Source organism: Bidens hawaiensis, unplaced genomic scaffold, assembly GCF_021521415.1.
Source record: "Bidens hawaiensis isolate Kalapana, Puna unplaced genomic scaffold, B.hawaiensis_p1.1 tig00003115_1, whole genome shotgun sequence".
NCBI classification, from domain to species: domain Eukaryota; kingdom Viridiplantae; phylum Streptophyta; class Magnoliopsida; order Asterales; family Asteraceae; genus Bidens; species Bidens hawaiensis.
The window spans coordinates 1,455,997-1,528,085 of NW_027491167.1; the positions used below are offsets into that span (position 1 = coordinate 1,455,997).

The 72,089-nt window shown below is 37.1% G+C and overlaps 5 protein-coding genes across 5 annotated transcripts; 4 read left to right on the forward strand and 1 right to left on the reverse strand.

Moving 5' to 3' along the window:
- Positions 1-7,968: 7,968 nt before the first annotated feature.
- On the forward strand, positions 7,969-16,444 carry LOC143622323 (tryptophan N-monooxygenase CYP79A68-like). Its single transcript, XM_077093512.1, has 4 exons — positions 7,969-8,438; positions 9,105-9,549; positions 10,419-10,609; positions 16,063-16,444. The coding sequence occupies exons 1-4, from the start codon at positions 7,969-7,971 to the stop codon at positions 16,442-16,444; spliced, it is 1,488 nt and encodes a 495-aa protein (XP_076949627.1).
- A 680-nt stretch (positions 16,445-17,124) lies between these two features.
- On the reverse strand, positions 17,125-20,007 carry LOC143622265 (kelch repeat-containing protein At3g27220-like). Its single transcript, XM_077093458.1, has 7 exons — positions 19,677-20,007; positions 19,053-19,241; positions 18,738-18,970; positions 18,467-18,637; positions 18,260-18,365; positions 17,983-18,189; positions 17,125-17,907 (listed from the first exon to the last, which is right to left on the reverse strand). Exons 1-7 carry the CDS (start codon positions 19,875-19,877, stop codon positions 17,743-17,745), a joined length of 1,272 nt encoding a protein of 423 aa, XP_076949573.1. The 5' UTR covers positions 19,878-20,007; the 3' UTR covers positions 17,125-17,742.
- Positions 20,008-27,192: 7,185 nt separating this feature from the next.
- Positions 27,193-30,168, forward strand: LOC143622314 (cytochrome c1-2, heme protein, mitochondrial-like). Its single transcript, XM_077093504.1, has 7 exons — positions 27,193-27,285; positions 27,375-27,586; positions 27,656-27,935; positions 28,025-28,096; positions 29,466-29,582; positions 29,659-29,724; positions 29,841-30,168. Exons 1-7 carry the CDS (start codon positions 27,226-27,228, stop codon positions 29,955-29,957), a joined length of 924 nt encoding a protein of 307 aa, XP_076949619.1. The 5' UTR covers positions 27,193-27,225; the 3' UTR covers positions 29,958-30,168.
- A 5,503-nt stretch (positions 30,169-35,671) lies between these two features.
- LOC143622315 (transcription factor GTE9-like) lies at positions 35,672-41,087 on the forward strand. Its single transcript, XM_077093505.1, has 10 exons — positions 35,672-37,256; positions 37,356-37,404; positions 37,496-37,612; positions 39,558-39,628; positions 39,748-39,811; positions 39,901-39,972; positions 40,048-40,163; positions 40,253-40,319; positions 40,402-40,532; positions 40,615-41,087. The coding sequence occupies exons 1-10, from the start codon at positions 36,147-36,149 to the stop codon at positions 40,909-40,911; spliced, it is 2,094 nt and encodes a 697-aa protein (XP_076949620.1). The 5' UTR covers positions 35,672-36,146; the 3' UTR covers positions 40,912-41,087.
- Positions 41,088-42,077: 990 nt separating this feature from the next.
- Positions 42,078-45,272, forward strand: LOC143622316 (TLC domain-containing protein At5g14285-like). The gene is made up of 2 exons (XM_077093506.1): positions 42,078-43,606; positions 43,706-45,272. Exon 1 carries the CDS (start codon positions 42,078-42,080, stop codon positions 42,822-42,824), a length of 747 nt encoding a protein of 248 aa, XP_076949621.1. The 3' UTR covers positions 42,825-43,606; positions 43,706-45,272.
- The last annotated feature ends 26,817 nt before the right edge of the window (positions 45,273-72,089 follow it).

The following is a 72,089-nucleotide window of genomic DNA, read 5'->3' on the forward strand; positions in this document are numbered from 1 at the left end:
GATTACGTTTGGAGCAATGTTTTCAGACCCGGCCCGGACGTTGATTCGGACGCCTTACCGGGTCAAAGGTCGGACCGATCCGGGAGAGCGGACCGGTGTTTGACCCGGATGACGGCATAAATAATTTAAATATATATATATATAATTCATATACATATAAAAAATAATAATAACAAACTTTAATGTTTATCTATGTTTTATACATTGTTTTTTAAATATATATGATATATGTTTGATCAATAGAGACATCAATGAAACTTGGTTGGTTGGTTGGTTCATGAGTAATTATTAAAGTTTATATCTTTGAAATGTCCCAAGTTCAAATCCTGGCATGCACATTTCATTTTGAATTTAATGAAAAAATTGGTTTTACCGGTTCACCCGCCGGGTCAACCGTCCACCCGCAAAACCGACCAGGTTTTTCAAAACGGTCCAAATACACTGACCTGACCCGGTATAGAGACCGGGTCCCGGTCCGACCGGTCAAGCCGGGTTTCAAAACACTGATTACACTGGTTTGGAGCAATCATTTGTTTTCAAAGCTCTCATATCAAACAAAAATATTAACATGGCTAATGAATAATTAAAAGCCAAAGGCCATGGCTGGCGAGAAGACAATGTTAAGGGGCCGGGAGAAAAAAAGGGCGTGAAATTTTCCTAATATTTTATTTAAGTAAAAGTGTAAAACAATCGTCTCATATTAATTTGACATTTGTCGATGATAATTATAAACCGTGCTACACGATTATGAGAACCAAATATGTAATTCCAAAAAATAGTTACCAAATCTGTAAATACGCCCACTACACTACAGGATTGTACGTGTATTCTGGTATATATTTGTAGTCTTTGGGTCGACTAGCAAAAATGGTATGGGTACCTACAAAGGGGAGAAGTGAGGGGGTGCAAAAGTTTAGAACCCGTGACCTCACCTGTACAGTGCAAAGAGGTTTTATTATCCATTATGTTCCTACTTTCGTCTTTATATTATAGATTTATAGATATAATAACTAAATATTCTTTTTATATATGCAAAATGAGTGAAATATTTTTTGGCCTCTCAAAATTTTGAACCATGCGCCGTGGCACCTTTGATTTCACACATACCCAAGGGCAGCGCAATTGTTGATTGATAGTGTTCTGCATTAGGTAAAAAGTCTATATTACATACATGTTAACAAAAATGCCTATATATAACGTTCACATATGTAACAATTTTGCTAGTAACTGACATTCATAGTTGGTCTCTTTTATGGCATTAATCCATGAAAACTTAGTAGTTCTAGCTTTATTATCATAATCTTTTTATATAAAAAGTGATGATGATGATGTGACGGAAAATGCCCACCTTAAAAGACATTAGCCATTATACATGACCTAAATAAAAATACGTTACCTATTATCTCATCGGTGGATGAGAAAATGGAACTTAATAGACATCTATCTAGCTTTCCAGATATAGAAAATATTGCAATTTTAAAATATCGAATATGTCTAGTGATTAGAGTGTGCAATTGTCATAGAACTTGTGCGGTCATTGTTTATATTAATACATCTATCTAGCTTTCGTGGCCTAATCCTAGATTCCTAGTACAGTTTTAAGAGAAATCGTCTAATTAAGAAATCCTAGTCCCATTTTAATAGAAATCGTCTTATGTAACAGCAGCTCAAGGACAATATTAAGGAAGAAATCTTATTTGACGTCAGCCTAGTTAAACGATTCAAGTGGGTTTTCTAGACACCTTTCTCTTTAATGTTTTTGGGGCTGGTGTGCATACGTAATGTGTCAGGTACGTTAACAGTAAGTTAATAGTCAGTTATGTTTAAAGCTTCGAATCAGCCAGTCAGTTTATGGCCCCTTTGTATGGGCATCATGCTACGATCCCTTTGTACAGGCACTATGCTACGACCCCTTAGTACGTGTACCAGTTTGGCCCCTATGTATGAACATCAGTTTTCGCAATGTCTGCTATGCTTTATACATGTTTAGTTATGTAAGACTTCCATTGTGGTATTGTGTTAACTTTAAATTCGAAGTTTAAGAATGAGTTATGTCGAAGCATGAAATGAATCTGACCTGATCCATGACGATGTTTCCACGGATTTTCGAGATGAAACGAACCACGTCTTGATCTTCTTCTCCAGCTGCTTGAGACCTGCAATGGTTTTTCGGGGGTGTGGAGGTGACTGCTAAGAAATCCTAAGATCTCTTGTTTACAGACACAAAAAAGTGGTGGTGGCTCTTATTGAACATGACCCCTTTGATAAGGAGGTGGAGACCTCCTTATATAGAGAGTCTCATGGCCACCATCATGGTACCCTAATGGGCCTGGCCCAGTTAGGGTTACCTCCACAAAACCCCCTCAGCCCAATAACATTGTATTAGTCCATGTAATAAAATAAGCCAAACATAATAGATTTAGGGTCGTAGAACCGGGTTTTAGTACCATACCCCTACAAGCCCCCCAAGTCCAGCGTTGCTCCTGGGCGCGCAAGCGTCTAGGAGGAGTGCTGGACTTTATAAGGTGTGAGGCGGTTTTTTCCCTTTTCTTTGGCCTTGTCTTTATTGTCTTTTGAGTTTTGGGAGGTTTTCTTCATGATGGTGACATGTTGTAATAAAAGCCTGCGCGCGAGGCGACTCACAAGCTATGAGAATAATAAAGCTTGCGCGCGAGGCGACTTTCGAGCTATAGGAATAATATAGAGCCTGCGCGCGAGGCGTCTTACAAGCTATAAGAATAATTAAGCCTGCGCGCGAGGCGACTTACGGATCTATGAGAATAATGCAGCCTGCGCGCGTGGCGTCTTACGAGCTATAAGAATAATAAAACCTGCGCGCGAGGCGCCTTACGAGCTATAAGAATAATGACAGCTTGCGCGCGAGGCGTCTTATGAGCTGTATGAATAATAAAGCCTGCGCGTGAGGCGACTTACGGGCTGTAAGAATAATGAAGCTTGCGCGTGAGGCGGCTTACGAGCTATAATAATAGAGCTTGCGCGCGAGGCGTCTTACGAGCTAAAAGAATAATAACAGCTTGCGCGCGAGGCGTCTTATGAGCTGTATGAATAATAAAGCCTGCGCGTGAGGCGACTTACGGGCTGTAAGAATAATGAAGCTTGCGCGTGAGGCGGCTTACGAGCTATAATAATAGAGCTTGCGCGCGAGGCGTCTTACGAGCTAAAAGAATAATAACAGCTTGCGCGCGAGGCGTCTTATGAGCTGTATGAATAATAAAGCCTGCGCGTGAGGTGACTTACGGGCTGTAAGAATAATGAAGCTTGCGCGTGAGGCGGCTTACGAGCTATAATAATAGAGCTTGCGCGCGAGGCGTCTTACGAGCTAAAAGAATAATAACAGCTTGCGCGCGAGGCGTCTTATGAGCTGTATGAATAATAAAGCCTGCGCGTGAGGCGACTTACGGGCTGTAAGAATAATGAAGCTTGCGCGTGAGGCGGCTTACGAGCTATAATAATAGAGCTTGCGCGAGGCGTCTTACGAGCTAAAAGAATAATAACAGCTTGCGCGCGAGGCGTCTTATGAGCTGTATGAATAATAAAGCCTGCGCGTGAGGCGACTTACGGGCTGTAAGAATAATGAAGCTTGCGCGTGAGGCGGCTTACGAGCTATAATAATAGAGCTTGCGCGAGGCGTCTTACGAGCTAAAAGAATAATAACAGCTTGCGCGCGAGGCGTCTTATGAGCTGTATGAATAATAAAGCCTGCGCGTGAGGCGACTTACGGGCTATAAGAATAATGAAGCTTGCGCGTGAGGCGGCTTACGAGCTATAATAATAGAGCTTGCGCGCGAGGCGTCTTACGAGCTAAAAGAATAATAACAGCTTGCGCGCGAGGCGTCTTATGAGCTGTATGAATAATAAAGCCTACGCGTGAGGTGACTTACGGGCTGTAAGAATAATGAAGCTTGCGCGTGAGGCGGCTTACGAGCTATAATAATAGAGCTTGCGCGCGAGGCGTCTTACGAGCTAAAAGAATAATAACAGCTTGCGCGCGAGGCGTCTTATGAGCTGTATGAATAATAAAGCCTGCGCGTGAGGCGACTTACGGGCTGTAAGAATAATGAAGCTTGCGCGTGAGGCGGCTTACGAGCTATAATAATAGAGCTTGCGCGCGAGGCGTCTTACGAGCTAAAAGAATAATAACAGCTTGCGCGCGAGGCGTCTTATGAGCTGTATGAATAATAAAGCCTGCGCGTGAGGCGACTTACGAGCTATAAGAATAATAACAGCTTACGCGCGAGGCGGCTTACGAGCTGTAATAATAGTGGAGCTTGCGCGTGAGGCGGCTTACGAGCTACTTTATGTCCCACGCCACGTGCAGATGTTGCGTGCGCGTGCGCGTAGACTTTGGTTTTGTGTTATCCGCCACGCGCAGATGTTGCATGCGCGTGCGCGTAGACAGTGATATGTGTGAGCATGTGATGCGTAAGCATGTGTAATATGCATGAGCATATGTGGTGCATGAGCATGTGGTATGAGGATTCCCAACCCTTAAGTTTGGCGCGTGTCCATATGGGATATTATGAGGATTCCCAACCTTGAAGTTTGGCGCGTAGCCATATGGGATATTATGAGGATTCCCAACCTTTAAGTTTGGCGCGTAGCCATTTGGGATATTATGAGGATTCCCAACCTTTAAGTTTGGCGCGTGGCCATATGGGATATTATGAGGATTCCCAACCTTTGAGTTTGGCGCGTAGCCATATGGGATATTATGAGGATTCCCAACCTTTAAGTTTGGCGCGTAGCCATATGGGATATTATGAGGATTCCCAACCTTTAAGTTTGGCGCGTAGCCATATGGGATATTATGAGGATTCCCAACCTTTAAGTTTGGCGCGTAGCCATGTGGGATATTATGAGGATTCCCAACCTTTGAAGTTTGGCGCGTAGCCATATGGGATATTATGAGGATTCCCAACCTTTGAAGTTTGGCGCATAGCCATGTAGGATATTATAAGGATTCCCAACCTTTAAGTTTGGCACGAGGCCTGATGCGCGCATGCACGGCGATGGAGTGGTGACTCGTGAGTGCGCGTGCATGGCGGAGGTCTCTTGCGCAAAACCCAGATGGTGGTTTCCGCGGCGGCACATGCACGGCTGCAGAGTGAGAATCCGCGGGCGCGCGTACATGGCGGCGGAAGTCTGGTAATTTCTGGATCTGCAATTTTAGAGTCAGATCTGCAACTTTAGACCTAAAATCCAGGTCTGTAATCTAGACCTAGATCTGTGAATCAGACCTAGATAGATCTGAAGCTCGGAACAGATTTAAAACCATCACAGATCCGGAGACCTGATCATTCGAATCAGGCCGTTTCTTTTTGCACAGATCTGGAAGCCTCTTTTTAGATCTATGGATCTTTTTGAGCTTTAATAGAACAAGCCTTGAAGCCTTTTTCTGTAAACTTCCAGATCTGGGTTTTTCCTGGGAGAGATCCGACAGCCGAGATGAAGATCGAAGGGTAGTTCGTTGCCGTCCCACGGATGGCGCCAAAAGAATAATAACAGCTTGCGCGCGAGGCGTCTTATGAGCTGTATGAATAATAAAGCCTGCGCGTGAGGCGACTTACGGGCTGTAAGAATAATGAAGCTTGCGCGTGAGGCGGCTTACGAGCTATAATAATAGAGCTTGCGCGCGAGGCGTCTTACGAGCTAAAAGAATAATGACAGCTTGCGCGCGAGGCGTCTTATGAGCTGTATGAATAATAAAGCCTGCGCGTGAGGCGACTTACGGGCTGTAAGAATAATGAAGCTTGCGCGTGAGGCGGCTTACGAGCTATAATAATAGAGGTTGCGCGCGAGGCGTCTTACGAGCTAAAAGAATAATAACAGCTTGCGCGCGAGGCGTCTTATGAGCTGTATGAATAATAAAGCCTGCGCGTAAGGCGACTTACGAGCTATAAGAATAATAACAGCTTACGCGCGAGGCAGCTTACGCGCGAGGCGGCTTACGAGCTGTAATAATAGTGGAGCTTGCGCGTGAGGCGGCTTACGAGCTACTTTATGTCCCGCGCCACGTGCAGATGTTGCGTGCGCGTGCGCGTAGACTTTGGTTTTGTGTTATCCGCCACGCGCAGATGTTGCATGCGCGTGCTCGTAGACAGTGATATGTGTGAGCATGTGATGCGTAAGCATGTGTAATATGCGTGAGCATATGTGGTGCATGAGCATGTGGTATGAGGATTCCCAACCCTTCAGTTTGGCGCGTGTCCATATGGGATATTATGAGGATTCCCAACCTTGAAGTTTGGCGCGTAGCCATATGGGATATTATGAGGATTCCCAACCTTTAAGTTTGGCGCGTAGCCATATGGGATATTATGAGGATTCCCAACCTTTAAGTTTGGCGCGTGGCCATATGGGATATTATGAGGATTCCCAACCTTTGAGTTTGGCGCGTAGCCATATGGGATATTATGAGGATTCCCAACCTTTAAGTTTGGCGCGTAGCCATATGGGATATTATGAGGATTCCCAACCTTTAAGTTTGGCGCGTAGCCATATGGGATATTATGAGGATTCCCAACCTTTAAGTTTGGCGCGTAGCCATGTGGGATATTATGAGGATTCCCAACCTTTGAAGTTTGGCGCGTAGCCATGTGGGATATTATGAGGATTCCCAACCTTTGAAGTTTGGCGCGTAGCCATATGGGATATTATGAGGATTCCCAGCCTTTGAAGTTTGGCGCGTAGCCACATGGGATATTATGAGGATTCCCAACCTTTAAGTTTGGCACGAAGGCCTGATGCGCGCATGCACGGCGATGGAGTGGTGACTCGTGAGTGCGCGTGCATGGCGGAGGTCTCTTGCGCAAAACCCAGATGGTGGTTTCCGCGGCGGCACATGCACGGCTGCGGAGTGAGAATCCGCGGGCGCGCGTACATGGCGGCGGAAGTCTGGTAATTTCTGGATCTGCAATTTTAGAGTCAGATCTGCAACTTTAGACCTAAAATCCAGGTCTGTAATCTAGACCTAGATCTGTGAATCAGACCTAGATAGATCTGAAGCTCGGAACAGATTTAAAACCATCACAGATCCGGAGACCTGATCATTCGAATCAGGCCGTTTCTTTTTGCACAGATCTGGAAGCCTCTTTTTAGATCTATGGATCTTTTTGAGCTTTAATAGAACAAGCCTTGAAGCCTTTTTCTGTAAACTTCCAGATCTGGGTTTTTCCTGGGAGAGATCCGACAGCCGAGATGAAGATCGAAGGGTAGTTCGTTGCCGTCCCACGGATGGCGCCAATGTCGAAGCATGAAATGAATCTGACCTGATCCATGACGATGTTTCCACGGATTTTCGAGATGAAACGAACCACGTCTTGATCTTCTTCTCCAGCTGCTTGAGACCTGCAATGGTTTTTCGGGGGTGTGGAGGTGACTGCTAAGAAATCCTAAGATCTCTTGTTTACAGACACAAAAAAGTGGTGGTGGCTCTTATTGAGCATGACCCCTTTGATAAGGAGGTGGAGACCTCCTTATATAGAGAGTCTCATGGCCACCATCATGGTACCCTAATGGGCCTGGCCCAGTTAGGGTTACCTCCACAAAACCCTCTCAGCCCAATAACATTGTATTAGTCCATGTAATAAAATAAGCCAAACATAATAGATTTAGGGTCGTAGAACGGGTTTTAGTACCATACCCCTACAAGTTACATATGTAAACCCAACATATGAGACATCCCATGTTATGGGTGTTTCACTTTCTCCTTTAAAAATACTCACAAATACCCTGGCATGCTCTAATTAATGTTATTGGAAACACTACTTTGAACCAATATCGACTTAGGACTAACATTTATTAGAAGTTTGAAAAGCAATAAGTCATACAATACTTGTCAAAATAATTTAATTACAATAATTAAATGAAATCGTTATTTAAATGGTAGAACTACGAACATAGCAGCACAAGTAGAAGATTATTTTGTTAAAACTTTCTTTAATACTCATGATCATCTTCACTCTCTTACTCATATTCATAGTTGTCTTCATAGTGATTAGATGCACCCAACGTTCGAGACGCCTGCCACCTCTTCCACTGGGCCCAAAACCATTTCCCTACATCGGAAGTTTAATTCCCATGCTTAAGAACAAGCCTACATTCCGATGGATTCATAGGATGATGGAAGAAATGGAAACCAAGATCATATGCATTCGTCTTGGGCATGTGCATGTTATAGCGGTTAGTGATCCAAAGATTGCTTGTGAGTTTTTGAAGGACAATGATGAGATTTTTGCATCAAGGCCTGATTGCATGTCAGGTTATCTAACGAGCGATGGTTACTTGAACACTTCTCTTGTTCCAATGAGTGATCATTGGAAGAACATGAGGAGAATCATAGCTACCGAGATTGCTTCGGCTTCTGGGCATAAATGGCTTCAAAACAAGCGAGGCGAAGAAGCCGATAATCTTCTAAGGTATGTATCATACACATAGTAGTGTTGAGATGTTCTTAGTACATAGCCAAGTTTAGAATAATCCATGATTGTCTTTATCTTTAAGGTACAGTGAAGTACATCACTTTTAACGAGTGTCCTTGTTATTTTATCTGATGTTAGTGACTCAAAAATGTTTTGGGAATGTTAGATACGAACTAATCTGGCGTGTCCTACATGTCTGGATTTCGGTGTAACAACATAATACTTCATATAGTTAATCAACAAGTTACATAAGTTAAAATGCCTATATTATATGATCAACAAGAGAGTTGAAAGTAGTGCTAAAGTAAGTTCAAAAGAATGGGTAGTATTGTTCCAAATGTAGAAAGTTTAGCTTATGATAATTTTATTAAATTATTAGAGCATATTTTTAACTTTTAGAGACTACTTTCCGTATATGAATATTAGAATGTCTTTTAAGGGACTAAAGATATAAAACATAATTTTAAAATCTCTACCGGATATATATAATACTAAAATGTTTATTATAGTGTGTTTCATCTTGGAAACGTGTTAGTTAAAAAAAAAGTCGTAGTGCAGCTTGTTGGCCGCTTACCTACCATTTTATTGTAATTCAAAACATTTGTATTATTGCCAAAAAAAATACTTAAACCAGATATCCAAATTAATATGTATATCTTTTAGGTTCATGTACAACCGCTGCGAGTCTAATGTTCTGGTCACCGAAGAGGTAGTAAATGTTAGGATTATTGTGCAACAGTACACAAGCAACATCGCAAGAAAGATCATGTTTGGAAGTAGCTATTTTGGCAAAGAGAGTGCGGATGGTGGCCATGGGGATGAAGAGATCGAGCATGTTGAATCATTTTTTACGATTCTTGCTTACACTTACGCTTTCTGCGTGACGGATTTCTTCCCATACTTGCGATGGATCACTGATTTTGATGGGCATGAGAGAATCATAAGGAGTGCTATTCGCACAGCAAGAAAGTATCAAGACCCTTTGATCGATGAAAGGATACAGCAATGGAAAGATGGTGTTATGACAAAAAAAGATGATTTGCTTGATGTTTTCATCAATCTTGAAGACCCTCAGCTAACTCCGGATCACATTAAATCCCAGATCCTTGTAAGATTCAAATTCTTCTAATTTTTGGTGGTCTAGGAATATGATAATTGTTTCTAAGACCTTCTTTTGAAACATGTTTTGTTTTTAACCGATACGGAAAGAATCCTGACATGAAATGTTTATGACAGGCGAAATGGTCTTGGGATGGCGAGCAAACTTGTCAGGCCCGCTGAGGTGGCAAGCAAAGTTGGTCGGTTTGCTTATTAGCCAAGCAAACTCCAGTAAAATTGAGATGTGCTTGAAGTAAATTCTCAGTGGAGTTTGCTTTGAGTTCGTTTGCCTAAAACCGAGCCATCCAATTACACTTGCCACCTTAGCATAGATAGGGATGTCGCTTGACAAGTATGGTGATGTGCACAAAACGTGGAGATATCAACATGGCTAGCAGTTATATGCAACTTAGTTTATTTCATGCAACCAGATATTGTCTGCTTTCATGGACCACCAGTGCCGGACTTGGCTCCACAACATGATAGTGTCCCCGTTCGCTGCCTCTGTCTATAGGTGCTTTTATATTTGAGCATTGAGTGATATATAGCAGTGGGTCCGTAATAGCTAGTATTGGGTTATTTCATCTAAGGCTACATAATGGCCACATTTATATTTCAAGTTAGGCATGAATGAATAAAAATTCTTAAACTTCCCAATTCCTATTCTATATGGGTACGCAAACATTAAGATTATGTGTTGATTAAAAGGTATTTTGAGTCTACAAACCAAACATGTTTCGAAACATTCTAGAAATGCTTATCAATCTCCTAGACCACCTAGAATTCAAAACGTCTGCGTGTTTTATTTTATGTGTTCCAATGAAAAAATATTCTACTTTTATTATAATAATATTGATGAGTTTGAGTGTGTAATTATAGGATCTGATGATTGCAACTTTTGATAATACATGGAACAGTATCGAATGGGCGCTTGCAGAAATGATAAATGAACCAAGGATCTTAGAAAAGGCAGTCCACGAGCTTGATTCTTTGGTTGGTAAAGATAGACTCGTGCAAGAATCAGATCTAGTTCACTTAAATTACATCAATGCATGTGTGAAGGAGGCTTTGAGATTCTTGATAAATATTGATATATAGGATCGATAATCACAAAGGAATTGATCAAACAATGAATTCTGATATTGATAATAATATGGGTTCGTTACAATCTGAATGATCAGACATCGCATATATATATACACGATACATACATACAACTTTAAACTAATGACAGTTTGACCCTTGTAGTTTGTTTACATTAACATAACTAAACTAAAATACAAATAAATATAAATGACTAAAATGCCCTTTCGGTTGTGAGTGATTATTTCCAACAATCACCCCCTTAATCACGATCAACTTGAAGCAGGTCTTTGACGCCGAGTAGTTCCCTCATTGTGATGAACTTCATTCTTGGGAGCGCCTTTGTTAAGATGTCTGCTTTTTGTGATTCTCCAGCAATATGCTCCATGGTTATTTGTTCATTTTCGATGCATTCACGTATGAAGTGATAACGTATATCGATGTGCTTGCTTCTACCATGAAACACGGGATTCTTCATTAAGGCTATTGCTGATCGGTTATCAACCAACAATGTGACCTTTTCTTCTTTCCATCCGGTTAAAGCGCTGAGCAGTCTCTTTAACCATAATGCTTGACATGCTGCTGCGGTTGCTGCCATGAATTCTGACTCGCATGATGATAATGCTACGGTAGGTTGCTTTTGAGTGCACCAACTGATAGGAGAGTTTCCAAAGTAGAATACTATTCCTGTTGTGCCTTTCCCTTCTTCAGTGTTAACTCCATAGCTACTATCACTATAACCAATTAACTTGCGTCCTCCATTGCTTTGATAAGTTATACCATAATCTTTTGTTCCTTTGATATAACGAATAACTTGCTTGATTGCTTTGAGATGATGCTCCTTTGGTTCTTGCATGAAACGACTAAGTAATCCTACAGAATAACTTAAATCTGGTCTCGTGTGAAGGAGATATCTTAGGCATCCTATTAGACTTCTATACTTGGTGGGATCAACTGGTTCTCCACCTTCAACTTTTGTTAGTCTAAGTCCTAGATCCATTGGTGTCTTTGTATCATTGCTCTCTAGCATTTCTGAGTCCTTGAGAATCTTGTTCACATAACCAGTTTGTCTGATTGAGATAACACCCCCTGATTGGGTGACTTCTATTCCTAAGTAGTAGGCTAATAAACCTAAGTCGCTCATTTCGAATTTTCCTTCCATTTGTGATTTGAACTTGTCAATTTCTTTCTTCGGTGATCCAGTGACAATCAAATCATCAACATAAACTCCAACTATCAGATTAGAGTTTGAACTTGCCTTGATATAGACTGCTTGCTCTAACGAACACTTTTGAAATCCAAGTGACTTCAATGTGTTGTCTAACTTTACATTCCATGCACGTGGTGCTTGTCGTAGTCCATACAAAGCTTTTGAAAGTTTGTAAACTTTTCCTTTGTCTTGTGGTTTCACAAAGCCTTCAGGTTGAGAAACATACACTTCTTCCTTTAATTCTCCATGTAAAAAAGCTGATTTTACATCTAGATGGTGTACTTCCCATTTGTTATAAGCAGCTAAGGCTAAGATTAAACGTACAGTCTCTATTCGTGCTACCGGGGCAAAGACTTCTTCAAAATCTATCCCATGTTGTTGTACATAACCTTTTGCTACTAAACGTGCCTTGTGTTTTATTATATTTCCACTTGCGTCTCTCTTGGTCTTGAATACCCATTTCAAACCTATTGCTTTATGATCCTTGGGTAAATCGGTCAAGATCCAAGTCTTGTTCCTATTTATTGAATCTAATTCAACTTTCATAGCTTCAATCCATCTTTCATCTACTGCTGCCTCCTTATACGTTCTAGGTTCTTCTTCAACTAGTAACAATTCATTTTCATCTAAAATTATTTCTGGTGCTCGAGCATAAATATCTTCTAAACTTTGATAGCGTAACGGTGTATGATCATATGGTCTAAAGGAGCTTGCAGATGTTTCAGAGTTTGGTTCGTGGGTGTATGATTGTGGAGTGACCGGTGAATTTGGTGGATTAACGGGTGAGAGTGGTTTTTCATCTTCATGAGTTTGATTTTCAGTTTGTTCAAACTCAGGTTCGACATTGATGGGTGGAACAGATGTTGGAACTTCGTCAACTGTAAATTCTGTCCATTCGTTTCCTTTCTGATTAAAACTCTCATCTTCCTCCTTCCAGTTCCAAAACTCCTTTTCCTTAAAGTATACATCCCTACTAACACAAATTCTATTTGTTCTAGGATCAAATAGTCTATAGGCTTTTGATCCTGGTTCACTACCTAAATAAATCATTTCAGTGCTTCTATCATCCAACTTCTTTAAGTGTGGTAGTAACACTTTTGCATATGCCTTACAACCAAAGACTTTAAGATACTTCAAATTTGGCTTATCACCTTTAAGCGCTTCAAAAGGTGTGCTATTAACTAAAGCTCTGGTCGGTGTTCGGTTTAGGATGTAGACAGCATGTCTTACTGCTTCTGCCCAAAATATCTGAGGCATATTACTTGCCTTTAGCATACTCCTTGTAGCAGATAGTATTGTTCTATTTCTTCGTTCTACCATGCCATTCTGTTGCGGGGAGTATGGTGCAGTAAGTTGTCTTGCTATTCCATTTTCTTTACAGAACTTGGAGAAATCTTTGGACGTGAATTCTCCACCTCTATCAGTTCTAAACATCTTCAATTTGGTTCCTAACTCTATTTCTATCATCAACTTAAATTCTTTAAACGTCTCAAACGCTTGATCTTTTGATTCGAGAAAGTATACCCACATGTACCTTGTACAGTCGTCGACTAATAAGAAAATATACTTCTTTCCTGAATGAGTTGATGGCGAGATATGACCACAAAGATCTCCTGAAACTAAACCTAATGGTTCAGTTGATCTAGATTCGGCTTGCCTTGGAAACGGAGATCTACTATGTTTTCCAAGCAAACATGCATCGCAGACTTGTGAGGAGTGTGAAATCCGCGGGACTCCTCTAACTAAATTCTTCTGTGTCATGTCTTTAATCGTGTTAAAGCTCATATGACAAAGCCGTGCGTGCCATAGCCATGCATTATCTTGCAAACTTGCTAACAGTGAGATGGGCGTGCCAATCTTCAAATTAACTATGTAAAGTCTATTCTTCGAACGTTCGACTTTCATGAGAAGTGTTTCCTTTATGTCATACAAACGTAACTGATTGTATTCCATAACGACTTTACATCTGATTTCTGTTAGTTGCCCTAGACTCAAAATATTGCTTTTAAGACTGGGAATGTAATAAACATTGGTAACAACTCTTTGCTTCCTGTTTTTACATTCCAGCAATATTGAGCCCATGCCTTTAATTTCTACATACGAACCATCACCAAAACGAACATTCCCACTCATCTTCTCATCTAATTCAGTGAAATGTTCTCGCGAACCGGTCATATGGTTGCTAGCACCATTATCGAGATACCACATGCTTTCATCAGTTAACCTGTAGTTACTGGGCTTGATCTCCTTTTCGTTTAAGAAAACTACTTGAGTATCAATACGGTCTTCATGGATTGCCATTAAAAGGGTCGGCTCTTCGTCCTCTTGCACTAGATTGGCCTGATCTTGTGCATGATCCTTTTGAGGGCAATTTGAAGAATAATGTCCAAGTTTGCTACATCTGTAACATCTAACCTTACTCGTGTCACTAGTGAACTTCCTTCTATTTTGGTTAGAATCTTTGGACAGGTCTTGAGTGGAATCTTCCCGTGATGATGATGGTGTAAACCGTCCACGGCCTCGGCCTCGTGGATTGAACCTCCTGCTTCCTCGTCTTGCATTTGAATGTCCCCGGCCATGATTACCGTCATGTCGTGTGAACATCAACTTATCCTGATTTTCAACTAGACTTCCTTTCTTTGACTTGATTCGTTCCTCGAAAGTTTTAAGTCTTCCGATGGTTTCGTCTAAAGTCATTTTATCTAAATCCGAGTACTGTTCTATTGATGATACTATTTGGATGAACCTTTCGGGCACAGAGTTAAGTAACTTACGTACTAGGGTTGATTCATCAAAAGTTGATCCTAAACCATTTGCTCTAGAAACTATGGCGTTCAACTTAGCGGTGAAAGAATCAATAGATTCATCTTCTTTCATTTGCAACAATTCGAATTCGGATTTAAGGGTTTGTAACCGTGCCTTTTGCACACGATCTACTCCTACGTGTCTAGTTTTCAACGTGTCCCATATTTCTTTTGCACTTTGCAACTTGCAACACCAAATCTTCAGGTAATGATTGAAAAAGATAGGCGGTGGCCGTCTTATCTTTCTTCACATCGGGTTCTGTGGTTTCAAGCGGTTCAATCATTTCCCAAAGGCCATTTGCCTCTAATATGGTCTTGATACGTATTGCCCAAACCGTATAATTTGTCGGTTTTAAGATTGGACATTGAAAACTAGAAAGTGTTGCCACTTCCTTGTAATGTATCATGGGACCACTCTGATTTGTGTCTGACATACTAACAATTTTCATCAACAATTCACAATTCTAACGGGGAATCCTATAAATCACTACGTTTTCAATCTACGGGTTTCTATAATAATCCAACAACAAAACAAATTCTATTGTCTAATCTGTGACAAAGAATTAAAAATTGGAATAATAAACCTGATGATGATGTCGGGTTATGATGTGTGTGATTATCCACTTGTATCAAAATATTGGATTGTGGAAATTTAGAATCTGGTTGTGATCTTAATTCCAATATATTACTTCCAATATATGGGTTCCAAATAACCAGCGATGAAACACCCGAACCAAATCTTGACTTTTGATTCCAATTTTGACTTTTCAAAAATAACCAGCGGTGAACAAAACAAAATCCCCTGAGTTTGGATTCTTTGTTGATTCTGGATTCCGATTAACAATGTTCCAATTAACCGTTATTGCAGGATGTGATTCCAACAATAAATTGAAACAATTTTTTTTGAAACGGGCCTGAAATTGTTGAAACGTGTCTGGGAATTAACAATCGCGAGTGGGAAATCACCAATAACGGACCAATTGAATCAATTAATTCAATTGATTTGGGTTTCCTTTAATTCGAATTCCAATAACTGAACGAATTTCTGATTGATCGGTGGGACAGGGACGAACTTGCAATCTGATTTGCGTGATATCAGGGATGATGAACGAGGGTAATAAATTGTTGATAATCCTATGAAGAATCTGTGCTCTGATGCCAATTCTTGATAAATATTGATATATAGGATCGATAATCACAAAGGAATTGATCAAACAATGAATTCTGATATTGATAATAATATGGGTTCGTTACAATCTGAATGATCAGACATCGCATATATATATATACACGATACATACATACAACTTTAAACTAATGACAGTATGACCCTTGTAGTTTGTTTACATTAACATAACTAAACTAAAATACAAATAAATATAAATGACTAAAATGCCCTTTCGGTTGTGAGTGATTATTTCCAACAGAGATTACACCCTATTGCACCTTTCACCCTCCCTCGAGTGGCATCCCGCAACACTACTGTTGCCGGGTGTTTCATACCAAAAGATAGCCAAGTGATAGTGAGCCGTGTGGGGCTAGGGCGGAACCATGAGGTATGGGATGACCCACTGACATTCAATCCAGACCGTCACATGAATGGCAACAAGGTCGTGGTGCTAACTAGCCACAACCTTCACATGTTGTCATTTAGCACTGGTAGGCGAGGGTGCCCTGGGGTGTTGTTGGGCACGACCATAGCTGTAATGTTGTTGTCTAGGCTCATACAAGGGTTCAGCTGGGAGATGCCACCCAATGAACCACGTGTTGTTCTCGAGGAGAGCCTACATAACTTATGGATGGCTTAGCCATTGGTAGCTCTTGCCAAGCCTCCTTTGCCTCGCCATCTTTATCCTACGAGTTGAATCGTATGCTTTTAATTACATCCACTGCATGAATGTTATATATATAATGAAGTTTGGTATAGTTTTTGTGTTTTACTAAAAAATTGTAACTTTATAATCTATATTTCTAAAGGACTGTAAAATAATATAAATATAAGATAAAACAAATGGTCGTAAATAAATTGTGTTACATGTTTTGTTCATTTATTTTTAATCTTATATATGTTAACACGGCCAAAGATTAATTAAATAAGTGGTTAGTAAGACTTCCTACTTTATGTAGAAACTTGATCATCACCGGACCACTATCAGACGCATTCTTTTGTACCTTATTACACAAGGCTTGATTCATAGACCTCTACTGTCACTATTCTTGCTTATGTGGATGTTGGTTGCCTAGATGATTGGTGATATATCACTAAGACAATGTGTGTTTCATGAATCCATCCTAAGCAGTTGGAGTTCCAAGAAACAACATACAGTTGCATGATTGAGTGCTAAGGCGCACTATCGTGCTCTTGCCCACAATGCTGCTGAGCTTAGATGGATTAGATATGTTATTTCATGAATTATATTCCTTTTATTGTTCCACCCGCTTTGTTAGTGACAACATTGAAGCTACCAATTTAGCAGTCAATCATTTGTTTCATCTGTACACAAAATACATTAAGACTAACTTACATTTTATACGAGACATGGTTATGAGTTTTTTCTTTATTTATTCTCCACCTAAACTAAAAATTTTAGTATATTCAGAGTCTCAGCATTCGCAATGTTTCTACCTTAGTTCAGCTAGCTGATTTATCGGCCAAAGGGTTGTCGTCTACACGTTTTAACTACTGTGTTGCCTTCTTACTGAAACTTCTTTGTCATATATGCGATTTGACTATTCGTTGCATGCTTTAGTTCAGTTGGTTGATTTATGGTGCTTTTATATGTTGACTGTTATGTTAATTTACTAGCTGCAAACTGTTGGGCAATTAAAAGAGTCTAAAACTCATTTAATTTTACTCTTTAAAGGCTTCGTATGTGCTGACTATTATGTTAATTTTCTAAGAGCAACCTAAGATTCATAATGGTTGAGCCCACAACTGTTACCTTTAAGCTAACCAAAGCCACAAACTTGAAACAATATTTACCATGGTATGCCTCATGCATTAACCATCAAAACTTTAACAAAATTACTCTTGATCGAATACTATATCGCGACAAATGAAACAAGCAAAAAGAAAAGGTTCGTTTAAAAACAAAGAACAATCTTTTTACAATCTCAATTTGGTTCGCCACAAATCCCCCACAACCTGCTTCGGCTGTGGATTATCCGGCCCTTTGTCTCGCTGTCCCGATGTGATATAAAACCATCCATTCCAATACGCTGCTTGTGTAGTTTTCACACGATAAGGAAGCTTTCCAATCACATGCCATTTCTGTGCAGATTTGTATTATTAGACGTGTTTGCTTATTTATATCAAAACTAAAATAAAAAGAAGTGATAGCTATACCTTTGAGTCGAGATCAAACCGAAACAACTCTCCAACTAATATCATCCGTTTTGTCACGGGATTTTTCTCCGTCGTGCCACCCGCAATGACAATGGAGTTGTTAAGAACCACCCATGAAGCTTCTATATGTGAATCGGGTTTTGGCATAGATGGCAATGTGTGCCACGTCATCTTGTCATCAAGCATGTAAACATCACCATAAACAACCTACAAAATTTTGAACAACACTTCAGTTTAAAAATATCAGGTTTGACCCGCAAAAGTCAAAACACATTACCTCGTGCCTGCGTGAACACTTGAAGATAGGAGACCCCGGTTTAGGCATAAAGTCACCCTCTTGACCACCAATAACATACAACCGATCACCGACAGCAACACAAGCTCTATTAAAAGTTACAACACAACATAGAATTTTATTATTTTATAAAACCAATTGATTCCATACGAGCATACCAACATATTATTAGTTCAAGTCGATTTTTACCTATGTGGACCACCACGAGGAATTGGCACTTCTACCCTCCATGTTTTCTCTAGCGGTTTCCCATTTTTCACTGCAATACTCCAATGACCTGTACTAGGCGTGTGACGGTTCTCCTTACCACCCCCCATCACATGAAGTCTTCCCCTCCAAATTTGAGTTGCAGGGGCATACCTGGAAATTAAAAAAACAATAATTTCAGAAATCATATTTCATTATTTAACACAAAAACTACTTTTAAAAAAATCAAAAAAAACAGATTTGCATAGCACACCTTGGTTCTGGTAATGGTGGAAATGACTGCCATTTTCTTGTTTGTGTATCGAGCACAAATGTTTCGGCTACGGGAGGTGTTCGACATTGCGGGCCCTGTTGACCCGAGACAACATAAATAAATCTCCCGTCGGTTGCCATTCCTAAATGAGAATTAGCCATTTGTTGTGGTGTGGGAAAGCTTTCTTCCCATTTGTTGCTTGTGAAATTGTAAACATCAACATGAGAATGTACCTATCACATAATTCAAAAGCAATTATTGCAAATACACTCAAAATGAACAAAATAAAGGTTTTGCATAAAGACTGATTCTTACATGGTCAAGGGTTCTATATCCAGAAAACACATAAAAAAGATTATAAATTTGTATTGAAGCACCGTCGAGACGTGGTACGGGTGCGGGTGCCAGCTCTTCCCATTCGGTTTCGGGTGCGGGTAAATCAGCAAAGGTTCCTGATAGCAACCTCTCAGGAATCTTTTCTTTTTGATCCTTAAAATCTGCAATCTAAATGTAACAATAAATGAATGAAAATAAGTAAAAGATTCATACTTTGATATACTACTAGTCTCAGATGAACTAATTTGTTACAAACAAGAGAAGCCCATTATCCCAAAGGCAATGCCAATTGAATGAAACTAATTTTGACTTTTTTGGTCAAACTTCAGTTCGACCCAATGTCAAATTCGTACTAATGTAGCTACCCACAAGGAAAAATATTAACTAATTTGAAATCTCCAACAAGCAATCGAATATAAGCAAACGTTTCCGATTGTTAAATTGTAACAAAAATCATATCAATATCGAATCTGATATAACAAGCGTTGACCTGAAAAGTCAAAATTAATAATCAGATGAGCATAGCAACAGTCCAAAGGTAATGGCAGCAAATGGGTCAAATTAAGAACAAATCAAAACATAAAAAGTGGATAGTTGGGTGACCTTATGAGTCTGATTGAAGAAATTAGGCAGTGTGACAAGATCATTATTATTCTCGCGAACCCAATTATAACGGATTGAGGAAGATGAAGCCCGTAAGTAATTGAAGATCAAGGCGCCACCCACAAGGACGGTAGTAATAAACAATAATATGATTCTTGATTTCGTGGAAATGGGTTTAGTGCTGCTGTGATTCTTTTTCATTGTTTGTGTTCTATAGGGTGATGAGAAGATCTCGGAAACATGATAAAAGCCATATATAAAGTGTGTGCAAACATATGAAATGTAGGAAAAAGCGGCCGCCAATGGTTTCCGATTACCGGTGTCAGCCGTTGTTTACTTTCTTCATCTCATCTCATCTCATCTCATCATTCGTCGGTGAAATCATCATTTAAACATCCTAATTTTTAAGAAAAGAAAATTCCTAAAATAACATTGCATTAATGTCCTCCTCTTTTGTCAATTTACTATGAAGACTCGTCCCAATTCCATCTTAATAACGAGATTCAACGTCGAATGAAAAATTAACACGTGGCTCCTCATCACAATGAAGTTGAGCCCAAATCTCATTGTCACAATGAATTTTCTCAAAACTAATCGTGACGACGAAGTTTTGAGATCAACTTCATTGTGGCGATGAGTTTTGAGATGAATTTCATCTTGACAATGAGATTTTGATGCCACGTGTCAGTTTCTCATTCTACGTTGAATCTCATTATGAAAATGGAATTGAGACGGGCCATTTTGGAATTTTTCGAAAGAAGGGTCATTTTTAGAATCTTTCTCATCACTTGGGTTACATTGTTAAAACAGGAAGGCTTCGCATGAGGTTCAAACTAGTTATTAAATAGATAGAAGTTGCAATGCATGAATGAGACGAGATTGTTTGTTGTGACTAAGTTATCGCGTAAGGTTAAGTATTTGAAAGGAGACGAGTGTTTACAGTGTAACCCTTAGTAAACAGACAAACACTTAGTATCGACACAATGAGAGGTATTTCTCATTGTGACAAAGTTTCGTGTGGTGCAAAATGCCAACGGTGCAATGCTATTCTTTGGAAGAGATTCTAGCAACATGTTTTATTTGGAGATTGTATAATGATAAAATTTCAGCAACCGCGTTACCTCCATATCAAAGACACACAATGATATAAAGGAAATTGTTTTTATAGGTGAAAAAATGACAATTTTTGTCATTCTTTAACTAGTCTAACTGAGGTAACTATTAACTCCCCATCACATATGATGGTTTTGTAATTTTTTAGTGCCAAGAATTATTTATATTGACATTAAAAGAATGCACGTAGATGTAAAGAGACAGTATTTATAATGTAATATGTCAAGAACTCAAAAGATATAGTAGTGTGACAAGTGTGAATTAGTTAGTACGGTGATAAGTATATAAAATAAAATTTTAACTAGTTTTAGTGAATTAAACAAATTAAAATCAGAAAAAAAATCCATCAAATGATAATATGTTGTAAAACAGCTATAACCTATTAGCAATATAGAGAGAATGGAGAAATAGTTTTCATTCATATCATAATATAGAGTACAATGTCATTATATAGGCTCCTTACATTAACACAAAATAACTATAGAGATAAGTTAAACATATGAAAAGTTATCACTTTATGACAAATATAGATGGAGAGTCATTATATAATAGGGAATAATTCATAACATAATAAAAATTCTTACTATTACTATCAAACTACTCTAAAACTTTATCGTATAGCTAATGAATACATATGAATAACATGTAGAGTTCCAAAAAATGCACAAAGTTAATTTTTATATAATTAAACTACTAAATAAATATGCATGCCTTATCCCAAATTCAAATAATATGAATTGTTGGTAATTTAAGTATCATCAAACAATTTAAGTAATCGGGATGATTTATTTTGTTAACTAAATGACAAATCACAATAAACATCAACAAGAGTTGGAAAATGTGGAGTACATGTCGTTCAATGTTTTTATGGCTTCGATACTAAGGTCTTCAATGACTTATGCACTGTGAGAGCTAAAGGGGCACGACCCTAATGGGGTTAAAGGGTCCCGTGTAGGGTCTAAGGGCGGCCTCACTAACTGGGGTCACGTGGATGGTGAAAAGTTGTGTAGAAAAAGCCATTCAGACATTGTTGAAAATAACTAACATGTTGTTATATGTCCAGTGCAACTTGGTTATTGAAGTTCGATAGCAACTTGGTTAGGGATAGGGATGTTCTTCAGGTTGTACTCTCGGGTTTTGGGTTTCTTGGGTCGAGTTCCTCACGTGTGAGAAACATAAACCTAGAATTGATGTGACATTCGTTAATTTACTAACTCGACGCCCGACCCGTTTTAAATTTTAGGATTTTTCATGAAAGATTATTATTCAGGATGATTTACGATATTATTCTTTATTTGCATTTGTTTAAGTTACAAATGCCATTTCACGTATTCTATACTTTAAGTTCATCTAACCAAAGTACAGAGATTAAAACTATCAAATTCTAAACTTTCTACTAAATCATGTTCTTCGCGCTACGCGAAGAACTTCTCCCTCACCTTTCACGATACACGAAAATGTTATACGTTGAAATTGTCTTCAATTGGCTCGGGGCTACCCATCCATTCCATATTTTGCGATATGCGACGCGATTGTATCATACTCGAACTTAGTCAACAAGCCAAGTTTATTCTCCAAATGCTTTCCAATCTCGTTTTTTTGATTCAATTAACCGACTTAAGATGATTCTAGACCCTTTCCTATGTCAAATCCCTAAAGTTTCTCACCAAGAATTGTCATAAACGAATCAATTTGCATTATTTTCTTTCAAATTTTTATTATTTACCAAATCTTCTAAATTGAATGATTTAATTTCTTTGTTTCTCAAACTCTTATATAAGCCACCATTCTTTACCTTTGTTAAATCATTCCTGCCTCTCAATTCTCTCTCAACTTCAACTCACGATTTTAATCTTCAATTTGGTGTTCTGGCTTGTTTGACTTTCAAAAGTCAAACCTGAGTTTTTTCTTCATCCCTTTAGTGCCATCTCCGTGTAATATTTGTTTAGTTTTTCATTATTATCATGATTTGAATGAAACCCATCTTTTAATCCCATTTTATTGAGGTGTTTCAACGTCCCATAAATCGTAAATCATCAAGTTAATAAAATTAGGGGATTTTAATCCCATTTTATGGGATTCCCATTAGTCAAAATCGATTTCTGGGGTTTATTTTCATAAAATTAGGGGATTTTTTGCTTAATGTTGTATAATCTCCAAGTTAATAAATATTATTCTTACATTATGATTTTGTTGGAAACGAACCCAGAATATTTCCGGGTTCGAGTCAGATAAAACCTAACCACTCGCTTAACAAACTTTATTTCTCTAGAATGCGAGGTTTGCTTATTTTTACCAAACCGAATCATATAAAATTGATAAATAATGATTTAAACTCAACTTTTATTAATAAAAATTGATCTTTAAGCTATGAATATTTGTTACACATAAATCTTTCATTATATGCAGATAATTTATTCGTTTAAACTCCAATAAAAGAACCAAACCTATAGATTGTCTTATTATTATTATTATTATTATTTCAAAACCTATACTTAGACCTAGCCATTCTATCTAGGGTTTCTCATATAGCTGTGTCAAACCGGTTCACTCGTTTAAGCTCATCATTTGCTCTCCTCTCTTTTGCATACGCTATCATGTGAGTTTATCATAACACCATTTTCATTATTTTGGGGTGTGACATGTATATTACAAACTACAACTCGTTTATTTCATATTCTTAATTTCAAACACGATTCATATTAATGTCATTGTGTGTATACCTTTTCATAATTGCTCATGCTTTACATGCTACATGCTTATTTATGGTTGTTGTTGGTGGTGGATATTCAAACGCAAATACAAACACAAACTCAATAGTGTGGTAGTCCTTAAGATGAACTTGCGGTCCTTAGTAATTTGGCTTTACGTCAAAGAGAACGAGATTAATCTATTTCTTTCATTCTACGCATTTATTTTTATGTTTAAATTACTTCACTATGACATATGATTCGTAACTTTTCATTATATATATAGTAAACTCTTATGATTGCCCACCTACATTCGTGTTGACAAAATTATTTTATACATGCTATAGGTTGAAGTTTGTTCGGGATTGAAGATCGCTTAGTTATGGACCTTTAGGATATTTTATTTAATAAGCATGTTTGAAATATTGTTTGCTTTTATTTTGAATCATGTAATGTGATGAGTACGTTTTAATACCATGGATAAATGATATTATCACTTTAATTAGTGTTGCATGCTATGAACAATCAATGTCCGTTCAGACATATTTCGTCGTTGGTTGGGGTGTAACAATCGAAACCTAACCCTAATCTCTCCCGAGTTTGGGATTTATTGGCCTGGGTTAATCGAGTTTCAAGTATTTGACCTAGAAAACTAAGAACATATTAATAAATAAATAAAATGCTAAAATTAAAACAACATTATAAATATAGTAAGGAGAAAGTGAATACGGTGTTGTTAGTCGTCTAAGCTTACACGTGAAACCTATCAAAACTACGTAGCTTTGATTAAAAAATTTCATAAAAATCCATGTCCTTCTTAAACCCTAATTCTAACACCCCTTGCAAAAATATTAGGGCTAAATAAAAAAAATAACTAAAATAAAAACTAAAGGCAGCGTGATAAAAGGATTTCTATAATGAGTCACTGATCGGTTTAAGCAAACTAGACGTAGTCATAAGACTGAATAAATTTGTTTCGCATGATTTTTTTGAATGATGAATTAGAATTGAACTTGAATTAATTAATCTAAAAAATACACCTCGTCAAGAAAATAAATTTGCAGAAATTAAGAACGATCTTTAATGCCTGCACCTTAAGACTTAAGTCTTACATTTTTGGTTCATAAAGTAATTTTATTTATTAATGGAAGACTACACTCTACAGGGCTATGATTTTTTTTCTTTTGTTAGTAGCTAATCGATAAATCTTGCATTATTGTATGAGATTTAGTTATATAATTGATTTTTAATTGGTTTTGCGTGTAAGCTTAGACGGCTAACAGCACCGTATTCACTTTCCCCATATAATAAACACAATCCATAGAATTAAAGAAACATTATCATCGTCACATGTAGAATCGATCGACAGAACCTATAGAATCAAACAAACTTCAAATTAATTTGTAGAGTAAGTTAGCAATTATAGCTTGGATGTAGAATAGCCATAGGATCTAAAATAGATTTTTTTTTGAAAATTATCTAAAATAGATGGAATGGTAATCGAAGAGTATACAATATTATACTAAACAATTGAACGTGTCGCGCACTAATAATATTAGCCTATTAGATTATAAAACGCATAACGAGGTTTTCAGGTATAACTGAAACAACTAAATGAGTAACCAGTAATCAAACCAAATTAGAATGGTTTGTGTTCGGGGTTGGTGAATTCAGGCTTGGGTTCCATGGATACATGTACTTCTATTTAACTAGGCAGACAGGCGGTGTCAAGAAAATTTGAAAGATGATTTGAAAGCAACACGATTACTTTTAGTGTTTGTAAATAGTTTAAGAAAATAGTGATTCACTTTAGGTTCTGAGTTTCTAGGGTTCTAGAGAAAAGTGGCAATCGTAAACTTGGATACTGAAAGTTTGGTGGAGACTTACTCATGCATTAGTTTTGACTTTTAAGGGTAAAATTAAAATATAAAGGGAGACAAAAATGAGAAATGTGAGAATGATTTATGGTCATAAAAAAACCACTCAACAAAAAATTCACAAAAAATAAAAAAAAATTAAAAAACAAAAATGTTTTCCTCGTCATTCTAGTTCTAAAAAAAGACGAAAAGATACAATGCCGAAAATGAACAAACAACACAATGATAAATAAAAAAAAGACACAACATGTCGCAAAATTTAACACAGTGCTGGACAAAATATAACACAATGTTGAGTAATATAACACAATATCAAGAAAAAATCAACAATGTAAGAAAAAAATACACAATTAATGACGAAAATAAACACAAAACACAATGATAAATAAAAAGATACAATGATGTTTTTTTTCTCAACGCCGTGTCTTTTTCTAGTTTTTTTTAAACGAGTAAGAAAGTGGAAACATTTTTGCGTTTTTACATTGTTCATTGTTTTATTAAATTTTGAGTTATGATTTTTTTGATTAATTTAAATTATTTTTTAAGAGGTTTTATTTTTGCTAGAAATCTTTCTCATTCTTATTATTTGTGTCCCCTATTTGTAGAATAACTTGACCCTAAACTCATCTAGAGGTGCACAAATTGAGTTTTCAAATACCCGGGTTTGGGTATGACCGGGTATTAGAAAAACGGGTGTTGGCAATACTCGGGTCAGGTTCGGGTCTGAGTATTGTCTCTAAAAACCATACCCTATGTATCGGATTCGGGTCGGGTATTGAGCCGGGTATTGAAAAAACCCTATTTTCGGGTTTTTTCTGGCTTTTTTTCGGATATATATTGGTTTTTTTAAGGGGTTGCACCTTTTAGGATTATTTTTCCGGGTATTTTTCGTGTAATATCGGGTATTTGATAAACCCGGTTCGGGTATTTGTAAACCCGGTTCGGGTATGGAACCGGTTCGGGTTTTCGGGTATTACCGGGTACAAATCGGCTCCGGTTTCAGGTACGGGTAGGGTCGGGTACGGGTTCGGGTATAAAATAAACCGGTTCTGGGTGTTTTTGGGTTCGGTTTTTTTTCCCGCACCGCACCTGTATGTATACTCATCTTTAAGCCTATAGTTTAGAAGCCCAATAGGTGATAAAAGAGGCCTTGGCCCATCCGAAAGGTGGTGTGGTGTCCTAAAGTGAACGGTGAAGTGATGATAGACCGGTCGTCCTGCTTGTGTTGTGGTAACCACAAGTGATAAATCATTCTGGCCGAATAATTAATCTCCTCCTTCCATTCGTTATTATTTTTATTATCTCTTCTCTGCGGCCGTTTAACGCCGCCGGCGACACACAATCATCTCATCCGACGACGTTTAAGTAAGTCCTCCTCAATTTCATTTCATTTCGTTAACGCTTAATCATTCATTCGTGTCTATTGTCTGTGTCAAATGTGTAACTTACAATCTACCTATCATTTCTTGTCTATTGATTGATTGCATCTTCCGTTTAATAAATCAGATCTTAGCTCCGTTTAATTAGGGCTTTATTTGTTCTTTCAGCTCGCACAATTGATTTACTAACAGTTTTAGGGCAAAATGTATACCTGATTTAGGGTTTCAATACGATAGTTGACTGACTCTGCATTATGATGTGTACGTGGGTCGGGTCGGGTCGGGTCAATTAAAAAAGGGTTGTTTTGGTTCGGGTCGAAACGGGACAGGGTTTTCGGGTCGGAGCAGGCTGTTTTTTTTAAACGTTCACCAAATCTAACTTCTCTTGTAAATCCTGAACTGTAATAATTGATTTCTCTTTTCAAAGTAATTCTTTATTCAAAATTTCAATTATCATTGATATATGTGTTTTTACAGGAAATTGGCTTAAATGGCTGGTGGTAGGGGAATTTACCACTTGCTGAGGAACCGCCTTCATTCGCATTCCACCGTAAGCGTTATTATGGTTTGCATTTCTTTTCTTGCGCTTGTAATTTGCTGGTCAGTTAGGCTAAATCTGTTATCTATTACGTGTACCAGGCCCCTCCGGTTTTGTCATCTTTAATACCGAAGACAGATCAAGAAGCTTCTGGAATGAAGTCTTTGAGGGCAATAGCACTCATTGGAGCAGGTGTTTCCGGGCTTTTGAGCTTTACAACAATAGCAGCTGCTGACGAGGCCGAACACGGGCTAGATTCTCCAAGCTATCCTTGGCCTCACCAAGGCATTTTGAGCTCATACGACCATGCTTCGTAAGTGTGTTTTTAAACTAACTTTTGTTATCTTCTTGTGATGTAACCTTTTTATTTGATTTTGATCAGGATCCGACGTGGTCACCAAGTGTATACGCAAGTATGCGCATCGTGCCATTCAATGGGTTTGGTTTCGTACCGTGACTTGGTGGGTGTGGCGTATACTGAAGAGGAAACTAAAGCAATGGCTGCTGAAATTGAGGTTACTGATGGTCCTAATGATGAGGGTGAGATGTTTACCCGACCTGGAAAGCTCAGTGATCGGTTTCCTCAACCTTATGCAAATGAGCAAGCTGCTAGATTTGCTAATGGCGGGGCCTATCCTCCAGACCTCAGTCTTATCACCAAAGTAACTAACTCACTCCTCTTTTTTTTCTTTACCTTTTTAAGTTATTGCTTTCTTTATGCTACAGATTTTCACATTTTGGGTTTTGTCAGGCTCGTCACAATGGACAGAACTATGTATTTGCACTTTTGACTGGCTACCGTGATCCTCCTGCTGGTGTGTCGGTGAGTAGTAAATTCTCATACCACATGTTGGTAAATACAACAAAACGCTTACAAGAAACTGATGAAGCAGTATCAGAAAACGCCATTGGATGAATTTGTTTTGCACAATCCATAAATGGTGGGATGAGTAGAGCATGCTTCTCAGCTAAAATATTATTTTCCTATAAATTAGAAATCTCATATCATCATCCACTGTGATAGAAGTCGCATCTCCCCAAATCTGTTCACTTAATTCTTTCCCAAAAATACCTAATAAATAAATAAACAAAATTTAGCCTCAGATGAAGAGATCAAGTGCCCATACGTTACAATTGAATTTAAGTAGTAAATTCTGAGATAAAGATGAACTCAAAACCTAAATCCAAGATGGGACTGACATGTAATTGTTAAAAAAGCTAAATTATTATGTTAATGAAATTGAGTGCATCTCTATGAAGCAGATGAAAACTTCTGCTTTGCAATTTAGAAATGATTGTGCAACAGGGTTAGCTGAAAAACCCTAAGGGTGGGACGGTTGTAATGTGGGTAGTGTTTGAGGGCAAGGTGCCCTAAGAGGGTACACCACTCTCCCCTGTTGGGCCTAAAATGAGGTAGTATTCACCGATTTGGGTAGTGTGAGAAATGGAGATGGGGATTTGCAAGTAATCATCTATCGTCTTTATAATTATTTTTTAACAAAGAAAAATGGTTTTAGGGTATTTGAGAGGAGTGGGGCCAAGGATTTTAGGGTATTTGAGAGGAGTGTGGCCAAGGGTTTTAGGGTAGTTGATGGTATGCGTGACATGGAAGGGCAGGATTGGTAGAACTCAGGGTAGTGTGCAGGAGCACCTCTCCCATTCTAAATTGAGAAGAGTAAAAGATTATCGAAGAAGGAAGAAGACAGTGTGCGTTGGTCTGGTGTGTTTGTAATGGTGCAGATGACTTTCAATTTGGGTCTTCTTTATTCTATCACACAGTCTAACCTGTGCTTCAGTTTTCCTATTTTTTCATCATACCCATTTGGACCCTATGGAAATATCACCTAACCCAGAAAAGCCCAAGCATTTATATCTGAAGTCCAAAATAACCCTGATGTTTGATAAATGTTTGCTAGGGATATTGTTTAGTAGTTATTTTAATTTCGAGTTCATTAAAGTGCCTATCATTAATGTAAAAATAGTAATGTTATCTTAAATACAGCTTTGACCGTTGATTAGTCAATTTTTTTCAAGAAAAGTGCCATATCAATATAGCGCTGAATCGCTGATAGCTAGTTCTATAACGTATTATGACTTATAGTTGTATCAACAGTTCTTTTACTCTGTGGACAAACCTTTTTTTTTTAATTCTGGTTAAATTAGCCTGATTATCTAATCCATCTATATTGCAGATCAGGGAAGGTCTGCACTATAATCCTTATTTCCCTGGTGGAGCTATTGCAATGCCTAAAATGCTTAATGATGGTGCTGTTGAGTATGAAGATGGCACTCCTGCAACTGAGGCTCAGGTTTGTTAATTGTTCTCTCTCTCTCGTATATTGTCATATTTTTTTAGTTAATTCTTTTTTTATCTAACTACTGCAGATGGGAAAAGACATTGTTTCATTCTTAAGCTGGGCTGCAGAACCAGAAATGGAGGAACGGAAACTGGTAAATTCCTCTAAATCTTTCAAAGTTACTAGTCAAATGAATTTATTTGAGCTTAAGGTTAAACTTGTAATCTTGAATGAATAATGAATGGCATTGGTTTTGGTTGGATGGTGCAGATGGGATTCAAGTGGATATTTGTACTGTCACTGGCCCTGCTTCAGGCTGCATACTACAGGCGTTTGAGGTGGTCGGTTCTCAAGTCCCGCAAGCTTGTTCTTGATGTGGTCAACTAGAAGTCCTTTGATTTCTCTTGGTCAAAGGTTTGTGACCAGACTTTGAATGAGAAATAATTATTTTTTTAATGTATAAGAACACCATGCATTTTAGTCTTCTGTTTCTGTATGGAGAAAGGTGTGTTTTGCATAATGTGATAATTGTACTGGTTCTTCATTTTGGAACTTTAAAACAAGGAATAATGGAGTCATTTATGTTTTTGTTGTCTTATATCATCTGAACCGATTGAGTCAATCATTTGCAATATACTGTACCGCGCCATGCAGTCATGCATCATCATTGAAAGTGCATGAATTAACTATGGATCTGTGATAAAGTTGTGCATCAATGTGATAAAGTTTTGGTTTAGTGTGTAAAAGTTGTGTTAATGTTTTAGAAATTGTCTTGGTGTTTTGGTGTGTACAGTAGTGTATTAGTGTTGTCATGATGATTTTGATTTATTTCATTGATAAAAAGGATCATAAAATAATATTAGTTTAAATTTCAATCTAGTGAAAATTGGTCCACACTGCACATATTTTATTTAACGGTGAATTTTTGTCAACTGAAAGACTTGAACCCAAGACGGCAAGACCTCGCCAATTGTTTGGTGTTTTAAAGGCTTTGCCTCACTAACTTGTTTTAAACACCGAGGAGAGTGTTAGTAGGTTAAAATGGTTGTAACATTCGTTTTAAATTTATACCATCACCACTTGGCTGCATAACGCACTTAACTCTAGAAACATGAAATAATGATATGCTAAAGATTAACTTATATATCTATACACTTGAAGAGGTTGGAACCATAATGGATTCTCCTAGTTACACCAAAAAGTTAAGGTTCATCTTTGCCTTTACTTACAATCATCAGTCTCATAACATTTTGCCTTTGCTCACGGTCATCACTCTCACAACTTCATGCTTTCCTTCTTTCAAAAATACGATCCCAATGTGACACATTTTCAAATTTCAGTATACTATATTAGAAATACTCAGTTTATGTTTAGTGTTGAATTGGATGTTTTGGTATGAGTTCAATTTAATTATGACGGTGAAAATTTGGACTTAGATTTCGTAAATAGAGCTTAATAGTGTAAATTGGTTCGTAGGGTTTAAAGTCCAGATAAATGGACTTATCTTGGGGAACCAATTGTTCAGTTGATCAAAAGTTTAGTCCCTAGATATATCTTATTCACTTCGAGATTTTTATGAGCAAATATTAGAAGCATTAAAACTTCACAAGTGTGTTTGTGATTTGCGATCCAAGGCCAAGAACAAGATTCGGAAAGAGCTAAAGGTTCAAAACAATCTCTAACCTCATTCTTATTATTTCTAAGTGGTTTGAGATCACTAGCGAACTACTTGGTATTGGTAAGCTACTAAGCTTATCATGTTCTTAACTTTCCATTTGTAAAGCTTAAGTGAATTTATACGTTAAGTAAACAATTTTTGGAAATTCAATTTTTTGAGGAAACTATAATTGGAAACAATATATGATGTTTAAAGCATGTTGGTTAACTTTAAATTTGAGTATCTAGCTAAATCAAGAATTTGAATATATCTATTCTTGATGGATTTTAACCAAAACCAAGTGGGATTTTATACAAACATGAGTTATGACCATCGCTAAACGATGAAAATTAGTTACAATTAATTTTGAAACTTGTTTGAATTAAAATCAAAAGCTTAACCCAAAAATAACGTTTTTTTTTCTTTTGTAAAGATGATGTGTTTGAAGAGTTTCCCCCCAAGGTGTTGGTGGAAAAATAATTACCAAAATGGTGTTCATTGAATAATATTTACCATAATGGTGTTATTAAAAGTATTTTTGGTTCCTTACTCCAAAACTTATTAGGTAAACCTGAGATGAGACCAAAACATGCTTTTTTTTTTAAATAATAATGTTAATTAAAATCTAAAATAAATAATTAACAATTTTTTCTTCTTCTTTGTAATTAATAATCACTCTTTAAATAAATTCTAAAATGTTGTACAAAACTAATGGTCAGCATTTTTTTGTGATTAAACTCATTTTTGTTTATAAAAAAAGAGTGTCCATACACAAAATTTTGTTAGAACTTCGTCAAGTTTGTTTTTGGGTATACCAAAAACTAATATTTTCTCATAGTATAAAATATATATTTTTAGTTTTAGGTGTCCTAAGCGTATCCATTAACTTTATAATTATATAATTATATAATTAAAAATAGTTTTACTTTAATAATGCATTTTTTTTCAATAGATTGAGATAATATACATGAAGTGTAGATCGAACTAAGGATGAGCTCGATACTGATACTGACACTGACACTGAAATTTGCAATAAATGGGTACTGATTCGGTACCGGTAATGAAGAAAAAAATTAAGTAAAAATACATGTACCATACTAAACCGTATTGTACCATTAACGAAGAAAACAGTTAAGTAAAATTCCGGTACCATACGAACCGTATCGTACCGGTACTTACCGATCTCGAAACCTCCAAAAAGTTGGTAATAAATCGATACTGGCGGTACCCAATTCGATACTTGCTCGGTATCGATACACGATACCATTACTAATCCATAGATCGAAATTAAAAACAAAAAAGTAAGTGTATATGATGGATTTTGTTTTAATAAGTACATAATAGGAGCGTTTAAAATATTAATTAAAAAAAGAAGATAGATATACTGAGTGTAATTATATTTGCATAACATTTTTGAATTTGTTTAAAGAGACATTTATTAATTAAAAAAAGAAGAAGAAGAAAATATATAATTGTTTAAGAAAATTATTTATTTTAGATTTTAATCAACATTATTATTTTCTTTTTTTTTTAAAAAAGGCATGTGTTGTCCCATCTTAGGTTTACCCAATAAATTTTGGAGTGAGAAACCAAAAATACTTTTTTTAATAACACTATTATGGTAAATATTATTCAATGAACACCATTTTAGTAATTATTTTTTTTTCATCAACACCCCTTTGAAAAAACACACTGTTTTTGAATCGGCTAATCCAAGTACTAATTTTCATTTCAAAACACAAGTGGTGATTTATATTATTTAAATAAACTGAAAGGTAGTAATCACATCAAAACAGAAGGCAAGTGGGCAACAAACTGCGTCGCTACCTCGTTTTGAATTGCAAAACTCAATCTTTTGAAAACTACATTCACTGATCTTGGAGTCATAACATTACTATATCTGACCCGTTGAACTCGGCTAAGTAACTCCACAACTTCAGGCGCGAGGAAACCAAAAGTATCAAAAACAAAAGGAATAAATACATGCTGGTTGTCAAGACACGCCTTCTAATATTTAACCAAAAATGGTGATTTAACTCAAATAAGCGAATTTTAGATTTAAGAGGTGGGAATGAAAATAAATAAATCATTGAAACTCACGTTAATTCTTATGTGTTAAAACAAGAGTAAGAGTATGGCTATAGTTAATTTACAATAAAGCCGATGAAACTAGTTTATGGGATAATTTGATGAGGTTCTGCTTGGAGAAACACAAATTAACTTTGGGTTAAACTTTTTTTTTGAACAATCAACAAAAAGAAAATCAACAAAAAGAAGACAAGAACACGTAAAAAAGGTCCAAATTACAAAGCTGATTACATAAAACATCGTAAGCTACTTGAAATAATACATAAATGCTATAGTAATTATCAAAATGTGAAATATACTTAATATTCTTTGCTTTCAAAAAGTACGTTGTATATTTTAAGGATAAGTTTTTTTTTTACTTTTAAGAGTATTTGTACTACCCACGCCCAATGCGTTGAAACCACTCCACGTCAGAAACAACCAAGTCACATCGACGATGGATACACATACCACCCGAAACATTGTGCTTAGAAATACCACTCTTCCCTAAACGCCCCCCTCTGGCTCTGTGTAGCTCTAGAAAAACACTGCTACGTTGGTGGTCATCCATGTAGTGGCGGAGGTACAGCTTGGTTACCGGGTTCGTTCGAACCCGTTCTTTTTTCGGTTTTATACATAGCCTATACTATTGAATTAACGAACGAACCCATTCTTTTTCGGCGACCGAACCCAGTAAAAAACTAAAAGAAGTTGAAATGAAAAGTATATTTGCAGAAGTGTTTTGGATTTGAAGAGGTGCCGTGAAAAAGAAGAAGAAAGACTAATGTGTGATTTGAATATGTTACCCTCCAAGAATTTATTTACGCCCTGTTCTTGAGTTGTTTTAACGGAGTAAAAGGAAAAGAAAATTAAGGATAGTTAAAAAATGGGTGTTCTTGAGTTTTTTTCAGGATGGAAAGGAAATGAGTAGGAGGAGTTAGAAGATATTAAATTAATGTATTTTTCCAATAAGTTATCCTCCCACTTTTGGGCTGATTACTAAGGATAAAAATGTTATCATTTCCTCTAATTTCCTTCCAACTCAAAAACACACCTAATTAACAAAAATTTCCTTCCACTAAAGCCTGCGAAGAGAACCAACATGTTTTTGTCCCTTTGGCTTTTGATACATTTGGCTCCTTGGCACCGGAAGCTATCCGTTTCCTAACCAGGGTCCAACGGGTTGTGCATAGCAATGTGTCGACTCCAAAGGGGCAGGGGTATGTCTTTAGCATGTTAGGGTTTGCAATTCAGAAAGGGGTGGCGGCGCAGCTTGTTGCCCGCCTACCTGCTATGTTGTTGTAATATCTATGTTTCTATATAATGAAAGAATCATTATTGTTCTTGAAAAAAAAAAATTCTCTTTCCTTTCTTATCTAAACTCTCCTTTCCAATTCTTTCTTTAGTTAAAAAACTCAAGAATAATACGTTAAGGTTAATTATGTTTTGGGTCATTTCTAGGCCCAACAACCCAACATAATAATTTTAACCATTTTTTTGAAGCTGCAATTGAAAATGTTAAGAATCGTTTTCAAAACATGGAAACACGTAGAGAACAATTATTATATCTAATATTTTTTTTATTTAAAATGAATTTGTATTTTATTAAACGTTGAGTCGTTGACAATGAAAATTTTATTATGCAAGTGTGATATGACATTCTGTTTATCCGACCCAACCCAACCCAACCCAACCGGGCCCAAAAACTTTGACGCCGACAAAAAAATTCCGAACCCATATAAAAAAATTCATGGCTCCGCCACTACATCCATGCATCAGGCGTGAACATGACACATGCCCTAGTGATCCATTAGAAATCGCTACTTCAAATACAAACAAACAAACAAAAATATATATCATCATTATAATCATAAAAATTTGTTTGATTACTTAAATAACTCGTCACTAATTACCGTATTTCAACATTTAAGGAATCAAGGATGCAACATTTTACAATAAAGTAACCAAATATATTACCTTAAAATGTAAAAAATTCCTAAATCAAACTACTACAATAACCTAAGCCAATCCATTATAAACAAAAAAGAAATAAATACTAGTTACAACTTTTAAGCTCAACTCTTTAATAACACTGAGTGGTATCCATAAAAAGACAATGTAGAAAACCGACACCGGTATGGAAAACTTGAAACACCAGAATCCAAATGTTTTTTTCCACATAAATCGGTGAATCACCATTGGGTTTTCTCACATAGTGAAACAAATTGTGAAAAAAAACGAGAAAGTCGGAAGTTGTCCGTAACTTTTTCATTTGAGAAAAACACCGTCCCGATTTAAAAAAAATGGAAAAGTCGGGGGAAATGGTTTTCCATAAGGCTAAAATCCCCAAACGAAACAAAAAAGAATTATTAATAATAATAAACGAGAGTCACTGCTTTCTCTTTCTTCAAAGAGTCTCACTTCAACTTTGCTGCTGCTTGTATACATTCATTCATTCCGTACGATCACATCCTGGTAAGTATCATCTGATTCTTCCTAGGGTTTCTACCTTCAGTCACTGCGTCAATTCCAATGGAGATCGTTCGGTTAGGGTTTTGCTATTGGTGTTGATTGGCGTTTGAATCATGCTGAGTTAACTTATCCGGCGAATTGAAGCTTGTAGATAGATCCATTTTTGCGGTAAGATCAGGCTTAAATTCGCGATCTATGAATAAGTGAAGTTAATAATTTAACCTAATTGAAGTGTGTAACGCCCTAATTTGGGTTAGAGAGTGCATGTGGTGTTTAACTTATTAATGATTATAGAGGGATATGAGGATAGTTAGTTATCGATTCTTTAGGCGAGATTGATGTCTTGTTGAAAATATTTTGGTAGTGTAATTGGGAGAGTGATGGCGAAAAAGGATCGGTTTCCTGATGCGTGTTCCGGTGGAGTTCTTCCTAATGAAGAATCCGGATGTTCTGGACATGATGGTAATGAGAATTCAAGTGGCCCTAGAAAGAAATGGATTAAGTTGAGCTCTCAAGATGGTTTTGGTGTGCCTATACGAAGCGTTCCTTTGCCGCCGCTGCCGTCTTCTGAGAAACAGAAGTGGTTACTTCGGTTGCGTTCTGAACTTGATCAGGTTAGGACGTTTCAGAAGAGGGTTGATGTGGACAGGGCTAATGTTACAGTGTCATCATCCAGTAATGTTATTAGCAGTAAGGTAGAAGGAAACCAAACGAACGTGAGGAAATCGGTTGATCCACAAGCTCAGAAAGCAAGTAGCTTGAGTCGAGGTGCTAATTTAGCGGTACCTGAGACTTTCAGTCTGCTTTTAAGGAAACAGTGTGAGGGCTTGTTAAAGAAGTTGATGACACATCAGCATGGTTGGGTGTTCAATAAGCCTGTTGATGTTGTTGCATTGAAGATTCCAGATTACTTTAATGTTATTAAGAAACCGATGGATTTAGGGACAATAAAGGAAAAACTTGGATCAGGAAGTTATTCAAGTCCATTTCAGTTTCTTGCTGATGTCAGGCTAACGTTTTCCAATGCCATGACGTATAATCCTCCAGGAAATGATGTGCATATAATGGCGGATGTTCTTAGTAAGTTTTTTGAGCTAAGATGGAAGACTATTGAGAAGAAGCTACCATCAAATGGTTCTCAACAGCAGGCGGTTAATGAGGAGATTAATTTAGTTAAGCCAATGCCTTCCTCAAAGAAGAGAAAAATTACCTCAATTCAACCAAACCCAGAGCCAGTTAAGCCAGTGATGAGTGATGATGAAAAACATAAACTAAGTAGGGAGCTGGAAGCTCATTTGGGAGATTTACCAGATAATATCATCAATTTTTTGAGGCAACATGGTTCAAACAAGAATGATGCTGGAGAGGATGAGATTGAGGTTGATATTGACAATCTTAATAACGAGACCGTTTTTGAATTACGTAAGCTGTTGGATGACCATATCCGTGAGAAGCAAAATCAGGCCAAGGCAGAACCTTGCGTTATTGAGGTATTTATGTTTTTCAACCATTCATTCACAATAGAAGATTGTGGCCTATGTCATGACTCATGATATACTGAAACGAGCATATTTCTGTTTTGAATGCAGCTTCTTAATGAATCAGGGCTTAGCAACTCAACTATGCAACTGTACAAAGGTATCCTGTTGATGTATATTTGATAACCGTGAGTTAGTACTTAGTAGTAGGTTTCCATGCTTATATTGTTACGTGTTTCAACATATTACAGGGAATGATCTTGCGGATGAGGATGCGGATCTTGCTGGGAATGAGCCTCCTGTTTCAAGTCACACTCCAATTGAATTGGATAAAGTAACAAACATAAATAACACCAAAGAAGCACATGGTAATTAGGTTATGTATTTCTGTTATCATGATTTGTATTAAACTGTTCTTAGAAATATACCGATGGTTGTGATAGGTTCTTGATTTACTAGTTTGAGCTTCTAGATGCTTTACCATAAAAGAATAATACCATTTTAATCCCCAATAGTGTTGCCTACTTTCCATTGAGTACTTGAGTTTCTATTGGCTGAATTGGTAACATTTGAAAACTAAGCTATCAAGATTTAAACAATGAACTTTAGCGTTTAAATGGTCTCCATTGAACTTCCCCATAGGGTATAATCATGAATGAGAATTGATAAATATCTGGTTTTTATTCATTAGTTGGGAATGCTAGTTTGTTAGGATCATTGATTGTTTACATGGCCATCCTTGTTTTCACAATACTATTTCCTACACGTATGAAATTTGTCAATCATATTTAAACTTTAAAGGACAACTAACGGTTCTTTTATTAGACACAAACTATTTTAGCTTTGAACTTTTGGTCTAACAGGAATATAATTAACATAGTAACTGTTTTGGTGCTAAAATTTTCTAATCATTGTAAAGAAGTAGAGATGGTAGCTTTTTTAAAACCATCTAGCAGAACAAGTGAAGATGATTGAAAAGGATAAGAGAAGTGTAAGCTAGAGAAAAAATAGAAATAGTTATTAATATTTTTAGCTATGCAGTTAAATCGGTCAATATATCGGTGATATATCACCGATATATCGGTTATCAGTCATAGGTTAACATATCGGTCCATAATATCAGTCTTAATATCGTTTCTGAGAATATCGATGATTTTTACCGATACACTATATTGAGTCATAAATATCGATGATCTGATGCTGGTGTTGCATTTTCTGCCGGAAATAAGTAGGAAGAGGAAAGCGGCCGCGCTATGTTTGTAAATGTGTTTTAGCCTTTTAGGGTTTAAATTACTTTAGGTTTTTTAACATTTAACCCTTGATCTTTCACTAATTTATATTTAGTCCCTAAAACTTGTAAATTTTTACACAAAAAGTTTAAAATAAGTTTGGGTGTAACATTTAAGTAGTTAACCCCCTCTATCTTTACTAGTTTACATTTGGTCCTTAAACTTATTAATCTGTGCATAAAAAGTTTAAAATTGACAATATATATATAATACCTCACCGCGATAACCGATATCTCAAGTATCGGTCCTTGACCGATATCCGATTTTTTACCGCATTAACTGCATAGATTTTAGCTAAAGTTCATATAATTTGAAGTGATGCATAGTTTTAGTTTGATACATAGTTATTAAAAGCCCTCGTTTCTTGCGCCTAGGCCCATTTTTTAGGCGAGGCTCAATAAATGCGCTTCTAGTTCCTAGGCGAGCGCTTCAACATTGTTTATGCCAAGAACATGAGAAGATAAAAGCCGAGCAAAAGAAACTCAAGGAGTGCTATTAAAACTTAGATATAAGAGAGATCAAAGGCATTATATTGATACATTCTGTTTTTTAAGTTCTGGAATTAGATTTGAATCTTGACTATTTTAGAACTTTTGGTACTAATTAGATGATATTAAATGTTATATAATAGCTTTTGTTTATTTTATTTGAAGAATAGTATTATTTTTCATATACATAATATATTTTTATTTTTTATTCAAGTGCACTTTTTTTTTCTTCAGGCCCTCGTTTTTTTGCGCCTAGGCCCTAGGCAAGGCCTATTCGCCTTGAGTGCACCTAGCGCATCTGATAACTATGGTTTGATATGTTAGATAGTTAAAGTTTCACAGTATAAAGGATACCATATCTTCTAACTTATTAGAGCATAACCTATTTATCGCTCTACCATCCTATTTAATTGCTAGTCAAACTCAAAAGTCTATATGTTTTACCTGATGGTTTTGTTATAATAGGTCTTGTATAAATATGGCATTTTAGATTGCCTTATATTGTTTGATAGTTGTTTTTATATGGTTGCTTTCAGATTCTGATTCTAGTTCTTCTGAAAATGAGCTAAAAGATGTTAAAGCTTCTAGTTCGTTTAGTGGAGCAAAGGTATCACCTGAATTTCTAAGTTTATTATGTGTATATGATATTTTGTGCGAGACAGCAGACACCATTATGTAACCTTTGCCAAGTGAAATCTCTTGTGTACCTAATATCCATATATATAGGAAACCGCTGTGGCTGGAGCAGATATAGGCCAGAAGACAGGCATGACCTATCCAGATGAAAATAGTGAGTTTTTGTTTATATAATAAACATCGAGAAACAAAATTTTTTTCCACAAGTTTTACTTATGGCTGCTTGATACACATGATATTTAGTCACAGTTAGCGCATCAGATCATGCTGAGCAAAAGCCAAACTCCAATGAATCAGATAGCCAGAAAGATGATGGTAAGCATGCACACACGAACCATTCTTTACTGTTTGTAGGTCTTCTGTTATCATCATTTATTTCTCAAAATGCAGGGGAGAGTGCTCCAAGTGAAAGGCCGGTTTCACCTGATAAACTCTACAGGGCTGCTCTCTTAAAAGGTCGATTTGCTGATACAATTTTAAAAGCTCGTGAAAAAACATTCAATCAGGTTGGTAACAAAATCAGTTACTATATATCCTGCAGTATACCTACCAGCTTTCTCAGATTATATAGTATTGGTGTTATTTTATTTTTCAGGATGAAAAAGCTGACCCTGAGAAATTGCGTCGTGAGAAAGAACAACTTGAAAATCAAAAAAGAAAAGGTTAGAAAGAGCTTGAAATTATTGATACATTACAAAGGTTTGAGGCTGTGAAGGTGAATTAAAATACTTTTATATTGACTAGAAAAAGCTAGGCTACAAGCAGAAGCCAAAGCGGCAGAAAATGCTAGAAGGAGAGTTGAGGCGGAAGCTGCTGCAGAGGCAAAACGAAAAAGAGACCTTGAACGTGAAGCAGCTCGACAGGCGTTGTTAAAGGTATCTTAATCTTCTTATAATTATTGGAATTAGTAATAAATATTATTATGAAAATGGATTATATGATTTTGGGTTAATATAGATCGAAAAGACGGTTGAGATTGATGAGGCATCTCGGTTCCTGAAAGACTTAGAAATGCTAAGAACTGCAGACCCTGAACAACTTCTGCCAAGTTGCTTAGATGAGATAAGTCCTGAACATGAGTCGCTTGATAGGTTAGGTAGTTTCAAGTTTGGGTCTAGCAATCCGTTGGAACAATTGGGGTTGTACATGAAAAGGGATGAACATGAAGACGAAGATGAAGAAGAAATGGGGTTAGAGGCTGCTAATGGGAATGGGGTGGTAACAAATGATGTGGAGGAAGGTGAAATCAAATGAGTGGTGGTGTAATATTATAAGTTATATGGTGGTTAGAAAGAAGTTTTGGCATGATGTTTGTTGTTTACATGATGTGATGGGTGTTAAATTAAGCAAATGTTGAAATGGTTGGTATTAAAGCATGACTTCAACTATCATATGCCTTTCTTTGCTACGAGCCTACGATTAGAAACTCTTGTTTCTAGTTTTTTTTAGTAATAACAAAGAGATTAAACATTATTTTCTGATGTTCGTTGGTAATAAAACTAATTCATAATTTTGAAACAAAAATCTGGATTTTAGTAATCAAAAGCAGTTATTTAGCTGTTGACAAATCAAAAGCGAGTGGTGTAGATTATTATTGAAGAATAATGAAATATTCCGGTTTTTCTTTAAAAGATATCATGTGGGTCATCACGAGGCCTTTAGTTTGGACTTTAGTGGGTTTTTTTCTTAGGGTGGTTTTGAGTTTGAATCTTTAAAACGTTAAATTAATAATGAACGATTAAAACTCTATCCAAGGACTTAAACTCAGATATCAGTGGGTTAACAACTTACCACAAGGTCAAAACGCCCTTAAAAAGAGAAACGAAATGGTATGAAATTAGTAAAACCGGTAAGAAGGTAATATTTGGTTGAGAAGTATTTCAATAAAAGTTAATTGTCATATTTGAAGACTACTTTTAGATCAAATCACTACAAAAGAGGTGCGTATGTTAGAAGCATAAAAGTGGGGGGTGGGGTGGATAAGAGGTGTGTTTTGTGCGGTGTAGCGTCGGAACCATCTATGCACTTGATGGTTTGGTGTATGGTGGTGGCGTGTTGGATTTGGTCTATTATTCTTGAATGGGTCAAGAGGAATAAAATGGAATGTTTAAGTGATTCAATCGATTCACATGTTGGATGATTCGGTTAACAAAGAAAAAATGAAACGGTATTTATTCTTGTTTATTCTGGGGTGGGTGTGGTCCTTGTAAAATAATAAAGTAAAACCGGTAAAAGATGGCTGAGTTAAATAAAATAAAATAAAATAAAATAAAATGAATAATTGTGGTAGGGATGGCGGTTGGCATTTCGAGAAGCTGCCACTTGGTTTTGCTTCTTCTTCTTCTTCTTCTTCGTCTCGAAAAGTAGGTTTCCGTCTGTATCTATTTTCATCAATTATCAATCTGGGTGGGTTTCAACAAATGGAATCAGTCATCCCAATTTCATCATATCTCCCAGTGTTCTTGTCCATGTTCTTCACCATCTACTTATCCGCCCACTTACTCATCTTCCGCCACTGGACCACCACTCTCCGCCCAGTCGCCGCCAGCTGTCTCATCTCACTCGCACACGGCACCCCTGCAGTCCTCTTAGCCACCCAATCCATCACATCACACACCTACACCTTCGCCTCACCCAACACCACTTTCCAAAACACCGTATTGGAATACAGCATTGCCTACTTCACAACAGACCTCTTCCACTACCTCGTATTCAACCCGACTGACGTCCTCTTCATCGCCCACCATTTAGCCACTCTATTCGTCTTTCTCACATGCCGATACCTCGTCGCCCACGGAGCCTATGGCATTTTGGTTCTGCTGATACTCGCAGAGGTCACCAGCTTCTTTCAGAACGTCTGGACGCTGGCCGCCGTCCTCAAACCCGAGTCGAAACTCGCAGCCCAGGTGTTCGATGTTTTGTCTCCTCCTTTTTACGCGTTGTATTCGGTTGTTAGAGGGGTGTTGGGGCCTATCTTTGTTTACAAAATGGTTGTGTTTTATTTTAGTGGCGCTGGGGATAGTGTTATCCCTAGGTGGGTTTGGGTTTCGTGGATTTGCGTTGTGGTGGCCGCTATTTTAGTTAGTATACTTTGGATTTGCAACCGGTGGATCGAGTTGTATAGAGAAAAGGTAGTTAGAGTTGAGAAGGAGAAGAAAATTAGATAGGAAAGTTTAGTGAAATACTTGAGAGTTGGAGTATATTCCTTGTGAATCATCCGTTTATCTCAAAGAAAATCATGTACCGGTGGTAGAGTTTTAAATAGTACAATAAAATGTTGCGGGTAGTGCTATAAATCTTGTTGTTTTGACTTAGTTTTTGTATTTTGTTTCATAAATACTGCAATCACAGGCAATACTATTCTTGCCACCGCTTGTACTTTTATACGATTGATGATTGTGATGATAAATAATAATCTGACCCAATATTCTTCTGTTTGTTTACTCATGCTGTCATTTAAGTATTTAGCTTCAAAGCAAAAGTTTGTTTGTCTGATGCAGATGACGTTACCATCTGACAAGCTTTTTTTAGTTAAATTTTTGCAATTTCAGAAGTTTGTATATATTTAGAACTGTTCTTAGCAATTTGCATATCTGGGATTTTGATGATTCAATCATTTTAATTATGTTTCATGCATTCTTGGTCATGGTTTTCCTTTATGCTAAATAACGTTTCATGCTTTATTTCAAACTTTTATTTCTGGTAGAAATAGGATTGGCAAGAAAGTTCTCTTGCATTTAACAAATGCATATATATGTTGATATACGCTTCAACATTTGTGCTTCGAACCGTGATTTTTCTAGTCTAGAAATAGTGGAAAGCTTCAATTATGGCAGTGGCATGTCACCGTTTTTGCATTTCTTCCATTCTGGAATTACAGACAGCTTCACATGATTATTTTGAGTAGCAGCTTATGGTTAGGACTGGCCTAAAAAACACTAAAATGCAGGTATTATGTTTCTGCTTCCTCTCTTCTATCCCAGCTTCACTCTACATGTATCTACTCTAGAAATGTATATATTTTCTGAAGCGGAACTATTTTTTACAGATATGCAGACACGACGAAGGTAAATGACGTGAAGGGCACTTTTGCAAGTAAGTTTCTTGACTCATTCTGTGTCCTTGGCAATCTTTTAATGTGCTACCCTAAGATAGTTTATAACGGATCTTCCCTATTCAAAGTTGGTTATAATACCATCAAACTGTTTCCTGTTGTTTGAAATACCATGGCCGCCTTTAACTTCTTTTGAATACTTGAATTTTTACAAGAAAATTGCATATATTGGCTGCAACAATGATCTGCGTTAATCCTCCAATAGGTGCTATGATCATCAAAGCAATTCCTAATATCATACACACCTGGAATTCACACACACACACAATATTATAAATTGTTAGCCACATGATGCAAGGTAACTAAACCATCAAGAACACAAGATAGTATAAAAACCATAAATCTCTTGATAAACCCATCACTTTTTGGGAGGAGCTGGTCCGGGCCTTCACCAGAAACTTTGGCACAACCGAGTTTCAAAACCCAGATGAGCATCTGTGCAGCATCAGACAAGCCGGTTCGGTCCAAGAATATAGGCAAGAATTTGCAAAAAGGTCATCTAGAGTTTCAGATTGTCCCGAGCATTGCTTGTTGAGAATTTTCTTAATTTGTCTTAAGGAAGAATTGAAGGCTGATGTACGGATTCACAAACCTCGCACCGTCTATACTATGAGTTTAGCATTAGAATTCGAGTCAAAATTGGCCCAAAACCAGAAGGGACTGCATTCACAAGTTGCACCCACCGCCAAAACAGCCCCTCTAGCCACCGCAACAGCCCCAGTTTCCTACATTCGCATTTCAGAAACCAAGAAGCAGGATAGGCATGCTAAAGGAGAGTGTTACCGGTGCGGTGAAAAGTTTGGCCCGGGGCATAGGTGTAAAACTAGTTCATTACAATTGTTGGAGGCGGGTGATCAGGGTGTTCAAGGCCATGTAAAGGGTGCAGAAGATGCTTGAGAGCAAGCTAAGATCAGCTTACATGCCATCATGCACATGCCGAATCATCCAACCTTGATAGTTTCTGGCTCAATCAACTCATTCAAGGTATCGGTTCTAGTTGACTGTGGCTCAACCCATAATTTTATCACCAACACCTTGGTTACTAAGGTTGGATTATCAACCCTCGAGGTCATTCCATTTGGAGTAAGGATTGGAAATGGAGACATAATTCGCTGCAATCAGATTTGCAAAGATGTCCTACTGCACCTCAGTAACCTCCAAAATAACTCAAGGCTTCTACCCTTTTTCGTTGAGAGGGGCTGATGTGGTCCTTGGTATACAATGGTTGGCCACCTTGAACACGGTGCAGGCAAACTAGAGTAAATTGTTCCTGAGGTTCACTGTTGCAGGCCAAGATTATGAATTGCAGGGAGTGACACCTGGTGATCAGAATTCTGCAGCATTCCACCACCTTACCATAGAGCCATTCGAGGAAGAATTAACAGAAGGAGTGGGACAACAGCTTAGTAGCCGACTTGAGGACAAGTCGCTTCTCCAGGCGGGTAGTAGTGATACAATCCCAGCTTCCAAGCAGCTTCACATTATTTTTGGATCTGGATTTGACCCGTATATTGAATATGGGGATGTAAAGGGTGAGTGGTATTGAAAGGTTGGAGGGATCTGGATGGTTTGAGGGTAGTAAGCGCGTCATTAAAGACAGTAATTGCTTCATCAAAGTTTACTCTTAAATACTTTGTTCTTGTTTTTAGTTTCCATGTCTTGTTAATTTGAATATTGATACTTTGTATTTTGGAGACTTGCCCTCTCGAATCGGGCCACTATCTACCTATTTATCTTTTTGTTCCATCCGATTTTTCAAGTTCTAATCAGATGATATACATCAGGTTCGGTTTATTAAGCCAATTAACTGGATCACATATTTACCCAAACCCGAACCCGAGGAGCCACCATGATCCGAACCACGAGTCTTGATTTTCTAGCATGCAACCACGTTTATTTGTCATTTGTTATTATATTATCTCTTTTATTTAATTTCATATTTTCTTTCAAGTAATGCAGTAGTGGACTAGTGGTCAAGGTAGTTTCCTATATTTTAGGGGTAGTTATTTTAATTTCTATGTAAATGTTTGATGAAAATGAAACAGGCAGATGTTTATGGTTTAAAAGTTTTTCTTGGTTAATTTTATCTCAATGGATTTTCAGTAAAATTGATTGTCTATGCTAGCTCGATTTTGGCATCTCGAGTGGTGTTCTTAGACACGATTTCTTATCCGGAGTGGTGTGTCTGTATCTTCGGTTAAAAATCGCAGCCCGACTGTTTGTTTTGGTGGTGAATCTGTATCCGAAACGAGCCGTTGATCTATCTGTTATATATTCAATTTTAATTCCTACCCGTTACCGGTGATTTTGCTATCACAGATACTCTTCCATCTTCACGTGCTATATATACTAGCACGTGACGCTAACTATTATTGCTTTTTGTAATTGTATTCAAAGCATTAATGATTTATAAAAAAATTGGCAAAAGAGTTTAAAGATGCTTGCGGATCAGCCCAACCCTATCCGTACCATAAAGACTTGCTTCGACCCATTAATCGTTTCCGTTACTCATATTGCTCATTTAGAGTTTTGGCACGTCTATACATTTTCGAAGTAGTCCACTCAACATAGAGATTCCTGGTGATAAAGAGAAGCACAAAGCTGGGGTTGTAATTCAATTTTTTGATCATTTCAAATTCCGGCGTTGCATACTCTGCGAAACGAACATAAGAAACTTTAGATTGTTGTTTTAATTACATTAAATCTGTTGCTTAAGAATAGAGATAGCTTTTGAATATGATAACCTCCAATAACATGAATGACAACAAACAAATTAGCCATGATAATGAATGACAAAAACAATATATTATTGTAATTTATCCAGGATATATTTTTTTGAGTACCTGAAGGACATGCCTGGTGCAGCTAAAGAGAGTCCAGGTATGGAACTGAAACTGTTGAGACAGGAGAGTACCGAATTGACTGAAGCAAAGATCAGGTTGAAATATGTGACTTTTATGCCTTTACAGTTATTGTTGCAAACCGTTTTTATGCCCGATATCAGTATAGAAGCATAGTTTACACAAAATAAAGCCACGTGATATTCAATTTATAATCGCATCTCTGTTTTATTTTATTATTAAATATATAATATCAAAGTAGGAGTTGCGTAGAGTTTGAAATTTTACATATATCAATTTGTGGCTGCATATCTACCAACATCTTTTTACCTTGTTTTTGTTTTACAAAATTTTCATCTCTTTTTAACATTATCTACCTGTTCGTTTCAAGGATTTGTAAGGAATTCTAAGGAATGAGATTTTAAATTCCATGAATTGATATGTTCGTTTCATTAAATGAAAGAATGGGAATGGAAACTAAATCCCATCAAATCTCACATTTCATGGGATTTTAAAATCCCACCTATTTGAAACATTTGTTAAGGATTTTCTTATTAACACTAAAAACCCCTCCAAAATAAATTCAAAAATATTAATAAAAAAATCATAGCTTAAAATATAAATCAAAAACGAAAAATGTAAAAAAACTAAAACGTTTCCGCCTTTGTTCTCGTTCTTAAAAAAAAAACCCAACAATGAATAAGATTCCAATTCCAATACATATTAACCAACCAAACACATGATAGGGATTCTCACACATTCCATTTCAATTCCAATTCCAAATCCTTTAAAAAAAGTCTGTGAAGCGAACGCGCCCTAAAAGGTCCGTATTTTTTATCTTGTCACTTGAAATGGAATCTATTTGTGAGAATGGGAGAATAGTCATCGACCTCGTTTATGGAGGGCCATGTCAGTTATATAATTGAGTGTTTATTATGTTTCTTTCATCTTAGAGACTTATTGCACTTTTGTCTCTATTTTAGGCTTTTGAATTTTACATAAAAGGTTGTTAAGATCCTGATTAGAGATTAGCTTGCCTTACAAAATATCTACTTATAACCATGGATGATGAATCGTAATTAATAATATATAAAACAATGAGTTGTTGGTTCAGCTGGTCAAAATTGTTTTCATATTAGCGTACAGGAAATTGGTGTTGGTTGTTTTGGTACAGAAAGCAGTCAAGAACCATCAAGTGTTGTTTCATCTGTGATGAACTGATATACGAATCAACACGGTTTACAACCCACTCCTGGTTTGAATGACAATAATATTGTTCTTACCTTTCTTCATTTTCTTTGGAATGCTTGTATCTTTCTCCTTTCTCGAGAAGGTTGCTACCTTTAGGCCAGTAGTAACAATATTCATACTCTTCTACATGCCTCTTCATTTAGGCTTGTTTCTAACAATGTTCATCCATTTATGCTGAATTTCTAAGAATATTTATCGGTCTTTACATCATGTTCTAGGCCAGTGCTAAACGTGGGGCAGTAACCTATATTAGGACCAGATCTCTTGAGACGGTATATACTCTTTGTTAATAAGACACTCCGTTATATGGGGCTCTGGGCAGGCACTCCGAGTGTTGATAAGATGCACACTTGTTCAAATTACCACATGTAAATAAGTGTGCACGTGCTCAAATTACCAAGCGGGTGACACTTGTTCAAATTACTAAGTGTTAATAAGGCATACACTTACTCAAATTACCAAGCGGTGGGTCACACTTGTTCAAATTATCAAGTGTTAACAAGGCACACGCTTGCGTGAATTACGAAGCAGTGGGTCTCATTTGTTCAAATTACAAGTGTTAATAACATGTACATTTTTCTCAAACTACCAAGTGTTTGCAAGACACGCTTGCTCGAATTAATTGTCGGGTCACACTTGTTCAACCCGCTCCCCAAACTCAGAATGGTTGCGGCGGTTACCCATCCCACCTGCTACATTCAAGTAATGTACCCCATTCACCCTAATTATAAAGATATTTTATAACCAATTAGCCACCGACGAATCCCCCTCTTTAGGAAGGAAGAGAGGCCCACGAAATTTCTTGTAAAAGTTGTGTGCCCTATATGAACTCTTCTGAGTTCTGACCCACTACACATTTGAAATACTATGACCATACTAATCCTTTGATTCCTTTATAACTTGAAACTTTAATTTTGTTAAATCTGTTTCTTTGATTTTGTCTTAAACTAGTATTTAGCCCCCACGTTGCGAAGAGGGCGTAAAACAATGAAAAAAAGTAACGTAGAAATGTTTTATTGAACCCGTGTGTTTAAGGGTCGTTGGACCCGACTTTGAGATTGGACAGTTAAACTAAATGAAAAGTAGACGTAATAGTGTTCAACCGCACACGTCTATTGTGGCGTGTTAACACGCAAAAATTAGATTGAAACATAAAACATAGAGAAGAGTAACTAAGTCGACTTATGACCAACATGCTGCGATGGGGCTGTTAAAGGGGAAAAATAGACATAAAAACATTGAACCACACGTATGCGTTGCAGTATGTTAACTCATAAAACTTAGACTAAGGGGGTGTTTGGCTGAGCTTTTATTTTTTGCTTTTTGCTTTCTGGAGGGGCAAAATGTCCAAAATGCCCCTCCAAAAACACCTAAAAGCTTCAATTTGATTCTTTTAGTTGCTTTTGGAGGGGCATTTTTGACATTTTACCCCTCCAAAAGGCAAAAAAGAAAAGCTCAAACAAACACCCCTAAAACAATAACCAAAAGAAGTCTGTAAAGATGAAAAGTATTAGAACCAAAGTTAATTGAAAAAGTGTTTTAAGTTAAAAATAAAAGATGTTTTGTGACAAATTTATAAAAGATGAAAAATATACGGTTTAAGTAAAAGATGAAAAGTAAGTATAAAGTTAAAAGTAAAATATATATACACACAAACACTCATTGTTTAATTAAAGACATGTTGGTCCTAAAATTTCTTGGTAAATGATGAATAAGTTCTTCATTGGAGAAGGTGCTTACATAAAAACATTATATACAAAGTAACTATGCAAAACACAATATACATAACACAAATTATAAGCTTACACAACAAAGTATTTAACCTTGATACATAGGTTATTCTTTTGCTTATATATGATAAAAGAGAAGTAATCAAGGACGAAGCTTGTAAGGAACTAACAACCCCCCCCCCCCCCTCCCACACACACACACACACCCCCCACCCACAACAACCGCACCAAGTGGCGGAGCCACATACAACTCACCAGGTTCGGCCGAACCAGGTTCATTTTCGGTTTTATATATAACTTATAGGTACGATTTAACGAGCGAACCCAGTGTCACAAAATCTCTGTAAACATTTCACCGTTTGCCAGTGAAAAAACAAAAACTTGATTTTTAGAGAGAAAATGATTTCGTTTTCTTTAGCTAGCATGTTGTCATTTTTTGTGATATTTTGAGTACATGCCGTTTAATTTTAGAGCATTTATGTAAACTTTTTTATTTAATATGACTATGTATTTTATTTTAATGGTGACGATACACTTTTATTACGGTAGTGATGCTGCGTTTTTTTTATTTGGCCGAATGACTGACCCGACCCAAAAACTTTGGCGTTGGAAAAAAATCAATGACCGAAAATTCCCGAACCCATAGAAAAAAATTTATGCATCCACCACTGCCCGCATCCTGAAACATGTTCCGTGACTTTTGAGTCAAGTTTCGCCATTGGTTATAATAAAACTATAAACGAAATTCTTTTTTTTTTGTGGATCACAGGATAAAATTTAAACCACTCTTCGAATTATTAGAACTAGTTCAATCATTTGATCGCTATGATACTTAACATTGATTTAGCCCATTACGGTTTTCAACCTATTCCACCCGACCACTTTTATAATGTAATAATATTAAAATACAAGTAATTTTATAATTTAATTAGTTTCATAACTTAAAGAAAACAAAACTAATTGCCACAAAGCCTCAACATGATGAGTATTAATTAACAACAAAGATGGCATAAAGGTGGTATTTAGTCATAAAGTTGGTTTGGTAAAGATGATTATTAGATGGGGCCGTTAGGCAAAAATATCGACATCAATGAAGTCTAAATAGTGTCAACCACATACATATGCCCCCTATCACTTAAACCAACAAACATGGGATGATAGGATCATTCTACTTACTAGTTACTTCTTGCAACATTTAATCGGCTCACACACACCTTTTTTTTCCTTTTACAAGCAAGTAAATAATTTAGTTATTATTTTTCAACTTCAAAATTTATATCTAACTTTTAATAAGTTTAAATCATACACACAAAGTTCAATACTTAATTTACATACATTATTCCCTCATAGCTTGCTAGCTAGTTTAATTCATGCATATATTTTCTAAGTAAGAAACTCGTGTATTATTATTAAACTACGTTGGTTGGATAATAATAATTATAATAAGGGGCGGACCTAGTGTGGTGATAAGGGGGGCGGCCTCCCACCTTAAAATTTTATTTTCTTTAAGTATATGTGTGAGTTATTGCAATCCTCTCCCCATGAAAATTTGACACTGCCTCCCTCATCGGACCTACTAGAGGATCTATGTAAAAATAGAAGAAAAACTTATAAATTTTAGAGTTTTTTTCTGGACGAATAACGTTTACCACAAAGCTCTGAAATAAGATGAACAAGAAGGAGAAAGACATAGTTGATTGACATTGCTTTTAGTAACTTTTCATTTAATTAATAACTAGGTTATTGTCCCGTGGGCGTCACGGGTGGAAATATAAAAATCGTCTAATAAACACATATAATTTCAAACGACAATATTTCCCGTCCTCGAAAGTAAGTTAATAGAACTTGTCCAAATTCGAAGGATAGACAAAGTCTATTAAATCAGATATCGGATATAATGAATTGTTAATTAGAAGATCATCGGAATTTGTACATTCATCTGCCATCATTTGAAACCCCCCCCCCCCCCCAGCCAACATTCCCTTCACCTGTATCCAATAGTCAATTCGCAAATTAGTTTATCTCTTCAACATGTAAGGATTGACATCTAACTGTGAGCCTCGTGTTTTTTTGATAGTTTAAGTATCTTGTGCTTGTGCTTTTACAAGATGTAGGAAGAACTACTTGAAGTGTAATTTAAAATAAACATGAAGAAAATTCTATGCAATTTAACTATTTATTTAACAAAAGTATCAAAATTTAGCATCTACAACTCCCTAACTACTTCATTGTATATAAGGTTTATGCTTTAATTTGTAATTAATCAATTTAAAGGTCAAAATTAAATTAACTACGCACTTGATGAATATAAAGTAAGAAATTACCTTGTATTCAAATTCCACTGTGAAGCTCCTGATATGTAATTATAATATCAAAATAGTTTATAAAGATTTCGATAAATAAAGTAAAAAACCTTATACAACAAACACCAAATAAATTGAGGTTTTACCTAACATCCGATTAGAGATTGAGCATTAGATGATAGTTTATATAGCCTTTTGATCTCTTATTTTCCATTAATAACATACTAATAATGTATTCATTTATTAATACATACAAAAGGTGAATAAAATAATTTTTAGTGGTTCTTAAATATTTAGTAGTAATTGAAGTTTACTATTGTATAATAGTATTATTTTTCCTAATCATTATACCTCCACATGGGGCGTCATCACCATAAAACTGCCTCATAAAAGCTTTTAATAATTTCTGCAAAAGTCAATGATATAAATTTAAGTGAACATAATAAATAAATTAAATATGAAAATATGTTATTAAGCTAGGTACCAAATGTTGTGAAACTGAATCTCTTAATTTCTTAAAAATAAAAAAAGTCAACACATTTTCCCGTTTATATAGAGAATAATTAAACATTTTGATTATAATTAATTCATAAACTGATGATTTTGCATAATTATAGTAAATTGAATAATATGTGGTTTGGGTAATTGAATGTGATTTTAATTCGGTTATTCAAATGATTTTGAATTTTGGGATATTTAATGATATTAGAAAAGTTAGTCTTACCATTTTTATTATAGAAAGTAATTAATTTTGAAAAATGATTATCATAAATTAAATTAAGAAAACTATTAAATGATTTATCATAAAGTAAATTATCACTTCTTTAGTAAACATCATTTTAATAAAGAAATATAGTATATACATAGGCTTAATTAATTGTATCTTATCTCGTATAATAAACGTTCTTTGAAGTTAGTTTATACATTTATTTTTAATTAATTGACTCAATAAAAATTTTCAATTTCATATCCCGTCTCTAGTAAAAATTATTTTAATATATAGGCTTAATTAGTATACCTTATTTTTTTATAAAGCTAAACAAAGTTATGTTCTAGACTTAATTATTTATGTTATTGTTAACTAGGTCTAATTTTAGATGTATGGGAATTGACAATTCACACCAGTTACCAAAATTCGTTTAATTGATATGATTAATTATATTAATGGTAATAAATATCAATTACTAACTTATTCTTGTACATTACTAATTTTATGCTCTAACTTGAAATATGGTGTAGATTTAAACATATCAATTTTAATTATATTGTAATTAATCATGTTTAAAATATTATATCACCTAACCTAACTAAAACACGTATTATAAGAATCTTTATAAAAACGTAAATACATTAATTAATTAACAATAATAATTTATTGGTTACCTTAATTAAAACACGGTAATTAAAAAATTAAAGGCATATTAAATTGGTCAAATGTATTAAAGATTCTATAATGTACGTGAGCACCGGATTATTAACTATATAACCTATTTTTGTAAGTGGTCAAGAATTCGAATTTCAAAATGGTTCAAATAAATAATTTTTATTATTCACTTAAGGAATTTAGTTAAAATTGACATTAAATCCACAATAACTTGAAATATTTAGAAGAAACTAATATTTTTTTTATTTAATGCATGAATATTGAATAATTATGAAATGAGTTTATATTTATGGATGGTATTCAAAAAAATAAAAAGGGTTGAAAAAAATTAGTCAAATTAGGAATGAGAATTATGTTTAAATATGTAAATTTTATTTAAACCTATACAATATAAATGGTCAAATTGAGTCAAATCGTTAATTTATTCAAATTGTTGTTATTTAAACCTATTTAATATAATCAAATATGTAAATGTTATATAAACCTATTCAATATAATTGGACTTTGACCAACAACAATATAAGAGAGATTATCTTACTATAGATAATTTAATGTATTATAGAATAATCAACTAAATTTCATTTCGGGATTATATAATAATCAATTAAATTACATACATTGTGAAAAATAAATAAATACAAGAATACTAACATAAATATAAATCAATATTAAACAGAAATAAAAGACATCTTATCAAACAATTCTCAATCCATGAAATTAGCTACACCAAGTTGGGGACAATAACCTAAAATGATCAAATTTAATATTAATATTAATATCACATAATAAATATATTACAAATTATGGAAGATTTGAATCATGTGAAAAAATGTAAAATTGATGTTATAACTTACAACCGGAAAATTTGAATCGTGTTACCGGAAAAACGAAATAGTGAAGATCTCCATTAAATCTTCGATTTTGATATATAACCTAAAAAGATTATAAGAAAAAAAGCATATAAATATTAATATAAATACAAACAAAAACGGAAAATTATAAGTTTAATCTTGGATTTTGATATAGAATTTAAAGATATCATAACAAAGTAATATAAAAATTAAAATAAATATAAAACCTTACCAGAAAACGTTACCGAAAAACCGTAATAACTTCAACATATTAATTCAATCTTGGATTTTGATTTACAACCTAAAGAGATTATAAAAAAATTATATAGCAATTAAAATAAATATAAAACATTACCGGAAACAATAGAACCTTACCGGAAAAACGTATAACAAAATTGGCCATTACCGGAATATAGGAGACGGTTGAGGAATAAGCCGAAAGAGAGAGAGAGAGAGAGATTAAAATGGTTAGGGATTTGTTAGTGTAAGAATTACCGTATGAATGGACGCTATAAAAACAACACAAAATAAAAACCTTGGCACAAAGCTAATCGTTTTTGCTAAAGAGGGTTTGATGGTGTAAGAATTACCCTATCAAATGTACGTATATATACGAAAAAAATTAGGGGATACTAAATTATAGAAGGAAGGTATACAGGTAATTGATTAGAAACAAAAATTAAGGAACTTTCAAAAATTTTCAAAAAAGTTATAGTAAGAACGAATATAAGGGAAATCGTAATTAATGGATTTTCAAATTTTGAATTCTCTAAAATGCAATGTTACATAATTAGATTAGTATAAATGTAATATTATTTAATTTAAATTTAAATGTTGACTATATTTAAACATACCAAAATAAACTTATTAATGTAAAAATATAAGTTACTAATTATATTATTTATAATAATATAATTAATCATCAATTATAACACCATATATTATGTAATGTAATTCATATAAGGGTGTGAAAATAAAAGTTACTAATTTTGTTTTTATTTATTTACATTAACAGAATTTGAATACAATGGAACACTAATTATCAAATCCAATATAATAAATTAGAATATTTAAAACCAACACCAATTATTTAAAATCAACACCAATTATTTAAATCAGTCAATAGGTCAACATTATATACAGTAAATCTTAAGGATAGTTAATCAAATTTTTAATCAATTGAGACATTAATGATTTGAATATTGTAATTGATATATATATATATATATATATAATTGGTTCCAACTTTATATTTATGTCAAAATTATTGGTTCTAATTTTATATTTATGTAAAATTTATGTAAAATAATGATTAATGTCTCGATTGACTGATACAACTTTTAAACATAGGATTTGTAACTCAATTGGTAAACAATAATAAGTCAATGGGTCAACATCCGTAATTATAGTAAAAATTAATGATTGTTAATCATAACAAATATAACAAATAATCAAATCAAAGAATTTATAATAATTAATTCAAATTTAGAAATTCCGTAATTAAACCACTTCTTTAATCAAATGGGTCAGTCTCTCCTAAATTTAACATGAACGGTACAAACCTTTACAATTTTATGAATTTGATAAATTTAAATAAATATAATACTTTAACAAATATACCAAAGTTAAATCGGTAATCTGTAAGGCCCCGTCACCGGTAACCCTACTTTCGTGTTGGATTTACTCATAAACGCAGTTCTAAATATCAGAGTTAATTAAAACATTCACGGAATTTAAAAACTTTCATAAAACATTTCATAACAAAACACGTCTTGTCTTAAAACATCATTTTGTCTTTCAAAATAAACGAAACATTAAACTTAAACGTCTTGAGTCTTTCGATGCCAGCCTCTTATTCAGTGTCACGTGTCTCCTCAAGCGAGCTGCCTCATCCTACTCACCTGCGTGCTTACTAAAAGTCAGCTACGCTGAGTGAGTTCTAGTTAATCATACACTATACAATACACATAAAATTATATTCTTTCATTCATACTTTCATTCATACTTTCATACTTTCATTCATATTTTCTTTACATACATAATCCTACGTTTTAAAGAGTCTTTCGCCCTATAACCTCACAGATATTATAAGGGTCTGGTCCCTAACATCACAGATATTATAAGGGTCTGGTCCATAACATCACAGATATTATAAGGGTCTGGTCCCTAACATCACAGATATTATAAGGGTCTGGTCCCTAACATCACAGATATTATAAGGGTCTGGTCCCTAGTTCTCGAATATTAGTAGGGTTCGATTCCCTATTCGTTACCATACAACCATACATCATACCTCGAGTATTATTAGGGCTCGGTACCCTTTTCGTAACCATACAACCATACAACCGTCTTTTCCTTCTTTTATTAACTTTATTACATTCATACACATAAGCATACATATCATACTTACCTTATACATAGCGTTACAACCTGACGGTACGTGCAATATCCGAAGATCGTTCACGTACTATCAAGCAATCATTCATACATATCACGTATATCACATATGGCATACACTTATCACTTAGGATAAATGTATTAACAACACATCGAGTATGCACACAGCCCCGAAAACATAACAAGGAATGGGGCTAGAAACTCACCTGAACACGGTTACGCTCACCGTTAATCGTAATCCTTTTCTTCAGTTGTGCACGGCTGACTGTATAACAAGTATACGCATCAATTAACTATCACTTCTCATATTGCATTTCTATCTTTATATGACCCACAACGAACGGGGGTCCGGGGGCAGCGCCCCTGGCAGCGGGGTCTAGGGGCGGCAGCCCCTAGCAGGGTCCAAGGGGCAGAGCCCCTGGCTGGGGTCGAGCTGACTTTAAGCGAACTTGACTGTCTTAACTGTCTTAACACATTTTTCATTAGGTTTTTAATTTATTTCCTAATCGAACTTGACTTTAAGCGAAGTTAAACCTTAGGCGAACTTAGCTTTAAGCGAAGTTAAACCTTAAGCGAACTTAGCTTTAGGCGAAGTTATCAGTTAGGCGAACTTGGCCGTAAGCGAAGTTATCAATTAGGCGAACTTGGCCTCAGACGAAGTTACCAGTTAGGCGAACTTGGCCGTAAGCGAAGTTATCAATTAGGCGAACTTGGCCTCAGGCGAAGTTACTAGTTAGGCGAACTTGGCCGTAAGCGAAGTTATCAATTAGGCGAACTTGGCCTCAGACGAAGTTACCAGTTAGGCGAACTTGGCCGTAAGCGAAGTTATCAATTAGGCGAACTTGGCCTCAGGCGAAGTTATCGCTTTGAAGGCGAAGTTATCGCTTTGAAGGCGAAGTTGCCCAGTTCAGCCGCTGTTTGGTTTCTATCAAGTATTTTTGGCGATTTTAACACCCTTGTTATGGTTCGACATCACCCACTACGCTTCCTAACCGTTTTCGGTCGTATAAACACTATAAAGCTTGGATCTTTAAACTTCAAAGATCAAGAATCATACCTTTTTGTGCTTGTTTGGATCTCGTTTAACTTGTTTAATCACAACTAATCGCTCACTCTCTCTCGGATCTCGCTCGTTCCTCTCCCTCGGCCGCCGGCGGTGTGAGTGGTGTGGGTGTGTTTTGGAGTGTTAGAGAATAAGATGGAATGAGTGATGTTTTAGGGTTTAGGGGATATTTATATCCCTTAAAGCCCATGGACCTAAGGCCCATTCTCATTTAACTCATCTCAATTAATCTAAGTCCATGATCCGCTCCTTACTCGATATTAATTAATCAATAACGCGAAATCACTAAACATAACTTTCTTTATTCAACATTAAAATTTTAGGATGTTACATAATCTCTTTATATTATATATATATTATCCGTAATCTCTATATTAAATCCGTAATCTCTTCTATTGATGAAATAACAAATAATTATCTAAATTATATATTATATATTATCTAAATTAACAAAGGTTGTGAATGAAATCAACCAAAAATAATAAAATATTCAAAATGAAATTTTAAATATTTGGTTTTCGAAGCTATTACTACGATTATAAATATTACATTAATTAGAAAATTCAAAATGAAAAAATTAAACATTAAATGAAAGATGAAAGAGAATAGTTTAATAGCATTGATGAATCTTATTTTAATATATTATTGATTTATTTTATTAAGATGAAAATTAGAGAAGCCATTGATATACATGAAAAGTATAATGACCAACCAATAGGAAAGAGAGATTTTGACATAAAGCCTATTACTTTAACAGTATAATTAAATAATTGTACTTTACTAGTTCACTGCACTGTTCTTTTCTTTCATACACTAAAGATTTTAAAAAGGATCTTATGGTTTTTATAGTTTGCATTTTACACAGTAGAATTATAATATTTAAAAACTTATTATTATTGACTTTCAATTTTACATGTTTACCGTATGTTAATTTAATTCAAAAACCATAGTTTGATTTTAGTTTGAGTTATATCTTACTTAATTTATTTGTTGCTTTATTTAATATAATTCTTAGTTTATACTGTTAGATGTTATAAATTTCCGATTCATCTTACAATACTATTAAAGCAATAAAATGTTCCATGTGACTTTCAACTAAGGTGTCCACATCAAGGTCACATCATTGACAAGTCATATATTTCCTTTCTTATTATTGTCAAATCAACTCAAAACCTTTTTTATTAAATCAAAAATACTTGACGAAGACGAGATTCGAACCAGGTGTGAAACCAAGATAAATGTTTTAAGAAAATCCCCTTTAGCCATTTCACCAGGCTCTAATGATGTCTCTCTTTTAAAAAAATAACATATATATTTAGACATACAATGTGATGTACATGTGCTATAAATGAAAAACTAAAAATTAATCCTAAAAAGGAAATGAATCATATATATTTAATGCTTCAAAATCAATAAAATAAATACAAAATCTTGAGAAAATAATAAACAAATGGATATTAACCCAAAAAAAACTCATTATACACACACACACACTATTATTTATTACGTCATCTGGGTTAATGTCCGGTCCGTCCTCTCGGGCCAGTCCGACCTGTGACCCGGTAAGGAGTCCGGGTCGACATCCGGTCCAGGTCTAAAAACATTGCATACGCCATATTTAAACCTTAAGATTTTCCAACCCTAATCATTTTAATCTCTCTCTCTCTCGGCTTATTACCTCCACCATCTCATATATCCTGTTAATGTAGATGGGGATTTATCATTTTCCAGTAAGGTTATATTTTATACTCTAATGGCCAACAATGTTACATGATTTTCCGGTAAGGTTATATCTTTTTCTAGTAAGGTTTTATATTTATTTTAATTGTTATTGATTTTGTTATAATTTCTTTAGGTTTCTTATCATAATCCAAGATTGAATTGATATTTTTAGGTTATTACGGTTTTCTGGTAAGGTTTTATTTGCTACTCTAATGCCCGATTATCATATTATTTCTTATTTCATTTACAATTGTTTTTGTTTTCCGTTTTGTTTGCATTTATATTAATTATTATATGATTTTCTTATAATATCCTTAGGTTCAATATCAAAATCGAAGATACAACGGAGATTTTCTCTGTTTCGTTTTTCTGGTAACGCGATTCAAATATTCTGGTTATCAGTTAGAACATCAATTTTACATTTTTTTACATAATTCAAATCTTCCATAATTGATAATATATTTATTATGCGATATTAATATTAATATTTAATTTTCTCATTTCAGGTTATGTGTCCAACTTGATATAGCTAATTTCATGGATTGAGGATTTGTTGATAAGATTTCTTATTTTTTGTTTAATATTGATGTATACTTTTGTTATTATTCATGTATTTGTGTATTTTTCACAATTCATGAAATTTATTTGATTTTTATATAATCAATCATATATTGTTGTTGGTCAAAGTCCATTTAATATATTTTAATCATTTTGATTCATTTGAAATTTGATATCATAGCCAATTAATTCACCAATGTCAACGCAATTTAAAGCATTATTATACTTTCCAATATTATCGTAGTTTACATATTAAAATAATACACATTTAATATGACATTTTAGAAATCGATTTTCACCATTCAACTTAGGATTCTCACCATTTATATGAAGTTTACAGAAATATGTTATATAGTTTGACTTTCACCAGTTATTCAAAAACCGAATTTTAATGAATTTGACCATTTAATAATTTTTCAATATTCATGGCTTAAAAAAAATAATTTTTAATAACCATTTATAAATATTTAAAGGTATTATAATTATCTCTATATTAGTTTAATTATAATTAACTAGTGAAATTAGTGGAATAAAAATTTATTGCTTCGATTTAACTTAATACATTTAACTAAAAGGTCTTTGAATCGAAATAAAACAAAAAGATAATTAAAAAATAATTTATAATAAAATATACATATATTTATTTATTAATGTTAAAATGAAACTCATGTTATTTGAATCAATAATTAACAAAGACATTTATTTGGCTCGAATGTCAACCGTGTATTTATCAATGACTACTTATTTGAAATTGAATAATACAAAAACAGTTATATAACAATTACTGTATGTTTTTTTCTTCATATATATTTTTATTAATATTTTTTTAACATGTTACTTTTATTTAATAGCAATATTTGTCATTTGCAGTTTGTTTGGATTGTTAAATGGTAATGATTTGAATATTCGTAGACCAATTCCATTGAAGTTGTTGTCATCTCTTGATGAAGAGTTTTTGAAAGTAACATCTTTCTAAAATATTTGCGAGATTTGCACAGTAATCTTGGTAACTTGCTGGTTATATTTTTTAAAGTTTCTATTGATCTCTTATACCCTATTGTATGAATATTAATTAATTTATTACTTTTACCAGCGGAAAATTATCATCTTGCTCGGAACATATTTGTGTTGGCTGAATATGTTGTCTATATTTATATGGTTTGTTGATATGTTTTTCCACCTGTGTATAACATGGGCTATATCCTAGTTTTCATTATATCATATGAAAAAAATCTCTTGAAAAAGGTTATGCTTTTTTTCCTTCAAATTCCAGCCAAATATGGCCTGATTGTGAAGGAAAAGTTTATAACCCATTACAATATTACTAATTTACGCTATCTCGATTATCTTTTCCATGTTGCTATGAGGACGTAATTGTAAAGTTACAATTATTTTTTCTATTTTTTTCTTCCGATTTAACTCAAGAATGTAATTAATTATTTACTTTAAATCGAGAATGTTCTTTAAGTATATAATTTTTTTCCTTTATTCCCCTATCTAATCTTATCATTTCTTTTCTTTGTATTTTAAACCCGAGAATGCAGTGTAAGTCCAAAATTACACTAAAACACACTATATTTTCTTTCTTCTTTTTAATTAAATAATATTTTTTTATATCTTTATCATTACCATTTTTCTCTCCATCACTCACAACCACTTTCTAAATATATTAAAAAATTATATGAGGTGAACAATAACTTTTCAAATTTACAAAAAAATCACTACGTTTTCTAAAATATAAAAACTTTCACTCACAACACTCTAAAATCACTCTCTAAATTGTAAAAACACTCCTTACATAATATAAGGCATTGGATGAGAATTTTCTTAGAGCATTCCCGACAAGTCCCCCATAAATATTAAAAAAAATAAATGGAGGCAAACAATGTTTTTTTAAATTTATAAAAAATCACTAATTTTTCCTTTTCCTCTACCAAAAAACCAATTTTAACCATATCAAATAATTTGCAAAACATACTCACAAAAATTTATGGGGGTTGTTGGGAGTTAAAAGCATTCCCAATCGGTTTCTACGTCTTCAAATATTTAATTACATTAAAAATCACTACTTTTTTATTTATTTTTCATTACATATTATTTTTTAAATCTTTATTATAACATTTTCTCTCTTATCCGATCACATATTCTTTCAAAAAATATTTAAAAAATTTGAAGTGCGAATATTATTTCTCCAAATTTCACCGTGTACAATAACGTGTTTTCTGTCTCCTCCATCTAAGATCAGCCAAACAAAGTAAATAAGACACCCACATAATTTGAAAGACCTATTTCTTCAAATAACTTAAATCCCAATGCTAGTATTAAATTTTATTAATGAAAAAGGAATGAGTTCCGTATATAATGTTATTCCAGTTTTTTTAATAATACGTTTTTTGAATACATTTATAAAAAAATAAAAAAAAAAAATCCGCTCGCGCCCCCTGCTCGCGCCCCTCCACACCAGGGCCAGGGGCGCGAGCGGGGGCTCCAACACCCATCTTATCAAGTTTCTCTCTCTGCCACACGTCACAATATTATTGGCTGGAGCCCCCACTCGCGCCCCCTCTCGCGCCCCCCACACCCCTCAGCCTTAGTATTGATACTAGTCCCGCGTGGCGATAGCGACAGGGCAATGGCCTCGTTTTCCAATCTCTCGACTCCCCACCCAAAACTCTCTTCATTCAATACACCTTTTTCTCTCTCTCTTTCTTTCTTTCTTTCTTTCTTTCTTTCTTTCATCAACCACCTCCTCTGCCACCCCCCTCAACCTTTTGCAGTTTTCCACCATCGAATCTTTCCTTTCCTCCTCTTCCCGCCATATTTATGTTACTTTCCCTCCTTAAACTTTTATTTAGTTGATTGGTTCCCTTCTAAAGTAGGTGAATAAGGTAATGTTTTCTTTTCTTATACTTTTTTTCCCGAATCATGATCCACTAAATCCCCCTTTTTGTTTTGTTTTCCGGTTGAAGAGGTAGGTCTCAGCAGAGCCCAGTTGAACCCGCAAGACTCACCTTGAAGAGGGACGTCTGTGCAAGGACCAACTGGTTCCGCAGGACCCACCATGCTCAGAGATGAAGACCTTACGCGCAGTACGCCAGCTGTTCCCGCATGGAAAGCCTCCCAATGGTGAAGTACCCCGCCTGTTCCCGCAGCTGCGGATACAAGCCATCAGGGAAGGCTACCCGCACTAATAGCAAGGCTACACGCACAAGGCACTCAATAATTCAGTGTCACCTGAAGGAATGAGCAAGGCGGGAATACTCCCGCCCAAATGAGTCAGTCCGTATGCTTCTGGAAGATCTTTTGTACTATACCTGCCAAGGTATGGACAAAATAGACAAGATCTGACCAAAGCAGCCCATGAACCAATCACAGGGTGACAGCTCACCGACAACAGTACGAGGAGGAGCATGCTCTAGTACTGTTTGTCACTATTAGCCGCTGCCTACTCACCAACCCTTGTCGTGGCACGCACATAGCCTGCAGTTGGTGGAAAGGGAACAGTACACAGCCGGCCTTGTCATTATCAGCCGCTGCCTACCCACCAACCAGCATGGCACGTGCGTAGCCCATAGTTGGTAGAACATGAATATTATACAGCTGGCTGTACCTGCTTGGAAACCTACCTTCTGCTATAAATACTCCAACACCTTGGAACGGTATCTTATCTTCTCTAGCAATCTCTCTTTATATACACATATTCAGAGCAATCTAGTCTGATTCTCACGCCGGAGGGTGGTCACAAGGAGGAACCCCCCCTTCTTAGTGACGAGCTCACGGTGTCTGTTTTGCAGGTCATCAGAATAACCATCTCTGCCGGACCTAACCCTCGTGGGAAACATCTATTTAACCCCCAGGTTATCCGTAATCCGCCCGGGGTCACTTAGTGTTTCTTCATTGGCGCCATCTGTGGGACTTAGTGTTTCTTCATTGGCGCCCGGGGTCACTTAGTGTTTCTTCATTGGCGCCATCCGTGCATAAAAGCTAGAACTAATTCTCAGTTTTTTCAAAACTTCTGAAAAAATGGTTAACGTTACTCCGGTCCCAAGGCCAGTAAGTGACCAAGAAACCCCGGTAACCACAACCCCAGCTACTGGGGGAACACCGGCGGTTACACAAATTTTACGAACACTACCCCGGTTACCCAAGCCGGGGCAAGTGCAGTAAACAATATTTCACTGGGGTTCACTGATGCCCAGTTGGAGAAACAGACGAGGCTCCCTCGCCAAACACTCGATCAAGTTAAGGCGTGGGCCGAAGCACGTCAGAAGGAATTCCAAGCTGAGTTGGATGAACGCTTGCGTTCACTCCAACAGGCTGACGAATTCGGAAGCACTCGACAACAGCTCAACATGAACAGTGAGTGCGAGTACTCGGACGATGATCGGGAGGAACCCGACACCGACACAAACCCTCGCCACAGGGCGAAAGGGAAGCGTAAGGAAACGGACTTCCAACCAAGAAGGAACTTTGGAGAAACCTTCAAACCAAGGAACGCGGGGGGAAACCCACGTGACTTCTCCAAAACCTTTAGACCAACTGCTGCAAATGAGGGAACGTCCAAGTTTGCAAGGGACATTGCGGAAGCAATCGCCCCGAGAAGTGCTAAACAGATGTCCAACATCGGCACTTATGATGGTATATCCGACCCAGACGATCACTTGAACAGATTCATAGCGGGGGCAACCGTCAGCAACTGGACGGAACCCACGTGGTGTTATATGTTCCAGATGACGCTGGTTGGAGCGGCCAGGGCGTGGTTCGATCGTTTACCGGTCCACCACATCTATGATTGGGCGGACTTTCAGCACAAGTTCAGCCAACACTTCAGTCAACAGAGGAAATATACTGAAGAACAGTGGACGATCCTCAACTGCGTTAGAGAGGAGGATGAATCTTTACTAGACTTCATCACTCGCTTCAACTCCAAAAAGCTGAGTCTGGGCAACATAAGTGAAGATCTTGTTCGCGCCGCTTTCATCCAGGGCGCCGAATACCCAGAGCTTATCCGCACGTTGACGGGTAAGGACGGCATGCCATCCACATGGGATGCCATCATGACGGCGGCCAAGCGCTTTACCGAGACGGAGAAGCAACTGGGTAGGGATCTTCCCCAGAGTACACACCTCTACACGCAGAGGACCAGAGAAAACAACGTTCGGACCGCCCGGCAGAACAAAAAGAGGAAGCTAGGTATTTGGCAGTCAAGGGTAAACTTTGACACCACATCCAGCTCTCGCCCTCTCGTAGGTGGAAGGGATAACACGCACCCTTCAAACCGAAAACACCGGTGGACGCCACTCACCAAAAGCGTCACGGAGATATTTGCCACTGAAAAACTCCCATGGCCGAAAGCTCCAGTGATTTGGCAGCGACCTAATGCGGATCAGAGCAAGTCCTGTGACTTCCACTGGACAAAGGGTCACAACACTGAGAAGTGTACATCCTTGAGGGATATTGTTGAAACATTCGTCAAGGATGGAAGACTTACACACCTTGTGGCATCAATCAAGAATGGAGGGAGGAATGATAACCGGTACAAAGGCAACGGACGAAAGCCCGTTGACATCAGCATCCACATGGTTCAGAGTAACATCAGAGGAAGAAAACGACGAACGACAGAACCATGCCCGTGGAAGGAAGCTGAGGTGCGCTTCCCGCGAGTGCCAGGAGGACCCAGCAAAGAAGGCCCTATCGTCATCAGAAGCCAGCTGGGGCACTACATCACTTCCCGCACTCTTGCTGACAACGGTGCCTCGTCAACGGTTATGTACAGGCAGTTCTTCGACAATCTAGACGACGAAGACAAGGAACGCCTGGAAACGGTCTACGCCTCAATGGAAGGGTTCGATGGCAGCACAAACACCCCCATGGGTATCCTATCATTCCCCGTCATTATCACGGACGGGAAACACTCCCGCACAGAAGACGTGGACTTCGTCGTGATGAGGAAGCCACACCACACATACGACATTCTCTTCGGGAGAGACGGGATGGCAAGATTCAATGCCGTGGTATCTTCAGTCCACGGCATGATGGGATGGCCAACAGCTGAGGGTGTAGCGATGATCACCGGTATTCCCCAGGTATGCATCGTATCTGTCTCATCTAAACCCAAACCAAAGATGGCTAAACCAACCATCACCGAACCAGAAAAATGGGCCCTCAATGGCAAATACCCTGACCAGGCTGTTACCATTGGCCCAACAATCACTGATCCTACGCGCACCTTACTCAAACGCTTACTACAGAGAAACTTTGACATCTTCGCGTGGACACCAGCTGACATGACTGGTGTACCTCGAAGTAAAGCAGAGCATAAGCTCAAGTGTGACCCGGCTTTTACGCCAGTCATACAAAAGCGCAGAGTAATGGGGGCGGAACAGGCTAACGCGTGTAGAACCCAAGTCAAGGAACTCCTTGACGCGGGCATCGTACGCGTTAGTAGATATCAAACATGGGTTGCAAATCCCGTTATGGTACCGAAGGCTAACAAACAATGGCGCATGTGCATAGATTTCAAAGATTTAAACAAAGCATGCCCCAAAGATTGTTACCCGTTACCCGAAATTGACCTCAAAGTGGATTCATTAGCACCATTTCGCCTTAAATGCTTCCTTGACGCATATAAGGGGTACCATCAAATCCACATGGCTGTAGATGATCAGGACAAAACCGCATTTCGGACGCCCGATGGCACATTTTGTTATCAAATGATGCCATTCGGACTTAAGAATGCAGGGTCCACATACCAACGCCTGATGGACAAAGAGTTTCATGCCCAAATTGGGAGAAACTTGGAAGTCTACATGGATGACTTGGTCATCAAAAGCCCTGAGCCAGAAGCGATGTTGAAAGACATCGAAGAAACTTTCAACACGCTCAGAAAGATAAACATGAAGCTCAACCCGAGCAAGTGTTCCTTTGGGATGGAAGAAGGGAAGTTCTTGGGAGTCATTGTTACTAAAGATGGCTTCAGAGCGAACCCCGAAAAGGTCGAAGCCATTATCAAAATGGAATCACCTACTACCATCAAGCAAGCCCAGACACTGAATGGACGCCTAGTCGCACTTAACCGCTTTTTGTCAAACCATGCGGATAGGTCGTTCCCATTCGTGTCAACATTGAGAAACTGTTTAAAGAAAACGCACTTCCGCTGGACACCAGAAGCGGAAGCAGCTTTTCAGGAAATTCGGTCACGCCTGATCGAACTCCCGACGCTCACAGCACCAGAAGTGGGGGAGGAATTAATCATATACCTTTCCGCCACAGACAGAGCAACCAGGGCAGTCCTGCTAGTAGAGCGAAAAGGTATCCAGATGCCTATTTACTATGTTAGCCGTGTCCTAACAGACGTAGAAACCCGGTACACTACCCTGGAAAAATTAGTCTTAGCGCTTGTACAGGCTTCACGCAGGCTAAGACGATATTTCCAAGGTCACCCAATCACCATTCTCACCAACTTCAAACTTGCAAACGTTATAGGCAAACCCGAGTTATCGGGACGTCTAGCCAAATGAGCAATTGAGTTGGGGGAATATGCGATAAAGTACAAGCCAAGACCAGCCATAAAAGGCCAGGTCTTGGCCGACTTTATTGCAGAAGTCCCCGCTTCGCGGGAGAAAGAGTGCCAGGAGGAGGCTCAACCCTCCCCAGCACAGGACATCGATGATGTCTGGCGACTCTACACTGATGGAGCAGCCAGCAACGAGGGTTGAGGCGCAGGGTTGAAACTAACCAACCCAGCAGGCCAAGAATACACTTACGCTATTCGACTGGATTTTCCAAGTACGAATAACGAAGCAGAATATGAAGCATTCTTGGCCGGGCTGAGAATTGCGCGTAAGATGGGAGTGAAAAACTTGGAAGCCCACGTGGATTCCATGTTAGTAGCCAACCAAATAAACGGGACGTACACGGCCGTGAATGACACAATGGCCCTGTACCTCGCACAAGCAAAAACCCTTATGCGCACTTTTAATGATTGTAAAGTCATACACGTCAAGCGTAGTGAAAACAAATCTGCGGATGCGTTAAGCAAGCTTGCATCATTAGCCTTCACCCATTTGGGAAAGGACATCCGCATTGAACTCCTTGGAGCACCATCAGTCCCACACAAGGAAATTTGTGTCATCCAAACCGGCACAGAAACGTGGATAACACCGATAATAAATTACCTTGCAGCGGGTATACTACCAGAGTCGAAAACACAGGCAAGAAAAATACGTTGTAAAGCATTAAACTATCAACTCATCGATGGCATCCTTTACAGACGTAACTTTCTTGGCCCACTCTTAAGATGCGTGGACAACCAAGATGCTGGCTACCTCCTAAGGGAAGTGCACGAGGGCATCTGTGGAGTACACGCAGGTCCACGCGCTGTTGTAGCTAAGCTAAAGAACGCGGGATACTTTTGGCCGGGGATGCATACAGATGCGCTGGCATACATCAGAAAGTGTAGGTCTTGCCAGCTCTACGCACCCAACACGCATCGCCCGAAGAATGAACTTGTTCCAGTCACCTCTTCATGGCCATTTCAGAAGTGGGCCATCGATGTGACAGGCCCATTTCCCACAGCAGCAGGGAACGTTCAGTTTCTGGTGGTAGCCATCGACTACTTCACCAAGTGGATAGAAGCAAAACCCTTAGCCCAAACAACCGCAAAACGTATTAAAAAATTTATTTGAGAATTTATTATTTGTCGTTTTGGACTTCCACAGACTTTGGTGAGTGATAACGGCACCAACTTTGCTGACAAGAAGCTACAAAAGTGGCTGGAAGAACTTCAAATCACCCACACCTTTACCACAGTGGCACACCCGCAAGGTAACGGTGAGGTGGAAAGAGCAAATAAAAGCATCGTCTAAGGCATAAAGAAAAGACTCCTGGAACACAGATCCGGTTGGGTAGACGAAGTTTCACACGTCCTTTGGGCAAACAGAACGCTGAAAAAGGCCAGTACGGGAGAAACCCCGTTCAGCCTCACTTATGGCACTGAAGCCATGGTCCCAGTCGAAATTGGTTTACCCTCACCAAGGGTCTTGATTCAGCCAGAAGACAATGATGCGGAAAGACGGTTAGACCTTATGCTAACCGAGGAACGCAGAGACTTAGCCGCAGCGCGTGAAGAAAACTACAAGCGACAAATGCAAAAGTACTACAACACGCGGGTAAAACTCTGCAACTTCAATGTAGGAGACTACATATTGCGTAACAACGAGGCTTCAAACCAAGAGCGCCCAGGAAAACTGGCGCCGGTCTGGGAAGGACCGTACATTATCAAAGAAGTTTTGGGAAAAGGCGCATACCGGCTCGAAAGGCTCGATGGCACTCCTATCCCAAGAACATGGAACGGAGCTCAATTACGCAAATGTTACATGTAGATCAATTCCAAACTTGTAAAGAAAAGGCCTAGAGCCACTTCTAATGGAAATGATTCTCCTTTATCACATTGTGTTGATAGCCTTACCTTTATACTTATGAACTTCCCACACTGATATGCCGGTATTCACCGCATAAATATGGGAAGAAGTAAGTCGTTGCGTGTGCAAGGCGGCAAAACCCGCATAAACACATAAAACGGTAAAAATTTTTAAGGAAAAGATAAGGAAAACCTTCACGCAGGTCAGCTATAGGTGAAGTTTGGTCATCCCAATAAATGAAAGTGACGGTCCTACCCGCACAATCATGATAGAGGAAACTGAACATTAACCTATTGGCAACCGCGCGTCGAAAGGTTAACTTATTCAAAACACTTAGAAAATTTCAAAGGAAAAGATGAGGAAAACTTCCACGTAGGTCAGATATAGGTAAAGTTTAGCCATGTTACTAAGTGAAAGTGACGGTCTTATCCGCACAATCACGAAAGAGGAAGCAAAACTTTAACTTATTATCTGCCACGTTCAAAAGTTAACTTATCTAAGTACTCAAGAAATTGCTAAGTTAAAACAAAATATGCGCGAAATAAACAAGGCAAGGCATTAACAAATAATCTTTATTCCATCAACATTCAAACATTACAAGAATTGCTGGGTACATACCCGCATACAAGATTAGAAGTCTATACAAACATAAAAATCTACTCTAATGGTGGAAAGGGATCTAAAGTATCAAGCTTCAGGACCACTCCCACTTGGACCCGCACCATCAGTAGAGTGTGGCGGTTCAAGGAAAGCTTTAAGGATAGCTAGCCCATCATCAGCAGCAGCAATCTCGTTTACCTTCTCCACCACCGGATGCGGGAAGGCGGCATACTGATTCACTGCTTGGTCATACGCAGCTTCAGTATCCACATTGTAAAGAGGGAAGTTGGAAGGCGGAATGCCTTGTTCAACAAACCCTAGACCAAGCAGGAAGCCAGCCTTTTCCCCATCCTCATAAGAAGCGTTGAGGGCTGCGCTCATCGCATCGTCATATGATGTGTTCGTGAACACCCGATGCACAACCTAAAAAACAGAAGTATATCAAAAACTCTTCTAAGAAAAAGCGTAAAGAAATTGTGAAACTGCGCATACCTGAGACAACGCTTCTCGGAGAAGCCATTCCTTGGTAACCAGAGCCTCCTGGAGGGCAGCTTGAGCTTCATTACGGGCGCGTTCGGCTTCGTTCTTTGTAAGGTTGGCAAGCAACACATCTTTGGCTGCAGCCTCTTCGACGCCCTTTAGCTTACGCTCAGTGTGGTCAAGCACCCCCCTCTGGTCGAAGATCTCTTGGAGCTTCTTGGCATCTTCCATGGCCAAGGCATCATGAGCCTGCTGGAGCCTCTCTAATTTGGCTTTAAGTTCCTCATTCTCGATGCGTAGAGGCTCAGCAGCAGCTTCAGCCTTGGTGGCCCTCTCGGTTGCGTTCCGTGCAGTTTCCTTAGCCAACCGAAGCTGTTCATTAACAGCTTGGGCGGCCTTGGAACGGGCCTCGAGACGAGCCTGAACTTCAACCTCAAGGGCCTTGAAGGCCTTCTCCTTCTCCGCAGCAACGGCGGAGAGCCTCCTGTTCTCCTCCCGGACAGCCCGCGCCTGAGCTACTTCTTGGATACGAGCTGCCTTTAACTTGTCGTTTTCACGACAAAGAAGCTCGACGCGCGGCTGCATCTGGGCTACGAGAATGCGGAGCTCATTTGTCAACCTACCCTCCTGGTAGCTTGACATTGGTTCCCCCAGCGCCCCACTTGGGGCGGCGTGGCGCGCCCACTCGATGCATTCCACAGGCGTCCGAATGGTTGTTCCTCGGTGGATGTTCCATCGTGGAACATACACTTCATTGGAATCCGACACTGCAAAAGCAAAAAGCAGTTAGGAAAAGATGATAAAAAAAATATAAAATAAAATAATAAAAGGCCAAAATAACCCTACGCACCTGTAGGGTCGACGACAGGCCTGTAGCCGCCAAACCCATCACCCGAACCTAACGGATATCCATCCAAGAGGTCAGGCAGATGGGAAGGAGGCAGAGATTGGCTTGACGCCCTAACCCCGGACATACCTGAAGGACCGGCCGTAGTCGCCGGCGCCGGAGGAGGCATAGCGGAGGCCGCCGTGGTAGAAACCAACGGAGGTGAACTCACCGGAGGTGAACTCACAACCGCGACCGCGGCTGTGGAAGAATCCACAGAAACACTCACCGCCGGCTCAGTGAAGGAATCAGTGAATATGGCACTGACAGCCGGCGGAGACGTCGTCACAGTTGGAACAGTTGGCTCAACCGGGTGAGCAACTGAACCAACAACTGAAGCAGGCGCAGTCGCCTGGGTCATCGCCTCAGGTAGGTTGACCAAACCTACTGTCATGGGTCCGGAGGTGCTCATCCCCGCTCCACCCTGGAATGCGGTAGCATCCACGCATGCACAAAGAAGATATATAAGTATAATGGCGGAAAGCTATGCAGTTAAGATAAAGGAAGTATACTTACGGGTCCTTATGAGCTTGAAGGTGCGAACGGGCGGGGACGAACCCGATGGAGCCGGCCTCTTCGTACCGGTCACCGTCGTTGTCCTGGGCTGCTCGGAGGTGACAGCCGTTTCAACCTCCAGAGCAGTGGTCTCAACACCACCCGGGTTCCCCGCCGCCTCTTCACTCTCGGTCTCTGACTCAGACCGGTTCACCTGGTCGGCAGTGGAGGCTACCTTCGCCTTGCCCTTCCCGCCAGCAGCCTTCTTCTTCCGCGCAAGAAAAGGACCATCTGCGGATTCCTCATCAGAAGATGACAAGATTAGAGGAATTCCAG

What these genes read in the sequence shown, in the direction of transcription:
- LOC143622323 (XM_077093512.1), top strand. Translation starts at nt 7,969, where the DNA reads ATGATCATCTTCACTCTCTTACTCATATTCATAGTTGTCTTCATAGTG. An exon ending in GAAGCCGATAATCTTCTAAG is followed by an intron (nt 8,439 to 9,104) that starts GTATGTATCATA and finishes TATATCTTTTAG; the next exon opens with GTTCATGTACAACCGCTGCG. An exon ending in ACATTAAATCCCAGATCCTT is followed by an intron (nt 9,550 to 10,418) that starts GTAAGATTCAAA and finishes GTGTAATTATAG; the next exon opens with GATCTGATGATTGCAACTTT.
- LOC143622265 (XM_077093458.1), bottom strand. Translation starts at nt 19,877, where the DNA reads ATGAAAAAGAATCACAGCAGCACTAAACCCATTTCCACGAAATCAAGA. An exon ending in CCACCATTACCAGAACCAAG is followed by an intron (nt 18,638 to 18,737) that starts GTGTGCTATGCA and finishes TTTAATTTCCAG; the next exon opens with GTATGCCCCTGCAACTCAAA. An exon ending in AGTGTTCACGCAGGCACGAG is followed by an intron (nt 18,190 to 18,259) that starts GTAATGTGTTTT and finishes AAAATTTTGTAG; the next exon opens with GTTGTTTATGGTGATGTTTA.
- LOC143622314 (XM_077093504.1), top strand. Translation starts at nt 27,226, where the DNA reads ATGGCTGGTGGTAGGGGAATTTACCACTTGCTGAGGAACCGCCTTCAT. An exon ending in GCCTTCATTCGCATTCCACC is followed by an intron (nt 27,286 to 27,374) that starts GTAAGCGTTATT and finishes TACGTGTACCAG; the next exon opens with GCCCCTCCGGTTTTGTCATC. An exon ending in ATCCTCCTGCTGGTGTGTCG is followed by an intron (nt 28,097 to 29,465) that starts GTGAGTAGTAAA and finishes TCTATATTGCAG; the next exon opens with ATCAGGGAAGGTCTGCACTA.
- LOC143622315 (XM_077093505.1), top strand. Translation starts at nt 36,147, where the DNA reads ATGGCGAAAAAGGATCGGTTTCCTGATGCGTGTTCCGGTGGAGTTCTT. An exon ending in GACCTATCCAGATGAAAATA is followed by an intron (nt 39,812 to 39,900) that starts GTGAGTTTTTGT and finishes CATGATATTTAG; the next exon opens with TCACAGTTAGCGCATCAGAT. An exon ending in CTCGACAGGCGTTGTTAAAG is followed by an intron (nt 40,533 to 40,614) that starts GTATCTTAATCT and finishes GGGTTAATATAG; the next exon opens with ATCGAAAAGACGGTTGAGAT.
- LOC143622316 (XM_077093506.1), top strand. Translation starts at nt 42,078, where the DNA reads ATGGAATCAGTCATCCCAATTTCATCATATCTCCCAGTGTTCTTGTCC.